Source organism: Triticum aestivum, chromosome 7D (assembly GCF_018294505.1).
Source record: "Triticum aestivum cultivar Chinese Spring chromosome 7D, IWGSC CS RefSeq v2.1, whole genome shotgun sequence".
Classification (NCBI taxonomy): Eukaryota; Viridiplantae; Streptophyta; class Magnoliopsida; order Poales; family Poaceae; genus Triticum; species Triticum aestivum.
This window is the reverse complement of record NC_057814.1, coordinates 430,980,094-431,052,182: the sequence shown is the minus strand read 5'-3', so window position 1 is coordinate 431,052,182 and position 72,089 is coordinate 430,980,094. Positions and strand designations below refer to the sequence as shown.

The window sequence follows — 72,089 nt, the reverse complement described above, 5'->3', positions numbered from 1 at the left end:
CGTTTGGTTGAAGGTGTGGTATGAATGGGTTGGGACCGTGAAAGTGTCTGAATCACATCTAACAAATGATTTGTGACAACGAAAGAGGGGCTAACCTTCTCTGCACATGCCAGAAACTGCCTCCCACTGTCCACAGATTCAAACGCAACTAGCTTCACGCATGGACATTGATGGTGACAACGAGCAGACAGATCTTCAGCCACCTCGCTCCATTCGTTGCAACTGATGGTCCTAGGGAGATACAAGAGGAAGAAATGACTCAAATCGACCGCCGGGTTAAAATCCTTCATTCCAAGTCATAGCCCGAGAGAGAGAGAAGAGAGGCATACCCGGGTGGTGAAGGATTCGTCTTCGGAGGAGGAACCATGGGAGAGGTCATTGAAGAAGACCATGGCGACCCCGGCGGTAGGATGCGAGACGGCGAGAGCGAGGAAGCAAGCGAGGAAGCGGCTATATCTTAGGAAGGAAGGAAGGAGGAAACAGGGGAAATGTGACTTGTGGTCGGGGAGAAAAGGGGGTGATGAAGGGGGGCGGGGGTAGATATTTCGGCGGTAGGCCAAAAATTTCTAAATGTGGAGGGAAACTTTGCGCGCGGTGCCGCCGGACACCATTCACTTTGAACGATTGTGTGCATCGCAAACCATTCTTATGCTTTACGCGCATGGGATGAGTTTGATAATTCAAATTTTGGTGGATATTTCCCCGGGTACTGTCCTCATCCACGTCATTGCATAATTTAACATCGCTTGCTAATTTGGGCACACAAAAGAGCATACACTGCAGAGACCACACTTACTAAATCAAGCAATTTTCGTAATTAAACAGAGCCAGTTGAAGTAAACATTGCTCTAACAAAAGACCAGCATTAAAAATAAAGCCTAAGTACACATAATTTAAACAAATCCGCCGCCGCGCCGGCCTATGCATCGCCGGTGTGAGATGAGACGTCGATGACCAGTCCTGGCGACATGTCGCCGTTGGTGGACCCCGCGTCCCCCCTGCTGAAGTCGACCACATCCTCGTCCTCGTCCTTGGCGCCGCCCTCAACGTTGTAGTACTCGTAGTAGTTGCTGCGCCAGAGCTCATGTTGATACTCCACCGCCGGTTCCTCGATGGACAGACTCTTCTCTACCTCGACCTCGGCCACGCGCAACTCCTCCTCCCGGCGCTCCTCGATCTCCGCCGCCTCCTACATCTTCATCTCCCGCTCGGCAATATCATGAGGAAGCAGGTGCTCCATGGCCACCGCCGCCTTTTCGAACGTGGGTTGCATGCTGGATCCGAGGTGGCCTGGAATATCTTGGCGTGTGCGTCCTCGATCTTGGCATGGATGGCCTCGACCCGGGCCAGGGTGACATCGGCGGCACAGACGACAGCTCGAGCACTCTCGGCGTTTGTAGCCGCTGTCGCAGCTGCAGCTGCAGCCATCTCGGCTGCCACAGACGCCCTCTCGGCGAATGCGGCCACGCTCAATGCGGATGCGGCGGCACTCTCGGCCTAGGCGGCTGCGCTCTCGGCGTTGGCGGCGGCGCTCGGGGAGGACGCGGCCACCGTACGGGCCTTCACGAAGCGTTTCCACGGCGGCATCTTTGCAAGAAGGGGTTGCGGGATTGGGGATCGGGGTTCGTGGATTTGGGGTTTGCTGGCACTGGAGCAGACGAGCCGGCAAAGCTTAAGGAGGAAGATTTAAATAGACCCAGGAATTTTCATCGCAAACAATTCCTACAAAACACTGTGTGTGATCTTGTTGATACTTTTTTATTAGCTGTGAAAGACGAATTTCGAGTAAAGTGGCAACGGATGATGTTTTAAATGTACAAGAAAATTTGTAGTACTAATACAACTGTCATGTCAAATTTTGGAAAATTTCAGGGGTCATTTGACCTTTTAAGACAATTAAGTGATTTTCTAGCCATTTAATGACCGTAATTTAAATTTGAACTACATGTATATGCAACATCTAACCATAATGGTTGAAAAGTCATATTTTGTGTACTTGTGTGCGAGTTAATTCCATGTGCAGTAAATTGGAAGGAATTTTCATACATATTGGTCTCACGGCTATGACACAATTAAGCATGGAGTGCCATGGCATTTAAATTCCAAAAAATAAAAAATAGATCAGAAACACATGAAACCTTGCTTGATGTAATGTCATGCCACCAAGATGATGTGGTAAAAAATTTGGCATGTTTGACGAAAGTTTGGATACACACCCCTCACAAACCGAAGAAACTCACTAGAAGGCTCGTCGTTCCGAGTGGGAACAATGCATGTTTGATGACGAATGGGCGATAGCTTCCTCTTATGGGCTTCAAAAAAATCTACAGTTAACGTGCACTAATACAATTGTCGTGTCAAAATTTGGAAAATTTCAGGGGTCATTTGACCTTTTTAAGACATTTAAGTGATTTTCTAGCCATTTAATGACCATAATCCAAATTTGGACTACATCTACATGGAACGGCTCACCATAATGGTTTGAAAAATCATATTTGTGTGCGAGTTAATTCCATGTGCAGTAAATTGGAAGGAAAATTCAAACATATTGGTCTCACGCCCTAGACACATGCATGGAGTGCCATGGCACCTAAATTCCAAAAAATAAAAAAAAGATCAGAAACACATGAAACCTTGCTTCATCTAATGTCATGCCACCAAGATGATATGGTAAAAAAATTGGCTTATTTGACGAAAGTTTGGACACACACCCCTCACAAACCGGAGCAACTCACTAGAAGGCTCGTGGTTCCGAGAGCGAACAATGCATGTTTGATGACGAACGGGAGATAGATTCCTCTTATGGCCTTCAAAAATAATCTACATTTAAAGTGCACTAATACAACTGTCATGTGAAAAATTGGAAAATTCTAGGGGTCATTTGACCTTTTAAAGATATTTAAGTGATTTTCTAGCCATTTAATGACTGTAATTCAAATTTGAACTAAATCTGCATGCAACGGCTAACCATAACGGTTTGAAAACTTATATTTGTGTACTTGTGTGCGAGTTAATTCCATGTGCAGTAAATTAGAAGGAATTTTCAAACATATTGGTGTCACGGCATGGACACATGCATGGAGTGCCATGGCATTTTAATACCAAAAAAATAAAAAATGATCAGAAAAACATGAAACCTTGCTTGATGTAATGTCATGCCACCAAGATGATGTGGTAAAAAAATTGGGCAGTTTGACGGAAGTTTGGAAACCGTAGCAACTCACTAGAAGGCTCATGTTTTTGAGAGGGAACAATGTATGTTTGATGACGAACATAAGATAGCTTCCTCTTATGGCCTTCAAATTTTTTCTACATTTAACATGCACTAATACAACTGTCATGTGAAAATTTGGAAAATTCTAGGGGTCATTTGACCTTTTAAAGACATTTTAGTGATTTTCTAGCCATTTAGTGACCGTAATTCAAATTTGAACTACATCTACATGCAACGGCTATTAAGAGTTTGAAAAATCATATTTTTTTGTACTTGTGTGCGAGTTAAAAAATCATCAGACGATGTAAATGTCTGGTGTTTAAAAAACAAAATGTAAAGATCTGGCTAGACAACCGGCCCCCAACGATTGGCACTCTATTTCGCACCTCGAGGTTTGAAAGGTGAGTGGCGCGGTGATACGTCTCCAACGTATCTATAATTTTTGATTGTTCCATGCTATTATATTATCCATCTAGGATGTTTTATATGCATTTATATGCTATTTTATATGATTTTTGGGACTAACCTATTAACCTAGAGCCCAGTGCCAGTTTCTCTTTTTTCCTTGTTTCTGAGTTCTACAGAAAAGGAATACCAAACGGAGTCCAATTGACGTGCCAATTTTTTATGATTTTTTATGGACCAAAAGAAGCCCCGGAGTAAAAGAGTTGGGCCAGAAGAGTCCCGGGCTGTCCACGAGGGTGGGGGCGCGCCCACCCACCCCCCCCCCCCCGAGCGCGCCGCCCTATCTCGTGGACGACTTGGGCACCTCCCTGACATGAGGCCTACGCCAAAAATTCCTATAAATACATAAACCTCCAGAAAATAACCTAGATCGGGAGTTCCGCCGCCACAAGCCTCTGTAGCCACCGAAAAACAATCGGGGCCCTATTCCGGCACCCTGTTAGAGGGTGGGAACCCTCATCGGTGGCCATCTTCATCATCCCAGTGCTCTCCATGACGAGGAGGGAGTAGTTCACCCTCGGGGCTGAGGGTTTGTACCAGTAGCTATGTGTTTGATCTCTCTCTCTCTCTCTCGTGTTCTTGATTCAGGACGATCTTGATGTATCGCGAGCTTTGCTATTATAGTTGGATCTTATGATGTTTCTCCCCCTCTACTCTCTTGTAATGGATTGAGTTTTCCCTTTGAAGTTATCTTATCAGATTGAGTCTTTAAGGATTTGAGAACACTTGATGTATGTCTTGCATGTGCTTATCTGTGGTGACAATGGGATATTCACGTGATCTACTTGATGTATGTTTTGGTGATCAACTTGTGGGTTTCGTAACATTGTGAACTTATGCATAGGGGTTGGCACACGTTTTCGTCTTGACTCTCCGGTAGAAACTTTGGGGCACTCTTTGAAGTTCTTTGTGTTGGTTTGAATAGATAAATCTGAGATTGTGTGATGCATATCGTATAATCACACCCACGGATACTTGAGGTGACATTGGAGTATCTAGGTGACATTAGGGTTTTGGTTGATTTGTGTCTTAAGGTGTTAGTCTAGTACGAACTCTATAATAGATCGAACGGAAAGAATAGCTTCATGTTATTTTACTACGGACTCTTGAATAGATCGATCAGAAAGGATAACTTTGAGGTGGTTTCGTACCCTACAATAATCTCTTCGTTTGTTCTCCGCTATTAGTGACTTTGGAGTGACTCTTTGTTGCATGTTGAGGGATAGTTATATCATCCAATTATGTTATTATTGTTGAGAGAACTTGCACTAGTGAAAGTATGAACCCTAGGCCTTGTTTCCTAGCATTGCAATACCGTTTACACTCACTTTTATCGCTTGCTACCTTGCTGTTTTTATATTTTCAGATTACAAAAACCTATACCTACCATCCATATTACACTTGTATCACCATCTCTTCGCCGAACTAGTGCACCTATACAATTTACCATTGTATTGGGTGTGTTGGGGACACAAGAGACTCTTTGTTATTTGGTTGCAGGGTTGCTTGAGAGAGACCATCTTCATCCTACGCCTCCCATAGATTGATAAACCTTAGGTCATCCACTTGAGGGAAATTTGCTACTGTCCTACAAACCTCTGCACTTGGAGGCCCAACAACGTTTACAAGAAGAAGGTTGCATAGTAGACATCACGCGGGTTATTAATCAGACACGGTTCTGTATTGGAAACCGTCAGCTATTAAGTTCACACATGGATTTTGCTGCGGGAATCGTGTGTAATTCAAACTACGGTACTCGTAAATTCCGGCGACCGGGGTGTGTACTGTTCCCATCGATCTAGATTCCAGCCGCCAATAAATACTACCTTGCTCACATCGTCCCGCCTGCATTCTCATCTCCATCCTCTCCTCGCTCGCCCCCCCCCCCCATCTCTCTCTCTCTCAAATCTCTGCCATGGCGTCGTCGATCTGTCCATGTGCCGATGAGGAGTCGCCGCCCCCCGTGGACGCTCAGTCGAAGAGCAGCGACGAGGAGGACCCCTACGCGCTGCCGGATGAGGTTGCGCCGGATGCCCCAACTTTGGATTGGTTTTGGGGCCAGTACTATCTTCGTGTGTGGAATTCGCTGCCGCCGGCTGAGAAAGCCAGGCAAGTGGTGTTCAAGAAGGAGATGGCGGAGGAGCAAGCCAGGTACCAGGCGTCCTGTGAAGCCTGTGATGCCGCTTGGAAAAAGGAGGCGGTGGAGCTTTGGGGCCGTGCGCGTCGTCGTGCGGGGGAGGTGTACGAAGACGGGTACTTCGCGAGGAAGGTCAAAGGCGCTAGGCACCTCATCGCTGCGTGGAGGTGGGCTAATGAACAATTAATATATGTATATTATGGATTCCATTTTCTATCTGTTTTTGTATACTAATTTGTATCTAGCTGTTATCATCCACATATACAGAATGGAAAGCATATATACACACATTGAAACAGAACATGTAAGAACGAAAAACAGAGTACACACATTGAAACAGAGCAATAAACCGAGCGATATTATGGTTGCTATGAAAGCAGAGCGATCCACGTCGAAACGACTCAACAAAATAAAACGCGTCCACGGGACCATGACCAGCAGCCCTTGCCTACGGTAGATCTTGGCTTTGCATGAACTCGTGCAGGCGTTCGTCCAAGCGGTCGACACGCTCGCGGTACATCTGGAACGCGATCTCGAGCTCCAAGTTGGCTATTTCATCGAAGATCACCAGCTCGAGGATGCGACGGCCATGTTCCTCTACTGCTCCCCGGTGGACACCTGGGCCAAGGAGGCGGTCAAGCCTAGCGACCAGTGCATAGGCATCGAGCGGGCCGCGGACAAGGCGAACAACGCGACCCATGCAAATGGCGCGGCAGGCGTCCGGGCAAGTACGGCGTGGCCGGCCTCTAGTGCTAGTACGGCGTAGAGGGCCTCTGCCCACTCCTGGCGAGGAAATGGGGGTATTGACGGGACATGTACCCAGCTGCGACGCCCTGTCAACAGCAGGCAAGCGCCGATGGATCCGCTCTTGCTGTGCAGCGCGCCACGCCTCTTGCTCTGCGGTGCTCCAACGGTCTCGCCATGCGGCAAGCCGCAGAATATCGGCGCGGACGTGCCTAGCTTGCTCTACGGCGTGCCATCGATCATGTTGTGTGGTGAGCTGCAGCCTCTCGGTGCTGACATGCCTATCTTGATCCGCGGCGCTGAAGCGTCATGCGCTCAACCCTGGCAATGACGCGCATCACGAATTCATCCATCGCGTTGCCGGGGAGCGCCTCGGCCTCGATGGGCTGTGGCGCCTTCTCGTTTTCCTCGTCGACGAGGTTGATGGCAGAGGCAGCGCTCTGGTGGGTTGGCATGCTTGGAAAAGGTGGATGTGCTACAGGCTGTGCTTGTTGCCTCCGTGCATCACGCGCCGCCTAGGTTTATGCGCAATATCGCTGGGTGACGAGAACCCGGTGAGGAAATGGCGGGAAACGGTGGCGTGTTCATAAAACGCCATCAATGAATGGAAACTTAGCATAGAAGGAATATCGAGCTAGCACAAGAAGTAGATGATGATCAGATGGTCGTTTATCCTAGTTAATTATGCATGTAATAGATTGCTTTGGTGTGTTGAAATGTCATGTGTGTACTAGCCACCTATGTAATTGGATGTTTGCCGTGTATTACACACGTCTTATTTATGTGAAACATTTCTGTTCTCTTGGCTCAACACAAGCAGTTTATTGCAATGAACCGTATGCCGTATATCGCAAACACCTGATCTAGCTGGCCGTTTCTTTTGTGTTGCCTCATCACAAACAGTTCATCTGAGTGAACTGTATGCCGTATATCACACACACCTTCATCTGGCTGCCCGTTTCCGTTATTCCGCCTCATCACAAACAGTTCATCCGAGTGAACTATATGACGTATATCGTACATGCCTTCATCTGGCTGCCCGTTTCTTTTGTTCTGCCTCATCTCAAACTGTTAATTGAACTGAACCATATGCCCCGCATCGCACACGCAACTAAAAGTTGAACCGTGTTCGATGTATCCTTCATTGCAAACGTTTTGCATCTTTTTTACGGGGTTTTTACATCACCGTTTGCGATTAATGCATCGCACACAGTTTCGTCAAAGGGTCTCTGATCGTAGTGTCGCGTTAGCAGCATCCTGTAGTAGTGGCAGTTCCTTACCTCCCCTCACCCTAGAGGGAACGATCTTGGTTCTATCATCCTTAAGATTCTTCATAGTGATCAATAGATATAAATCCCAAGTGACTCAACGAACAGAGCTATGCTCCTCGGCAACGGCGCCAGAAATAGGTCTTGACAACCCACAAGTATAGGGGGTCGCAACAGATTTCGAGGGTAGAGTATTTAACCCAAATTTATTGATTTGACACAAGGGGAGCCAAAGAATATTTGCAAGTATTAGCAGTTGAGTTGTCAATTCAACCACACCTGGAGAACTAAATATATGTAGCATAGTGATCAATAGCACAATAATATGATAGTTTTATCGTGGCAGTAATAGTAGCAATAGTAACGGTAATAGTAGCAATGATAGTTTTGTAGCAATTGTAACAGTAGTAACTTAGCAAAGATCAATATGTGAAAAGCTCGTAGCCATTGGATCGGTGATGGATAATTATGTTGGATAACATTCATCATGTAATAGTTATAACCTAGGGCGACAGAGAACTGGCTCCAATTCATCAATGTAATGTAGGCATGTATTCCGTAAATAATCATACGTGCTTGCGATAACAACTTGCATGAAATCTTTTGTCCTACCCTCCCGTGGCAGCTGGGTCAATTAAGAAACTAAGAAATATTAAGGCCTCCTTTTAATAGAGAACCAGAACAAAGCATTTGCACATAGTGAATACATTAACTCCTCAAACTATGGTAATCACCGGAAAGAATCCCAATTATTGTCACCTTGGGGTATGCGGATCATAACACGTAATAGGAGTGTATAACTTGCAAGATAGGATCAAGAACACAAATATATTCGTGAAAACATAAAGGGTTCATATCTAAAATCATGGCACTCGGGCCCTAGTGACAAGCATTAAGCATAGCAAAGTCATAGCAACATCAATCTCAGAACATAGTGGATACTAGAGATCAAGCCCTAATAAACTAACTCGATTACATGATAAATCTCATCCAACCCATCACCGTCCAGCAAGCCTACGAAGGTATTACTCACTTCTGGCGGTGAGCATCATGAAATTGGTGTTGGAGGACGGTTGATGATGACGACGACGTCGAATCCCCCTCTCCTAAGCCTAGGACAGACTACAGATCAGCCCTCCCAATGAAAAATAGGAGGTGGCGGTGGCTCCGTATGTAAAACGCGATGATTCCTTCTCTCTGATTTTTCTCTTGGTGAATAGGTACTTATGGAATTGGAGTTAGGGTTGCGAGAGCTGCCAGGGGCCCACAAGCCTGTCAGGCGCACCCTGGGGTGGCGCGCCTCTTGGTCATGTTGCGCCCTGGTGGCCCCCCTCCGCCAACATTATTTATATATTCTGAAATAATTCTCTGTAACTTTTTAGTTCATTCCGAGAACTTTTATTTCCGCACAAAAACAACACCATGGCAATTCTGCTGAAAACAGCGTCAGACCGGGTTAGTTCCATTCAAATCATGCAAATTAGAGTACAAAACAAGAGCAAAAGTGTTTGCAAAAGTAGATATGTTTGAGACCTATCGATCATCTAGTTACTTTCATCGTGTTTATTTGATTCACGTTCGCTACTTTGATAATTTAATATATGGGTGGACCGGTGCTTGGGTGCTGTTCTTACTTCAACAAGCCTCCCACTTATGATTACCCCCTCTCGCAAACATCTGCAACTACGAAAGAAGAATTAAGATAAATCTAACCACAGCATGAAACATATGGATCCAAATCAGCCCCTTATGGAATAACGCATAAACTAGGATTTAAGCTTCTGTCACTCTAGCAATCCATCATCTACCTATTGCACCACAATGCCTTCCCTTATGCCCAAGTATGGTGAAGTCTCATGTAGTCGACGTTCACATGACACCACTAAAGGAAGCAACAACATACATATCATCAAAATATTGAACGAATACCAAGCTCAGATGATTACTTACAAAAAGACTTCTCCCATGTCCTTAAAAACAAAAGTAACTACTCACAAATCATATTCATGTTAGGTTTATTGAATATCATCAAGGATCTGAACATATAATCTTCCACCAAATAAACCAACTAGCATCAGTTGCTACATGTAATCAACACTACTAGCAACCCACAGGTACCATATGAGGTTTTCAGACAAAGATTGAATACGAGAGACGAATTAGGGTTTGAGATGAGATGGTGCTGGTGAATATATTGATGAAGATTGGTCCTCCCATGATGAGAGGATTGTTGGTGATGTCGATGGCTTCGATTTCCCCCTCCCGGAGGGAACTATCCCGGGCGAAATCGTGCCGCCGAAGAGCAAAAGTGCTCCTGCCCAGGTTTTGCCTCGACACGGCGGCGCTTCGTCCCGAAAGTCCCCCCCCCCTTATTTTCTTCTTGGTCAAAATCCTTCATATAGCAGAAGATGGGGGCCGAAGGCCAGCTATGGGTCCCACAAGGCATTAGGGCGCGCCTAGGGGGTGGTCGCGCCCTGTTGCCTTGTGGATAACTGGTGGGCCCCCTCTGGTACTTCTTTGATCTAGAATTTTTTTTTATTCCATAAAAATTCTCCGTGAAATTTTAGTTCATTTGGAGCTCTGCGGAATTGGTATTTCTGATGTAGCTTTGCCAGGTCCAGAATTCCAACTGCTGGCAATCTCCCTCTTCATGTGAATCTTACAATTTAAGAGAGAAAAGGCATTAGAATTGCATCACAAAGTGTTATAATTATAAAAAACATTATAAATATTAGTAGGAAACATGATGCAAAATGGACGTATCAGATTGCTTAAACCCAAATATCTCTTTGTGTCTTGTTGTAAATTTTGCGTGGGGAATGGGAAAAAACTGGGTTTTTGGAGGATAGATGGTTGGGGAAGGAAAGCTTGTACTTGGCCTACCCCAGATTATATAGCATATCTCAAAATCATCACATTACAGTGCATGATGATTATCCTTTCAATTTTTCTTCTTTGAGTTTTAGAAGAACTTTGGTTGGAGAAAAAGCTGACCTATGTCGATCGTTGGTTGATCTGTATAACAATGTTTCATTAAATGGTAATGAGGATAAATTGCCTTGGCCGCTAGATTCATCGGGAGTGTCGCAGAATTGTCATGCCAGATGTCCTAGTGTGAGGACTTAGTCATGGAGCCATCACAACGAAGTTAACTTAAAGGGGTTAAATAGGACAAAGGACACGAGGAGTTTATACTGGTTCGGCCCCTTAAGGTGAAGGTAAAGGCCTACTCCAATTTGAGGTGGTATTGTTAGGGTTTCGATGACCAGGGAGCGAATACGCTAAGCCTGGCTCTCGATCTGTTGTTTCTTGTCCCTAAACCGCCGCCGGGTCATCCCTTTATATACACAGGTTAACGCCCGGCTGGTTTACAGAATCTGAGCCGGCTCATAAACGTGACCGGCTCGGTATCTATTCTTTCCTATCTTACAATACAAGTCATACGCTTATGGCGGTTTATGTCTATGGGCCCTAATCTGCCCTTGGGCTTTGGGCCTTCTTATTAAGTCTCCTCCATAAAGCACCATCTTCCATGTCTTCATGGGCTTCAATACGGGTAGATTACTATGAGTATAACCCGGCCCCTCCTGGGCGGTTTATACTCAATAGTTATATCCCCAACATTAGGCCCCAGGTTGATTTGAACTTGTTCACATCAATCTTCAATACTTAGAAAAATCTCTCCTTCATTACCTTCGTGAAACTTATAACTCGTTGTGACATCATCTTCTGGAGTCATGATAATCCGCCGTGACATCACCTACCATTAACTTTACACAGAGCCAAAATCTTTTAATGTGCCTCCTTTTCTTTAATGAATCTCCGAAAATCGAGGCATCTGCTTATACGTCTCCAATGTATCTATAATTTATGAAGCATTCATGCTATTATATTATCTATTTTGGATGATTATGGGCTTTATTATACACATTTATATTATTTTTGGGACTAACCTATTAACCGGAGGCCCAGCCCATATTGTTGTTTTCTTGCCTATTTAAGTGTTTCGAAGAAGAGGAATATCAAATGGAGTCCAAACGGAATGAAACCTTTGGGAGCGTGATTTTTGGAACGAACGTGATCCAGGAGACTTGGAGTTGAAGTCAAGGAAGCTTCGAGGTGGCCACGATGGTGGAGGGCGTGCCCCCTGTCTCGTGGGCCCCTCGAGTGTCCCCTGACCGACTTCTTTCGCCTATATATCTCCATATACCCTAAAACCTTCGGAGACAAGATTAGATCGGGGGTTCCGCCGCCGCAAGCCTCTGTAGCCACCAAAAACCTCTCGGGAACCCGTTCCGGCACCCTGCCGGAGGGGGGATCCCTCACCGGTGGCCATCTTCATCATCCCGGCTCTCTCCATGACGAGGAGGGAGTAGTTCACCCTTGGGGCTGAGGGTATGTACCAGTAGCTATGTGTTTGATCTCTCTCTCTCTCTCATGTTCTTGAGGTGATACGATCTTGATGTATCGCGAGCTTTGCTATTATAGTTGGATCTTATGATGTTTCTCCCCCTCTACTCTCTTGTAATGGATTGAGTTTTCCCTTTGAAGTTATCTTATCGGATTGAGTCTTTAAGGATTTGAGAACACTTGATGTATGTCTTGCCGTGCTTATCTGTGGTGACAATGGGATATTCACGTGATCCACTTGATGTATGTTTTGGTGATCAACTTGCGAGTTCAATGAATCTATGCATAGGGGTTGGCACACGTTTTCGTCTTGACTTTCCGGTAGAAACTTTGGGGCACTCTTTGAAGTACTTTGTGTTGGTTGAATAGATGAATTTGAGATTGTGTGATGCATATCGTATAACCATACCCACGGATACTTGAGGTGACATTGGAGTATCTAGGTGACATTAGGGTTTTGGTTGATTTGTGTCTTAAGGTGTTATTCTAGTATGAACTCTATGATAGATTGAACGGAAAGAATAGCTTCGTGTTATTTTACTACGGACTCTTGAATAGATCGAGCAGAAAGGATAATTTTGAGGTGGTTTCATACCCTACCATAATCTCTTCGTTTGTTCTCCGCTATTAGTGGCTTTGGAGTGACTGTTTGTTGCATGTTGAGGGATAGTTATATGATCCAATTATGTTATTATTGTTGAGAGAACTTGCACTAGTGAAAGTATGAACCCTATGCCTTGTTTCCTACCATTGCAATACCATTTACGCTCACTTTTATCATTAGTTACCTTGCTGTTTTTATATTTTCATATTACAAATACCTATATCTACCATCCATGACCAAACCAATTCTTATCTCTTTGTGAAAGAATAAATAAAAAGAATAAGAAAAAACACTGAAATTCTTAATTTTTCCAAAATTTATCTCATTGAAATAATTAAAAATTAAGAATGGGTTTAGTTGGTTAAATTAAAAAAGTTAATAAAATAACTTCGTTAAGTATTCCAATTTTGAAAATATGAGTAAAGGATCTATGGATGAAGATACAAAAAAGTTGATTTCCAATCGTAACTAAATCTTCTTAAAATAAGGAATAAGGAAGCCAAATAGCTAAAAAAAGGCTTGAATACAAGCCTCTAACATGTCTAGACAAATAGAATACTCCTTTTATACAGAATGGAGCGGGTAACGGGAATCGAACCCGCATCGTTAGCTTGGAAGGCTAGGGGTTATAGTCGACGTTGGTTGATTATTTTTAACGGTGTTCTTTCCGATCTCAATGCATTTCACCGCTCCACCGGAAATTCCCTCTGCCCCTACCGTACTCCAGCTTGGTAGTTTCCACCGCCTGTCCAGGGTTGAGCCCTGGGATTTGACGGCTATCTATATATAGAACCCTCGTGTCATTTCTTCTTTTTGGTCTCATATAATTAAGGAATTATATACATATAAAATCCAATATAATTCCGCCTATAAAAGATGGATTCTTCGTAATCTTCAACCAGTTTTGTGCTTCAATATAATTTCCCGGAGTAAGCGCTATAGCTTAACAATTTAATTTGGAAAAGGGATGTAGCGTAGCTTGGTAGCGCGTTTGGATCAATGGAAAAAAGAAAAAAATCCTTTAGCTGGAGTGAGCCACCGGTTCAGGTACAAGATACTATCATTACCGCCTGGACAATTAGACAGCCAACCCATAATCGCAATGACCCAATTGCAAGAGCGGAGCTCTACCAACTGAGCCACTACTTTATCTCCTGACCTATAAACAATAGGTCTCAATTCGGGAGGAAGAACCGGTAATAAGCACAAAACCATCCATTCTGGTTCTACATTTGTTTGAATAAAATGTTTCGTCCACTTTACATTTTAAAGAAAGGGTACAAAAGCATATTTATTCTGAATCAGACGGCGAAATGCACTGGAGTACTGATGTTTACCATGCTTCGTTAGAAATTGAACAGGTAAATAAATTTCTGGATGAGTTACGTAAACATCTAAAAGATACTAAACCTCAATTCCAAGAAATTATATCTTCTAGCAAGACATTCACCGAGAATACTTAATAATACGGCGAAACATTTATACAAAACACTTATCCCGAGCACACGCAAGGGAACCGTAGACAGGCAAGTGAAATCCAATCCACGAAATAATTTGATCCGCCATCGTGATTAGGGTCGCACTTTTTTTAAGTTTACTTTATAGGAATTTAACCGGACCTGTTCGTTTTGGCATTTGCACTTATATCACCAACTCCTCGCCGAACTAGTGCACCTATACAATTTACCATTGTATTGGGTGTGTTGGGGACACAAGAGACTCTTTGATATTTGGTTGCAGGGTTGCTTGAGAGAGACCATCTTCATCCTACGCCTCCCACGGATTGATAAACCTTAGGTCATCCACTTGAGGGAAATTTTCTACTGTCCTACAAACCTCTGCACTTGGAGGCCCAACAACGTCTACAACAAAAAGGTTGCGTAGTAGACATCATCTTCACATCTACAGATCCGTTTTTTGACCTCCTCGATTCCCGCGCTTACCACTTATCCATTCACCTTATAAATAGGAACGGGGGTCCCTTTTACTTCCCCCCCCCCCCCCGTGCCTCATCATCTCGTGACCTTCCTCGCGACGCCCTGGTACTCGAGCTCAGCCGCCGCCGTCGAGCTTCACCTCTGCCTCGACCTTGGCCGCTGCATCAACCTGTTCAGACCAGACCACTCGCGCGCTCCGCCATTCGACGACCTCAGTAAGTTCCTCCTCTTCTCCTCCGTAGATCTGATTAGGGTTCTCACAATCTCAAGAATGTTCGGCCATGTTCTTCGCCCGTTCTTCACCGTAACATAAACAGCAGATTTAAACTTGATATTTCCCTGTTTGGTAGTAACTATAGTTATATGATCCAATTATGTTATTATTGTAGAGAGAACTTGCACTAGTGAAAGTATGAACCCTATGCCTTGTTTCCTACCATTGCAATACCGTTTACGCTCACTTTTATCATTAGTTACCTTGCTGTTTTATATTTTCATATTACAAATACCTATATCTACCATCCATATTGCACTTGTATCACCAACTCTTCGCCGAACTAGTGCACCTATACAATTTACCATTGTATTGGGTGTGTTGGGGACACAAGAGACTCTTTGTTATTTGGTTGCAGGGTTGCTTGAGAGAGACCATCTTCATCCTACGCCTCCCATAGATTGATAAACCTTAGGTCATCCACTTGAGGGAAATTTGCTACTGTCCTACAAACCTCTGCACTTGGAGGCCCAACAACGTCTACAAGAAGAAGGTTGCGTAGTAGACATCAAGCTCTTTTCTGGCGCTGTTGCCGGGGAGGTGAGTGCTTGAAGGTATATCTTTAGATCTTGCAATCGAATCTTTGTGTTTCTTGTTTTATCACTAGTTTAGTCTATAAAAGAAAACTACAAAAAAATGGAATTGAGTTTGCCTCATACGCTTCATCTTTTTAATATCTTTCGTGAGTATGATGAAAAGGAAAATTGTGCTCGAGTGCTAGAAGAAGAAGTCTATAAAATGTTTGGCACTAAATCTTTGAATGATGAGCATGATTGCAATGTTGTTAGCATGAACTCCTTGAATATCCATAGTACTAATGATGATTGCACTAGTTATGATGAAAATGTCTCCTATAAGCATGTCGATTTTTGTGGAGTGCATTGGGTTTGCAAGTACACACCAAATAGAGAAGATAGATATTGCAAGAGGCATAAGCATTTAGAAACTAAATTGTTGCAAGAAAGGCTAAATGTGAGTGCTGAAAAATTATTTTTCCTTAGCCGTACTTGTGAACTTTGCAATGAACGTGGTCATTTAACTATCCGATGCAAATTGTTTCATGATCTAATCGTGTCCAAAAATTGTGATGACTTGATTTCCCTTGCACATTATAATGAACTTAGTTTGCTTATGGGTTACGAAGAAATGAAACGTATAATTAAGCATTTTCCAGAACTTGCCCGTTATAAACTTCTTGAGTTTGATCTAGAAGAAATTTATATGTATTGTGCGGTGAATTGCATTGAAAATCCTTATATTGCCAAATACATAAAGAAAAGAAAGCAAATAGAAGATGAAGAGAATACTAATGAAAGGGAAGAGACTTCCCAATATCCTCCTATTATTTCTTATGGTGAATCAGGTAACGAGGATTAGCTTTCTATTCAACCAATCTCATCAATACGGAGCTCAAAGAAGAGGGTTGAACCCACACATGATGAGAAGAAGAAAAAGAAAAAACGGAGAAGCAAAGGTAAAAAGGTATCCCTCCCAAATGATGTTGCTCCTACTACTCATTGTGATGATGATAATTGCTATACTGTTGGTGCTATCCATACTATTAATGATGAGAGTGATTATGCTTATGATATGAAAAGGCCCAAGCTTGGGGAAGCTATGTTTGATGAGGATGACATATCTGAGAATATATTTGCTGAAATTAATGTTTGTCCCAAGCTTGGGGATGCTACGTTTAATGAAGATGATATTTTTAGCCTCCCAAGTTTTGATATGCAAAGTTGTTATGATGATAGCATGCCTCTTACCTATGATGATTATATTGATGAAAGTGGGTTTGGAAGAGAGTCAACTTTAGGAAGTAATGATCCCACTATTTTGGAGGATGTTGAATCTTGTTGTGATGAATAGGAAAGTGGATTTGGAGAGGTCATGACTTTATTTAGTGATGATTCCACTATCTTGGAAGAGGTTTCAATCGATTATGATGAGAACAAAGTTGCTACTTATGATGATTATTGTGATGAAACTTATGCTATAAAAAGTAGTGATGATTATATTTATAAAACTTGTCATGATTACCCTTTTTCTGAACATTACTCTTTTAATGTGGAAACAATTTTTAGTATTCGAGTCTCTTATGATACTCCCACTATTCCGAATAAGAAGAATTTTGCTTATGTGGAGAGTAGTAAATTTTCTATGCTTGTGGATCATGAAAAGAATGCTTTAGGTGCTGGTTATATTGTTGAATTCATTCATGATGCTACTTGAAATTATTATGAGGGAGGAATATATGCTTGTAGGAATTGTAATAATATCAAGTTTCCTCTCTATGTGCTTAAAGTTTTGAAGTTATGCTTGTTTTGCCTTCCTGTACTAGTTGATTATTGTCCCCATAAGTTGTTTGCTCACAAAATCCCTATGCATAGGAAGTGGGTTAGACTTAAATGTGCTAGCCATATTCTTCATGATGCTCTCTTTATGTTTCAATTCTTATCTTTTATGTGAGCATCATTGAAATCATCATGCCTAGCTAGGGGCGCTAAACGTTAGCGCTTGTTGGGAGGAAACCCAATTTTATTTTTGTTCTTTGCCTTTTTGCTCCTGTTTAGTAATAAATAAATAATCTAGCCTCTGGTTAGATGTGGTTTTATGTTTTAATTAGTGTTTGTGCCAAGTAAGACCTATGGGATCTTCTTGGATGATAATTATTTGATCTTGCTGAAAAAGACAGAAACTTTCTGCTCACGAAAGCAATTGTTAAAAATCACCAGAAAGTGATAAAATACTGATTCCAATTGCAGTAGATCAATAATCAAATTATCTAGGTCGTCCTATTTTAGCAGATTTTTATGAGTTCCAGAAGTTTGCGTTTGATGCAGATTACTACAGACTGTTCTATTTTTGACAGATTCTGTTTTCTATGTGTTGTTTACTTATTTTGATGAATCTGTGAGTAGTATCGAAGGGTATGAACCATAGAGAAGTTGGAATTTAGAATGAGTTCACAATAGTACCTAAGTGGTGATTTATTTTCTTATACTAGCGGAGCTAACGAGTTTTCTGTTGAGTTTTGTGTTGTGAAGTTTTCAAGTTTTGGGTAAAGATTCGATGGACTATGGAATAAGGAGTGGCAAGAGCCTAAGCTTGGGGATGCCCCGGAAGGCATCCCCTCCTTCGTCTTCGTTCATCGGTAACTTTACTTGGAGCTATATTTTTATTCACCACATGATATGTGTTTTGCTTGGGGCATCATTTTATTTTGTTAGTTTTTGCTTGCTGTTATTTAGAACAATGTTTTGCATCCTTTAGTTCAATAAAAGTGGCATTGATAGCCTTTACTATGCCTATTTTACAAGTCTTCATGTTGCTGTTTGAAAACAGAAAGTTTACCGCTGTTGCAAAAATTCCCTAGAAAAGTCAGAATGTGATAAAATGTTGAAACCTTTTGCATAATAAGCTCTGACAAATTTACTACAGTGGGAATTTTCTTTCATAATTTTTGGAGTTAGGGAAGTATAATGAATCTTGCATTCTTTACAGACTGTACTGTTTTGGCAGATTGCTGTTATGTTTGCATATGTTTGCTTGTTTAATGATTCTATTTGAAGATAGGAGTATTAAATATGCAGAGACATTTAGTATGCAATGTTGAATAATAATTTTTGTGATTTGTTACAGTAGAGAATGATAAGGTTATTGCATTGTTTTATACTAACTTATCTCACGAGTTCTTGTTGAGTTTGGTGTGGATGAAGCTTTCGAGATTTAGGAAACCGTGATATGAGAGGAATTAAGGAGACACAAAAGCTCAAGCTTGGGGATGCCCAAGGAATCCCAAGATAATATTTCAAGAAGTCTCAAGCGTCTAAGCTTGGGGATGCCCCGGTTGGCATCCCACCTTTCTTCTTCAACAAGTATCGGTTAGTATCGGTTGATCCTAAGTTTTTGCTTCTTCATGTGATGTTTGCTATTCTTAGAATGTCATTTTATTTTTTTGCTTGCTGTTTGAATAAAATATCAAGATCTGAAATTCTTAAATGAGAGAGAGTCTTCACATAGCTACATAATTATTCAACTACTCATTGATCTTCACTTATATCTTTTTGGAGTAGTTTGTCATTTACTCGTGTGCTTCACTTATATCCTATGAGTAAATGGTTGAATGAGTTGAATGTCATAAATCTGAAATTATATATGTTTCATATGCTTACCCCATTGGGAGTAATGACTTCACATCTAAGAAGTAGAGGTAGTAAATTTATTCAAGGTTAGCAAGCATTGTATTGGTCACTTGAAAAATACATGAAAGAATATTGAAGGAAGAGAAATTTCACATATAAATATACTATCTTAGACATCTTCTATGATTGTGAGCCCCATTAATTATTTTCAAACCTGAGAAAATTAGTTGAAGTTGGACAAGGAAGACAACATAATGAGTTATGCTTGGGTGTATTTGTATAGAAGTTATATTGTTATAGATCCTCCAACATGTGGTGCTTGCTATTTAGAATCCTTTGCTAGCCAAAATATCTGTACTAAGCGGGAATACTGCTTGTGCATCCAAATTCCTTGAACCAAGTTTCTTCCATGAGTGTCCACCATACCTACCTATATGCAGTATTTACCAGCCGTTCCAAGTAAATTTGCATGTGCCAAACTCTAAACCTTCAAATAATAATCTGTTTTGTATGCCCGAATCGCTCATGTAGCGACTAGGGGCTGTCAGTATCTTCCATGCTAGGTGGGTTATTCTCACGATGAGTGGACTCCGCTCATCATTCACGAGAAAAATGGCTGGTAACTGGGATGCCCAGTCCCATGATCAAAAGATCAAAATCAAATCAAAAATAATTGGAAACAAAACTCCCCCAGGATTGATGTTAGTTGGAGGCACCCGTTGTTTCGGGCAAGCCATGGATTGATGATTGTTGGTGGAGGGGGGTTAAAAACTTTACCATTTTGTTTGGGAACCGCCTATAATGTATGTAGTATGGAAGATATTGGGAACTCTTGGTTGTTATGTTGACAATGAAAGCATATGTCTCAAAATTATTTTCATCTCTATTTCAAAATCGATCTCTGGCACCTCTGCAAATCCCTGCTTCCCTCTGCGAAGGGCCTATCTTTTACTTTTATGCAAGAGTCAGTAGTATTCCTTCTCATTCCTACCTACTCTTTAGTTGGCAAGCATCGTGTGTTGGGGAAAGATCTAAGCATATATGGCCATGCAAATATATTTGATCATGAATTATCATTGTTGACAATTATCTATATGATAAATAAGTTGGGAGGCGAAATACTAAGCCCCTATCTTTCTCTGTGTTTGATGGATGCTATTTGTTCTAAGAATATGCTTTGAGTGGTAGCAATCATGGAAGACTATATGATAGTTGAGTATGTGGAGTTTGCTAAATCAAAGCTCTGACGTAGACCCTTCCTGAAAATAAGATGAATTGTAATTGTTTGATGACTGAGAAAGAAGTTTGCTAGCTTTCAAGAAAGTTTATGGCCTATGCTTTAACATGTGAATAGCTTGTTACTTGATCATGAAAAGTTCTATGAGTTGAGCTACTGTTATGACATATAATCATGCTAGAAAAGGTGATTGAAATTAGCATTGATCAAACTTGTGCACCTGCTAGCATTCACACTTCATAAATTCTTTCTTTTATCATTTACCTACTCGAGTACGAGCAGGAATTAAGCTTGGGGATGCTGATACGTCTCCAACGTATCTATAATTTATGAAGCATTCATGCTATTATATTATCTGTTTTGGATGATTATGGGCTTTATTATACACTTTTATATTATTTTTGGGACTAACCTATTAACCAGAAGCCCAGCCCATATTGTTGTTTTCTTGCCTATTTCAGTGTTTCGAAGAAAAGGAATATCAAACGGAGTCCAAACGGAATGAAACCTTCCCGAGCGTGATTTTTGGAACGAACGTGATCCAGGAGACTTGGAGTTGAAGTCAAGGAAGCTTCGAGGTGGCCACGAGGGTGGAGGGCACCCCCCCTACTGGGCGCGCCCCATGTCTCGTGGGCCCCTTGAGCGTCCCCTGACTGACTTCTTTCGCCTATATATCTCCATATACCCTAAAACCTTCGGAGACAAGATTAGATCGGGAGTTCCGCTGCCGCGAGCCTCTGTAGACACCAAAAACCTCTCGGGAGCCCGTTCCGGCACCCTGCCGGAGGGGGGATCCCTCACCGGTGGCCATCTTCATCATCCCGGCGCTCTCCATGACGAATAGGGAGTAGTTCACCCTCGGGGCTGAGGGTATGTACCAGTACCTATGTGTTTGTTCTCTCTCTCTCTCGTGTTCTTGAGGTGATACGATCTTGATGTATCGCGAGCTTTGCTATTATAGTTGGATCTTATGATGTTTCTTCCCCTCTACTCTCTTGTAATGGATTGAGTTTTCCCTTTGAAGTTATCTTATCGGATTGAATCTTTAAGGATTTGAGAACACTTGATGTATGTCTTGCCGTGCTTATCTGTGGTGACAATGGGATATTCACGTGATCCACTTGATGTATGTTTTGGTGATCAACTTGCGGGTTCAATGAATCTATGCATAGGGGTTGGCACACGTTTTCGTGTTGACTTTCCGGTAGAAACTTTGGGGCACTCTTTGAAGTACTTTGTGTTGGTTGAATAGATGAATCTGAGAATGTGTGATGCATATCGTATAACCATACCCACGGATACTTGAGGTGACATTGGAGTATCTAGGTGACATTAGGGTTTTGGTTGATTTGTGTCTTAAGGTGTCATTCTAGTATGAACTCTATGATAGATTGAACGGAAATAATAGCTTCGTGTTATTTTACTACGGACTCTTGAATAGATCGAGCAGAAAGGATAATTTTGAGGTGGTTTCATACCCTACCATAATCTCTTCGTTTGTTCTCCGCTATTAGTGGCTTTGGACTGACTCTTTGTTGCATGTTGAGGGATAGTTATATGATCCAATTATGTTATTATTGTAGAGAGAACTTGCACTAGTGAAAGTATGAACCCTATGCCTTGTTTCCTACCATTGCAATACCGTTTACGCTCACTTTTATCATTAGTTACCTTGCTGTTTTATATTTTCATATTACAAATACCTATATCTACCATCCATATTGCACTTGTATCACCAACTCTTCGCCGAACTAGTGCACCTATACAATTTACCATTGTATTGGGTGTGTTGGGGACACAAGAGACTCTTTGTTATTTGGTTGCAGGGTTGCTTGAGAGAGACCATCTTCATCCTACGCCTCCCATAGATTGATAAACCTTAGGTCATCCACTTGAGGGAAATTTTCTACTGTCCTACAAACCTCTGCACTTGGAGGCCCAACAACGTCTACAAGAAGAAGGTTGCGTAGTAGACATCATCTTCACATCTACAGATCCGTTTTTTGACCTCCTCGATTCCCGCGCTTACCACTTATCCATTCACCTTATAAATAGGAACGGGGGTCCCTTTCACTTCCCCCCCCCCCCCGTGCCTCCTCGTCTCGTGACCTTCCTCGCGACGCCCTGGTACTCGAGCTCAGCCGCCGCCGTCGAGCTTCACCTTTGCCTCGACCTTGGCCGCTGCATCAACCTGTTCAGACCAGACCACTCGCGCGCTCCGCCATTCGACAACCTCAGTAAGTTCCTCCTCTTCTCCTCCGTAGATCTGATTAGGGTTCTCACAATCTCATGAATGTTCGTCCATGTTCTTCGCTTGTTCTTCACCGTAACATAAACAGCTGATTTAAACTTGATATTTCTCTGTTTGGTAGTAACTATAGTTCTTCTTTTCCTATCAGATCATCTCTTCTTCTATAGAAAACCTAATCTGGAACTTCATAAACTGCTCAAGTACCAATATTTAGGTCTGAATATTTTTCTTCTTCTGACACGTGGTAGATCCGAAATTGCCATACCAATCTGTGAAATCTGTTTTTCAGCACTTAGCCATTTTTCAACTTCAGATCTATACTCTCAATATCTGTGTGGGCGGTTTATCTTCAAAAAATAATAACCTGCTATGTACCATTAGTCCCCTCTTAAACCACCAATTATTCATCTCTATAACTTGATAACATCATTCTTTGGTTTATCATACTCACATGCTTTAATACTTTCCGCCTTCTAACCTTTAGTGGTTTGATCATGAATCTTAAACCGGCAGAAACCTTCCTTCGGGTTATCTAATAAATGGCCAAGTCGTTTTATTCCTGCAATTAGGTTCAATCCCGGGTCACAGAAGAAAGGCTGAGCGGATATGTCGCCACTGGCGCTTTAGCAAAAAAGGAAGTGATCCACTGGAGAGTCCCTGGTTCTGAATGTCCTCGTGAGCCCAAGGAAGGAGAAGTGGTCGTTTTGCTGATCATCTGAGTCGAGGATTTAGCCCTCCCGTATCAAAAAATTTCCGTGACGTGCTTCTTCCTCCAACTACACCCTCAAGAGGACCTAACTCAGTATCCAATATTTGCAACTTTCAAGTGTTTTGCGAAGCGTATCTGCAAGAGGAGCCCACGGTTGAATTGTTCAGAGACCTCTATCACTTAAACCGCCGCACAAAATTTGTGGACAGGCCCAACACAGAACTTGGCGGGGTGTCCATCCAAAAGAGGAAAGACGTCAGCTTTCCTCATGCCAACCATCATAGCCATCCTAAAGACTGGAATCAAACTTGGTTCTATTGCCGAGATACCTTTCCAGCTGATGAAAATCCTTTGCCGGGTTATCTTGCTCACCGGCTAAGCAGTACACATCCGCTTCCCCAAAGACTCAGTGGAAAGGAACGAGCCAAATATGTGCCACAGCTCTCAAAGCTTAGAGCATTTGTGGCAAACGGTTTAACAGGCGTTGATTTCGTCCGTTGCTGGGTGTCCTGTAGTATTTTACCCTTGAGCCACCGCCCCGGTTTAATGTGTGATTATACAGGGGACTTAAAAGATCCTCAACGCCATATTGACATTCAGTTGACTGACGCTGAAATTACTGAAGCTGTCAAGAAAATGCTGGATGTATTGGTGGCTGAGTGCAGCAAAACAGGACTTAGTCCTTTCTGTGCTACAAATAAACCGCCAGCTGTAAGGACTGCTCAACTCCTGTTTGCACCATATTCTTAATACTCCCTTATGATTTTTCAAATTTTTAAACAGGGTGATGATCCATTCTGGAAAAAGAAGCCGCGGGATAAACCGGCCAAGCCAACTCGCCCCAAGACCAAGGTCACGAAGAAACCTGCCAAGAAGAAAACCGCCGAATCCACCGAACTGAACATCGATGATGACATTGATAACCAGGAGTCAGAGGTAGGATTTGATTCTCTTGGCTCCTTTTTCATACACCTCATTGACAATGATCATTATCAGGATGACGCTGAGGGTAGCCATGCTGGCGATGCAGAGGTAATTATTCTTTCCTCCGGTTCAGATCCTCTGCCAACACAAAAAACCCGTCAAGCAAACCGGAAAGTAAGATTTTCACACCCTCTAGCTTACTTGGATCCCAACTTTCTTTTGAAGAAACAGCAACATGAAGCTCGCCGCACAACCCGGCATAGTGGCAACATGATCACCTCTGCCGGTTGACCAAACCCTCCACCTCGCAAACATCGTCCAGAGGTCTTACATATTTCTGACATATTTTACCCCAAGGCGGGCTATTTTCGACAACCTCTTAACCCGTCTGATTCCAATTATCAGGGGACTTCTCATTCTTCCTCTGGCGAGTCAACAGGAATGCAACTTCCAACCCTCAAGATGGTTCCTGCGTAAGCATATTAACTGACCCTTCATATCTTATACTTGATCTGTATACTGACCTGATGTACACTTTATTACTTTTCAGGGCCAAAGCCAGAGCCAGTAAAAAGGCTAAAGTGAATAATCTGGCAAGATCAAGAAACTGAAGCTGAACATATGGAAATTGATCCGACGGGTCATGCTGATAACCCGCCAAGCTCAAATAAAGCTACTAATGACAAAACTGACGATGTTGTAATTACTAGCCCTGGTTACACATCCCCTGGCAACCCCATAGCTCTCTCCAAACACAGTGCCAAGGAAGAAATCTCTGCTGTTGACAAAGACAAGTGGAAAGTGGACTTGGAAAGCTATGCTCACCTCAGTGCCCAAGATATTCATTCTGGGTTTTTAAGCTGTTTGTACACAAGCCGTGATTATGAAGCCGGTTTAGTGCACATGATGACAGAGCGATATGAGGTAAATGTTGTTAACTCTGCATAAGTATTCTTCCCTTATGATCAGTTTAAAATGTCAACTCGAGTAGCCCCCAAGGGCCGGTTTATAATGCTAATACAAACCGGGACTTTGTAAAATAATCATACTTCAACTTTGCCCGTGTAGCCTCCAAGGGCCGGTTTATCTTTTCAAGATGAACTGGTACTTTTAAAATAATAATCCTTCAATTTCACCTGTGTGGCCCCCAAGGGCCGGTTTATCTTTTCTAGATGAACCGGGACTTTTATCCTATCAGGCTCAAAATTCTTGTTGAACATCTTTGTAAACCGATTGACCACCAAGCTGATTGATGGAGAAAAATCCATAGTTTTAACTTGAATAGATATGCATTAGCCCCCAAGTGCCAAGAATAATACTAGTATTGAGCTTGGGACTTGTAAAAAAATTGATAAGAAGCAATAAGCATTAGCCCCCAAGTGCCAAGTGTATAACTTGTTATGTGCTTGGTACTTCAAATATGTACTAGTAACTCATAAATTATATGTCTCTTGCAGGCTAAGCTGAGCAAAAAAGAATCCCAAATCGCCGACCTTCATGAGAATATCAAATATCAACAAGCAGAAACTTCCAAGGCCAAAGAGCAACTGACCGGCGCTTTAGCAGCAATGGAAAAACTGAAGGAGAGCTTCAAAAACGAGCGGGCCGGCTGGGACACAGAGAAAGCAACTCTGCTGAAGAGGGCTGAGGACGCTGAAGCGGCCCTTAATCCGGTAACAGAGGAGCTGACTGGCTTAAAACGGCAAATGAATGCCATGACTGCTGCCGGTTTGGTAAATAACTTCTTCATAATCTTTAAACGTGTATTCTCCATAAACTGTCGGTTTACCGACGTTTGTGATGATGCAGGATCTCGCATTGCTCATCTTGGCTCGGATATGTGGATGAAAATGAAGGCTGCCTATACGCTTATAGAGCAATTATACACTGGCGCACAACAGATCATCTGCACAGCTTCTCATAACAAGCCACCCCAACTTTGATCAAGGAAACATTAGAGAGGTTGTCGATGATGCCTGCCCGGTTTGAAGAGGTAAAGAGATCAGCTGCAAGGGCAGGTGCACTGACCGCACTAACCCAGTCTAAAGCGTGGATACCTGATCTTGATCCGACTGACGTTGGAAACGGCTATCCGAGCATTAAGGAGGATGGGTCAGACTTTGATAATGACGACCTCCGATCCTTGACGAAGGAAATGAGCCCATTGGCTAGCAAATTGGCTGAAGAGACCGATCTTTCACATTATCAGTCGATTTATGACGCCGACAACAAGAGAGTTAATCCGCCAACCTATGATGCTCCAACTCTTATTCCTCCAATCCGTAAGCATACCTATGCCCCTGACGTTGACTCCTCCACACTTATAAGTTATGAGGCTGTATTCAAAGCCCTAACTGGGATCGATTGGGCAACCATTGACTTCTAGCCACTGGGTGGAGAGGAGGAGGATGAACCGGCGCAGGATGATCCAGAACCTTCAAGTCAGCCCGGCGAAGATTCATAAACCGGGGTCCGGTTTAGCTTCTGCATTCTGGAAGACTTGTTGAGAACAATTATTCTTTTGGGCATCAAAACGCCTTGTCATAGGCTAGTTGAAACTCTTTATCTGCTATGCCATCGTGCATATTTACTTTTCATGACACTGCTATTCCTCCATCTTTTTTTAAATATGCCGCATATGCTTATGATATGAGCAATTTGAATCTGTCTCTGCATTCAACAGTGTAAAAAGTGCCCTGGCGGTTTACCGTTGGACGGGTTATCATACCCAATATATAAAGCTATGGAGAAATAATCATAAATTATAACCAAAGTTGGATTTAGGAGTACCTATGATATTTGATCACTGTTTGTTTATCAAGCCAGTGTAATAAGAGTGATAACCCAAACTTTGAGCATTGGTAAATATATATTGCCGGCTTATGAACAAAACCAGACCGGGTTAATAAACACTGGATATCATGTTACCTTATACTGGCGACTTATAATCAAAAAACCAGGCGGGTTAATAAACACCGGATTATCTTTATCTCATACTGGCGACTTATAGTCAAAAAACCAGGTCGGGTTAATAAACACCGGATAATGTCATATATGACTCATAAGGCATTATAAGCCTTATTGGTTTTCAACCATGTATTACTATGTCACAAGAGGAAAATCGCAAAAAGACGTTCAAATCAAATCAACAGAAAAAACCAAGGCTTTCATAGGCCGCCAAGACAAAATATCTTCTTCAATGAAACTAGCATTAGCCACTGGAAGGTACGCGCTTTCAGTGAGCTGGCACTCACATTACCCAATCGACATTTTAACCCAGATAAGTTCAGTTCTTATTTAAAGATAGACTTATCAAGAGTACGCAGGGTCAGAGTAGCATCCTGCATCACAGGCCGATTTATCCAAGTTTCAAGGAAGGCGGCTTTATCAGCCTGAGCTTCTCCTTGCTATCCATCAGTTGTGCCCTCACATGACAAACCGGCATTTTAACTTTAACAAGTTCAGGGTCTTGTTGAAAAGATTGACTGTTAAGAGTTTGTCGGGTCAATCAGGATTACCTGATGGAGAAGCATCTGGCATACAGGCAGGATAACCCGGGGTTTTAGGTGAATACACCTGGCTTTTAAGCCTATCACAAGGGTTATAGCAACATGTGGTCTTTAGAATCTGTGCTCAAGGGGCACATATGTTTGAGTTGTACTTTTGCAACAGACTCTCTTTGGTCCCTTTAACCTGGGTGGCAAGCCCCCAAGTTTTTTTTAATTGGCTGATAAGCCAATTCAAAGGGTAATCATAACTTCAAGCATAAACCGGAAGCCCCCATGTAACCAAAAACTCATTTAGGAAAAAACGACAGAGGCCCTGCTTTAACAGGGATACCGGTTTATTATATTGATCATGATATATACATTGTAAAAAATATGTACATCAGAAGAGCATGTGGCTCAGGTGTAATAAGGCCGAAGATGAGCAATATACCATGGCTGGTGGGTCTCCTCCTCTGACTTACGTGAGTCTTTGTACTCTCAAACATCAATAAGGTAGTATGACCCGTTGTTCAGATTCTTGCTGACCACAAAGGGTCCTTCCCAAGGTGGGGATAACTTGTGCATATCAGTCTGATCCTGGATAAGCCGGAGCACCAGATCGCCTTCTTGAAAAGTTCTGGTTTTAACCCGGCGGCTGTGGTAACGACGCAGATCTTGCTGGTAAATCACCGAACGCGCCGCCGCTATGTCCCGCTTCTCATCTAACAGTTCTAGTGCCTCTTAACGTGTTTGTTCATTATCCGCTTCAACATAAGCCGCCACCCGAGGTGAGTCATGACGGATGTCACTAGGGAGAACTGCTTCTACCCCATAAACCATGAAGAAAGGCGTGTAACCCGTAGACCTGTTGGGGGTGGTATTAATGCTCCATAACACGGAAGGTAACTCCTCCACCCAACAACCCAGCATCCTCTGCAAAGGAACCATAAGTCGGGGCTTGATACCTCTCAGGATCTCTTGATTGGCTCTCTCAGCCTGACCATTAAATTGGGGGTGAGCCACTGACGACACATCAAGCCAGATATGCTCACGCTGACAAAATTCTTTCATAGCACCTTTGGAGAGATTAGTGCCATTGTCTGTTATAATGCTATGTGGAAAGCCAAAACGGAAGATCACCTTCTTCATGAATCGAACCGTCATTGCTGCATCACACTTGCTGACTGGCTCTGCCTCTACCCACTTAGTGAACTTATCAACCGCCACCAACAGCTGGGTCTTCTTATCATTGGACCTTTTAAAAGGTCCAACCATATCAAGCCCCCAAGTTGCAAACGGCCAAGTGATTGGAATCATCCTCAACTCCTGAGCCGGAACATGAGCTCGACGTGAAAACTTCTGACAACTGTCACATTTTCTGACCAAGTCCTCAGCATCAGCATGAGCCGTTGCTATGTCTTGAGCTTGCGTTGGTTTTCCTTGAAGAGGAAAGGGTGATGCAGCACAGTAGCATAAGTATTTCCCTTAGCTTTTGAGAACCAAGGTATCAATCCAGTAGGAACCTCCTAGAAAGTCCCACGCACCTACACAAACAAACAAAGAACTCGCAACCAACGCAATAAAGGGGTCGTCAATCCCTTCACGGCCACTTGCGAAAGTGAGATCCGATAGAGATAATATGATAAGATAAATATATTTTTGGTATTTTATAATATAGATGCAAATAAAAGTAGATTGAAAGCAAATATAATAAAAGATAGACCCGGGGGCCATAGGTTTCACTAGAGGCTTCTCTCGAGATAGCATAAGTATTACGGTGGGTGAACAAATTACTGTCGAGCAATTGATAGAAAAGCGAATAATTATGAGATTATCTAGGCATGATCATGTATATAGGCATCATGTCCGCAACAAGTAGACCGACTCCTGCCTGCATCTACTACTATTACTCCACACATCGACCGACTCCTGCCTGCATCTAGAGTATTAAGTTCATAAGAACAGAGTAACGCCTTAAGCAAGATGACATGATGTAGAGGGATAAACTCATGCAATATGATATAAACCCCATCTTTTTATGCTCGATGGCAATAATACAATATGTGCCTTGCAACCCTTTCTGTCACTGGGTAAGGACACCGCAAGATTGAACCCAAAGCTAAGCACTTCTCCCATGGCAAGAAAGATCAATCTAGTAGGCCAAACCAAACTGATAATTCGAAGAGACTTGCAAAGATAACTCAATCATACATAAAAGAATTCATAGGAGATTCAAATATTTCTCATAGATAAACTTGATCATAAACTCACAATTCATCGGATCTCGACAAACACACCGCAAAAAGAGATTACATCGAATAGATCTCCACAAGAGAGGGGGAGAACATGGTATTGAGATCCAAAAAGAGAGAAGAAGCCATCTAGCTAATAACTATGGACCCGAAGATCTGTGGTAAACTACTCACAACTCATCGGAGGGGCTATGGTGTTGATGTAGAAGCCCTCCGTGGTCGATTCCCCCTCCGGCGGAGCATCGGCGAAGGCTCCAAGATGGGATCTCACGGATACAGAAGGTTACGGCGGTGGAAATTGTGTTTCGGCGGCTCCTTGGATGTTTTCGGGGTACGTAGGTATATATAGGAGGAAGAAGTACGTCGGTGGCCACCGGTGGGGCCTAGGAGACAGGGGCGCGCCCTCCACCCTCCTGGCCGCCTCGTTTGCTTCTTGACTTGCACTCCAAGTTCTCCGAATCACGTTCGTTCCAAAAATCACGCTCCCGAAGGTTTCATTCCGTTTGGACTCCGTTTGATATTCCTTTTCTTTGAAATACTGAAATAGGCAAAAAAACAGCAATACGGGTTGGGCCTCCGGTTACTAGGTTAGTCCCAAAAATGATATAAATATGTAAAATAAAGCCCATAAACATCCAAAAGGGGTAATATAATAGCATGGAACAATCAAAAATTATAGATACATTGGAGACGTATCAAGCATCCCCAAGCTTAATTCCTGCTCGTCCTCGAGTAGGTAAATGATAAAAACAGAATTTTTGATGTGGAATGCTACCTAGCATAATTCTCAATGTAATTTTCTTTATTGGGGCATGAATGTTCAGATCCAAATGATACAAAATAAAAGTTCATATTGACATGAAAATAGTGATACTTCAAGCATACTAATCAAAGTAATCATGTCTTCTCAAAATAACATGGCCAAAGAAAGTTATCCCTACAAAATCATATAGTCTGGCTAGGCTCTATCTTCATCACACAAAGTATTTAATCATGCACAACCCCGATGACAAGCCAAGCAATTGTTTCATACTTTAATAATCTCAAACTCTTTCAACTTTCACGCAATACATGAGCGTGAGCCATGGACATAGCACTATATGTGGAGTAGAATGGTGGTTGTGGAGAACACAAAAAGGAAGAAGATAGTCTCACATCAACTAGGCATATCAACGGGCTATGGACATGCCCATTAATAGATATCAATGTGAGTGAGTAGGGATTGCCATGCAACGGATGCACTAGAGCTATAAATATATGAAAGCTCAACAAAAGAAACTAAGTGGGTGTGCATCCAACTCGCTTGCTCACGAAGACCTAGGGCAGTTTGAGGAAGCCCATCATTGGAATATACAAGCCAAGTTCTATAATGAAAAATTCCCACTAGTATATGAAAGTGACAACATATTAGACTCTCTATAATGAAGATCATGGTGCTACTTTGAAGCACAAGTGTGGAAAAAGAGATAGTAGCATTGTCCCTTCTCTCTTTTTCTCTCATTTTTTTTCTTTCTTTTTTTTCTTTTTTTCTTTGGCCTCTCTTTTTTTGGCCTTTCTCTTTTTTTATTTTTTTTCTTTTTAAAGTCCGAAGTCTCATCCCGGCTTGTGGGGGAATCATAGTCTTCATCATCCTTTCCTCACTAGGACAATGCTCTAATAATGAAGATCATCACACTTTTATGGATTTACAACTCAAGAATTACAACTCAAAGCTAGAACAAGATATGACTCTATATAAATGCCTCCGATGGTGTACCGGGATATGCAATGAATCAAGAGCAACATGTATGAAAATTATGAAGGTGGCCTTGCCACAAATACAATGTCAACTACATGATCATGCAAAGAGCAATATGACAAAAGTAATGCGTGTCATATGAACGGTGGAAAGTTGCATGGCAATATATCTCGGAATGGCTATGGAAATTCCATAATAGGTAGGTATGGTGGCTGTTTTGAGGAAGGTATATGGTGGGTGTATGGTACTGGCGAAAGTTGCGCGGCACAAGAGAGGCTAGCAATGGTGGAAGGGTGAGAATGCGTATAATCCATGGACTCAACATTAGTCAAAAGAACTCATATACTTATTGCAAAAATCTAGAAGTCATCAAAAACAAAGTACTACGCGCATGCTCCTAGGGGGATAGATTGGTAGGAAAAGACCATCGCTCGTCCCTGACCGCCACTCATAAGGAAGACAATCAATAAATAAATTATGCTCCGACTTCATCACAAAGTGGTTCACCATACGTGCATGCTACGGGAATCACAAACCTCAACACAAGTATTTTTCATAATCACCTCAACTAGCATGAATTTCATACCACTACCTCCATATCTCAAAACAATTATCAAGCATCAAATTGATCATAGCATCCAACTCACTTTCTATGATAGTTTTTATTACACCCAACTTGGATGCTCATCATTCTAGGACCAAATTTGTAACCAAAGCAAATACCATGCTGTTCTAAAAGACTCTCAAAATAATATAAGTGAAGCATGAGAGGCTAGCAATTTCTTTAAAATTAATCCACCGCCGTGCTCTAAAAGATATAAGTGAAGCACTAGAGCAAAGACTATTAAGCTCAAAAGATATAAGTGAAGCACATAGAGTATTCTAGCAAATTCTAATCAAGTAGGCTTCTCCCAAAAGGTGTGTACAGCAAGGATGATTGTGGTAAACTAAAAAGCAAAGAATATAATACACGACACTCCAAGCAAAACACATATCATGTGGTGAATAAAAATATAGCTCCAAGTAAAGTTACCAATGAACGAAGACGAAAGAGGGGATGCCTTCCCGGGGCATCCCCAAGCTTAGGCTTTTGGCTATTCTTGAATATCTTAGGGTGCCTTGGGCATCCCCAAGCTTAGGCTCTTGCCACTCCTTATTCCATAGTCCATCAAAGCTTTACCCAAAACTTGAAAACTTCACAACACAAAACTCAACAGAAATCTCGTAAGCTCTGTTAGTGAAAGAAAGCAAAACCACCACATAAGGTACTGTAATGAACTCATTATTTATTTATTTTGGTGTTAAACCTACTGTATTCCAACTTCTCTATGGTTTATAAACTATTTTACTAGCCATAGATGCATCAAAATAAGCAAACAATACACGAAAAACAAAATCTGTCAAAAACAGAACAGTCTGTAGTAATCTGTAACTAACGCAATTTTCTGGAACTCCAAAAATTCTACAAAAATAGGAAGTCCTAGACAATTTGTCTATTGATCAGCAGCAAAAATAATCAATGCAAAATCACGTTTCTGTGATTTACTAAAAAAAATCTCGTGCGTGCAAAGTTTCTGTTTTTCAGCAGAATCAAATCAACTATCATCATAGGTTATCCTATAGGTTCTACTTGGCACAAACACTAATTAAAAGATAAAAACACATCTAAACACAGAGTAGATGCAAGATTTATTACTAAACAGAAACAAAAACAAAAAACACAAATAAAATTGGGTTGCCTCCCAACTAGCGCTATCGTTTAACGCCCCTAGCTAGGCATAAAAGCGAAGATAGATCTAAGTGGTGCCATCTTTGGCACTAAATTCATAAGTAGCTCGCATGATAGATTCATAAGGTAATTTGACTTTATTTCTTGGAAAGTGCTCCATGCCTTTCCTTAATGGAAATTGGAATCTAATATTCCCTTCCTTCATATCAATAATCGCACCAATCGTTCTAAGGAAAGGTCTACCAAGAATAATAGGACAAGAAAGATTGCAATCTATATCAAGAACGATAAAATCCATGGGCACCAAATTTCTATTTGCAACAATGAGAACATCATTGATCCTTCCCATTGGCTTTTTAATGGTGGAATCCGCAAGGTGCAAATTTAAAGAGCAATCATCAAGATCATGGAAACCTAGAATATCACATAAAGTTTTCGGAATCGTGGAAACACTAGTACCCAAATCACACAAAGCAAAACACTCATGATCTTTAATTCTAATCTTTATAGTAGGTTCCCACTCATCATTAAGTTTTCTAGGTATAGAAACTTCCAAATTAAGTTTTTCATCATAATATTGCATCTAGGCATCAACAATATGTTTGGTAAAAGCTTTATTTTGACTATAAGCATGAGGAGAATTAACAACGGATTGCAACAAGGAAATACAACCTTCTAAAGAACAATTATCATAATAAAATTCCTTGAAATCCGAGATAGTGGGTTCAATACTATTTAAAGTCATGACCTCTCCAATCCCACTTTTACCAATTTTAGCATCAAGATCTAAAAACTCTGAATTCTTGGGACGCCTTCTAGGTAAACTTGACTCATCTCCAGTCCCATTATTATCAAGACTCATATTGCAAAACAAAGATCTAATAGGAGACGCATCAATAACTTTAAGTTCTTCATCATTATTTTCATGGAAACTAGAAGAACACGCTTTTACAAAGCAATCTTTCTTAGCACGCAATCTCGCGGTTCTTTTCTTGCACTCGTCAATGGAAATTCTCATGGCTTTGAAAGACTCATTGATATCATGCTTAGGAGGAGAAGATCTAAGTTTAAGAGAATCAACATCAAGCGAAAGTCTATCAATGTTCCTAGCCAAATCATCAACTTTGAGCAATTTTTCTTCAAGCAAAGCATTAAAATTCTTTTGAGAAATCATAAATTCTTTCACACTATTCTCAAAATCAGAGGGCATCTTATTAAAATTACCATAAGAATTATTGTAGGAATTTCCATAATTATTAGAGGAATTACTAGGGAACGGTCTAGAATTAAAGTTTCCTCTATAAGCATTGTTACCGAAACTATTCCTGCCAACAAAATTCACATCCATAGATTCATTATTATTCTCAATCAAAGTAGACAAAGGCATATCATTGGGATCAAGAGGAGTATTTTTAGTAGCAAACAATTTCATAAGTTCATCCATCTTTCCAATCAAAATATTGATTTCTTCTATAGCATGTTTTTACTAGAAGATCTTTCGGTGTCCCATTGAGAATAATTAGCCATAATATTATCAAGAAGTTTTGTAGCATATCCTAACGTGATTTCCATAAACGTGCCTCCCGCGGCCGAGTCTAAGAGATTTCTAGAAGCAAAGTTCATACCGGCATAAAATTTTTGTATAATCATCCATAAATTCAAACCATAAGTAGGGCAATTGCGAATCATCAATTTCATTCTTTCCCAAGATTGGGCAACATGCTCATGATCAAGTTGTTTAAAATTCATAATATCGTTCCTAAGAGTGATAATCTTAGCGGGAGGAAAATACTTAGAGATAAAAGCATCTTTCCACTTGTTCCAAGAATCAATACTATTTTTAGGCAAAGACGAAAACCAAACTTTAGCACGATCTCTAAGTGAAAACGGAAATAACTTCAATTTAACAATATCATTATCCGTATCTTTCTTCTTTTGCATACCACACAAATCAACAAAGTTGTTTAGATGAGTAGCAGCATCTTCACTAGGAAGGCCGGCGAATTGATCTTTCATAACAAGATTCAGCAAAGCAGCATTGATTTCACAAGATTCAGTATCATTAAGAGGAGCAATCGGAGTACTAAGGAAATCATTATTATTGGTATTGGAAAAATCACACAACTTGGTATTGTCTTGCGCCATGGCGACAAGTAATCCAACACACAAGCAAACAGAAAAAGGCAAGCGAAAAGAGAGGAGGAGATTGGGAAAGAGAGGGCAAATAAAACGGAAAGGGTGAAGTGGGGGAGAGGAAAACAAGAGGCTAATGGCAAATAATGTAAAGGCGAGGGAGATGGGTTTGTGATGGGTACTTGGTGTGTCTTGACTTGGTGGAGGCTTCCCCGGCAACGGCGCCAGAAATCCTTCTTGCTACGTCTTGAGCTTGCGTTGGTTTTCCTTGAAGAGGAAAGGGTGATGCAGCACAGTAGCATAAGTATTTCCCTCAGTTTTTGAGAACCTAGGTATCAATCCAGTAGGAAGCTCCTAGAAAGTCCCACGCACCTACACAAACAAACAAAGAACTCGCAACCAACGCAATAAAGGGGTTGCCAATCCCTTCACGGCCACTTGCGAAAGTGAGATCTGATAGAGATAATATGATAAGATAAATATATTTTTGGTATTTTATAATATAGATGCAAAAAGTACAGATGCAAATAAAAGTAGATTGAAAGCAAATATAATAAAAGATAGACCCGGGGGCCATAGGTTTCACTAGAGGCTTCTCTCGAGATAGCATAAGTAGTACGGGGGGTGAACAAATTATTGGCGAGCAATTGATAGAAAAGCGAATAATTATGAGATTATCTAGGCATGATCATGTATATAGGCATCACGTCCGCAACAAGTAGACCGACTCCTGCCTGCATCTACTACTATTACTCCACACATCGACCGACTCCTGCCTGCATCTAGAGTATTAAGTTCATAAGAACAGAGTAACGCCTTAAGCAAGATGACATGATGTAGAGGGATAAACTCATGCAATATGATATAAACCCCATCTTTTTATCCTCGATGGCAACAATACAATACGTGCCTTGCAACCCTTTCTGCCACTCGGTAAGGACACCGCAAGATTGAACCCAAAGCTAAGCACTTCTCCCATGGCAAGAAAGATCAATCTAGTAGGCCAAACCAAACTGATAATTCGAAGAGACTTGCAAAGATAACTCAATCATACATAAAACAATTCAGAGGAGATTCAAATATTTCTCATAGATAAACTTGATCATAAACTCACAATTCATCGGATCTCGACAAACACACCGCAAAAAGAGATTACATCGAATAGATCTCCACAAGAGAGGGGGAGAACATGGTATTGAGATCCAAAAAGAGAGAAGAAGCCATCTAGCTAATAACTGTGGACCCGAAGGTCTGTGGTAAACTACTCACAACTCATCGGAGGGGCTATGGTGTTGATGTAGAAGCCCTCCGTGGTCGATTCCCCCTCCGGCGGAGCACCGACGAAGGCTCCAAGATGGGATCTCGCGGATACAGAAGGTTACGGCGGTGGAAATTGTGTTTCGGTGGCTCCCTGGATGTTTTCGGGGTACGTAGGTATATATAGGAGGAAGAAGTACGTCGGTGGCCACCCGTGGGGCCCAGGAGACAAGGGGCGCGCCCTCCACCCTCCTGTCCGCCTCGTTTGCTTCTTGACTTGCACTCCAAGTTCTCCGGATCATGTTCGTTCCAAAAATCACGCTCCCGAAGGTTTCATTCCGTTTGGACTCCGTTTGATATGACTTTTCTTCGAAATACTGAAATAGGCAAAAAAACAGCAATACGGGTTGGGCCTCCGGTTAGTAGGTTAGTCCCAAAAATGATATAAATATGTAAAATAAAGCCCATAAACATCCAAAAGGGGTAATATAATAGCATGGAACAATCAAAAATTATAGATACGTTGGAGACGTATCAGCCGTCAGCCAATAGAAACCGTGACGAAAAGCCTTGGCTACTAGAGATTTTGAACTGGCATGATGACCACAATCTCCTTCGTGGATCTCACGTAGAATCTCACAGCCTTCTTCAGGAGAAACGCAACGCTGAAATGCCCCTGTGACACTGCAATGATGTAACTCCCCATTGACAATGGTCATTGACTTGGACCGTCGGGTTATCTGTCTGGCCATAGTTTCATCCTCAGGTAACTCGCCCCGGGTCATATAAGCCAGATACGGAACTGTCCAATCGGGAATTACATGAAGAGCTGCCACCAACTGAGCCTCCGGGTCAGGAATAGCCAAATCCTCCTCTGTAGGTAGCTTGACCGACGGGTTATGCAAGACGTCAAGAAAAATATTGGGCGGCACCGGTTTACGTTGAGAACCCAACCGGCTTAAAGCGTCCGCCGCTTCATTTTTGCGCCGATCGACATGCTCGACCTGATAACCCTTGAAGTATCCACCAATAACATCCACCTCTCGTCGATAAGCCACCATGAGTGGATCCTTGGAATCCCAAGTACCAGAGACTTGTTGAGCCACTCTATCTGAGTCCCCGAAGCACCTTACCTGCTGGCTTAAGTTCATCTCCTTAGCCATCCGAAGACCGTGGAGCAAGGCCTCATATTCAGCTTCATTGTTAGTGCAAGGGAACATTAAACGGAGAACATGACAAAATTTATCACCTCGAGGGGAAGTAAGCACAACTCCAGCCCCCGAGCCCTCCAATTGCCTGGACCCATCAAAATGAATAGTCCAATATGTGTTATCCGGCTTTTCCTCCGGTGCCTGCAACTCTGTCCAGTCATTGATGAAATCCACAAGCGCTTGGGACTTGGTAGCCGTACGAGGCATATACTTTAACCCGTGAGGTCCAAGCTCAATGGCCCACTTAGCAACCCGGCCAGTTGCTTCCTTGTTTTGGATTATATCTCCCAAAGGAGCAGAACTGACCACAGTGATGGGATGACCCTGAAAATATTGCTTAAACTTCCGGCTTGCCATGAAAACACCATACACCAGCTTCTGCCAATGTGGGTATCTCTATTTGGACTCAATAAGCACCTCGCTGATATAATAAACCGGCCGTTGAACCGGATACTCCTTGCCTGCCTCCTGTCGCTCCACCACAATAGCCACACTGACAGCCCGAGCATTTGCAGCCACATATAACAGCAATGGCTCGTTATCAATAAGGGCAGCAAGAATAGGTGGCTCGGCTAACTGCTTCTTCAAGTCCTCAAACGCTGCATTAGCAGGATCACTCCAGACAAAATTATCTGTCTTTTTCATCATCTGGTACAGAGGGATAGCCTTCTCTCCCAACCTGCTTATGAACCGGCTTAGCGTCGCAATACGACCCGCCAAAGGTTGAACATCATTGATACACGCCGGTTTAGCCAGAGAAGTAATGGCCTTGATCTTCTCCGGGTTAGCTTCATTGCCTCTATTAGATACCACAAAGCCCAAGAGCTTGCTTGCCAGTACACCAAAGACACACTTGGCCGGGTTAAGCATCATCTTATAAACCCGGAGATTGTCAAAGGTTTCTTTCAAATCGTCTATCAGCGTCTCCTTCTTCCTGGACTTCACCACAATATCATCCACATAAGCATGCACATTGCGCCCAATCTGATTATGAAGACAATTCTGCACACATCGCTGGTAAGTCGCCTGGGCACTCTTGAGCCCAAAAGGCATAGACACATAGCAGAAGGCTCCAAAGGGAGTTATAAAAGTTGTCTTCTCCTGGTTCTTAACTGCCATCTTGATCTGATGATAACCCGAATAAGCATCCAAAAAACTCAATCGCTCACAACCCGCCGTAGCATCAATAATCTGATCAATACAAGGGAGAGCAAAAGAATCAGCCGGACAAGCCTTCTTTAAATCCCTGTAGTCCACACACATCCGCCAAGTACCATTCTTCTTAAGTACCAGAACCGGGTTAGCCAACCATTAAGGATGAAACACTTCAACAATAAACCCAGCCGCCAAGAGCCGGGCTACCTCCTCACCAATGGCTTTACGCCTTTCTTCATTCAAGCGACGAAGAAACTGCTTGAATGGTTTAAACTTAGGATCAATATTGAGAGTGTGCTCAGCGAGTTCCCTCGGTACACCTGGCATGTGAGAAAGCTTCCATGCAAAGATGTCTCGGTTCTCACGGATGAACTCGATGAGCGCGCTTTCCTATTTCGGATCCAGATTAGTGCTGATGCTGAACTGCTTGGACGAATTGCCAGGAACGAAATCAACTAGCTTAGTCTCATCAGCCAATTTAAACTTCAAGGCCAGATCATGCTCCGTAGTTGGCTTTTTCAAAGAAGTCATATCCGCCAGATCAACATTGTCCTTATAAAATTTTAACTCCTTTGTTGCACAAACCGACTCAGCATAAGCTGAATAGCCCTCTTCACACTCCAAAGCTATCTTCCGGCTCCCATGTACTATAATGGTCCCCTTATGACCCCGCGTCTTGAGCTGCAGATAAACATAACAGGGCCTGGCCATGAATTTAGCATAAGCCGGCCGTCCAAACAGAGCATGATAAGGGCTCTTGATTTTCACCACTTCAAAGGTTAAGGTCTCTGATCCAGAGTCATGCTCATCTCCAAAAGCAACTTCCAGAGCTATCTTACCAACTGGGTATGCCAACTTACCAGGCACCACGCCATGGAAAACAGTGTTCGACGGTTTAAGATTTTTATCTGTCAACCCCATGCGACGGAAAGTCTCATAATAGAGAATATTGATGTTGCTCCCTCCGTCCATGAGTACCTTGGTGAACTTATACCCTCCAACCTAAGGTGCCACCGCCAATGCCAGGTGACCTGGATTATCAACCCGGGGCGGGTGAACCTCCCGACTCCATACGATGGGCAGCCCAGACCAGCGCAAATAACGGGGAACTGCCGGTTCAACGGAGTTCACTGCCCTCTTATGAAGCTTCTGGTCACGCTTGCATAAGCTAGTGGTGAAGACATGATACTGTCCACTGTTCAACTGCTTCGGGTTGCTCTGATAACCCGACTGTTGTTGCTGTTGACTCCCCTGATTATTCTGCTGATTGTAACCGCTCTGGTTGCCATGACCGCCTTGACTTCCTTGAAACCCTGAGCTTGAACCGCCTCCATCGTAACCCCGCCCATGGAAACCGAATCCTGAACCACCACCCGGTCCATGACCGTCTTGGTAAAAATTCAAAATTTTGAGCTCCTTCATAATGAAGCAATCCTTCCAGAGTTGCGAAGACGGCCTTTCTCGCGTCCCGTGCCTTGGGCAGGGCTGATTTAACATCTGCTCAAGGTTGATGCCTGATCCTCCATTCTGCGGGGGCGGTTTACCCTTACGACGCAGACCATTATTGTGCGCATTGGTGTTAGCCACAAAGTCTAGACTATTATCAGCCTTGCGCTTACCGTTGCCTCCTTGGTTCGCCGGGTTATGCTGCTACCCCTTGGCGTTGCTGCTCTTCTTTCCCTTTCCCGGCTTCTCATCATCAGACTCGGGGTCCTTGGTACCATCAGAGTCAGCATACTTAACTAGAGCCGCCATGAGGGTCCCCATGTCATTGCAGTGACGTTTGAGCCGTCCCAACTTCTACTTTAAGGGTATGAACCGGCAATTGTTCTGCAGCATCAACACTGCTGAGTCGGCATTAATGCGATCTGACGAATGCAGAATTGTTGAGACCTGGCGCACCCAATGGGTTGTTGACTCACCTTCCTCCTAGACATAGGAGGCTAAATCCACAATTGACATAGGCTGCTTGCATGTATCCTTGAAATTCTGGATAAAGCGGGCTTTTAACTCGGCCCATGACCCAATGGAGTTGGCAGGGAGCCCCTTTAACCAGGTACGGGCCGTCCCTTCCAACATCAGGTGGAAATATTTAGCCCATGCTGCATATCTGACATCTAGCAACTCCATGGCCATCTCATAACTCTCGATCCATGCTTCGGGAGGTAAATCGGCTGTATAGTTAGGCACCTTACGGGGACCCTTGAAATCTTTGGGCAGACGCTCATTACATAGAGCCGGCACTAAACACTGTATGCCCAAATTCCTGAAGGTTATACCTGGCTCCACCGAAGTTGTCAGACGAACCGGAGAAGGTTGACGAGCCGCATACTCTGCCTCTAACTCGGCCTCTCGACGGGCTCTACCTTGATCCACCATGTTCTGAGCATTGGCACCACCGCCCGCCGGGTTATGCCCATGCGGCGGGTTACGGTTCCGCGCACTGCTTGACACAGCCGGCTCATCCATGTGCATGTTGTAACTCCGGCTCGGGCGAGGGGTGGAATGAATCCTGTCACGACTGTAAGAATAAGCAGCCTGCTGAACCAAAGCTGTCTGAAGGAGCTCTCTAGCCCTTCGTGTTTCAACTGCTGTCAAAGACTCGCCCTCAACCGGAAGAGCTGCCAACCGTGACGCCACGGCGATCATGTTATCCAAAGGGTTAGAGTAATGTCCCGACGGCGTTGGCACGTGCTGCGGTGGGTTATTGTTCAGGCGGGTCCGTTGTGCGCGGCTGAACCGGCGTACCCGTCCCAGGCGCTTCAACCCGATTCACCACTGGTTGGTTACTGGTTGGTTACTGGTTCCTGCTCCTGGCGTGTTAAAGAGATTCCTTGCCTCGTAAACCGGGGGCAGACGAGTCTGATGCCTCTTCTCATGACATCGTTTGAAGCGTTCTCATCTAGCATGAGACGATAAGACTCCGACTGAATCCGCTGTGCCTGAGCATCCAAAGCGGCCCGCTCCTCGGCCATCCTAGTGCTTTCGGTGTTCAGCTCCTCCTTGGCCTGTGCTATCTCATCGCGCAATTTCGCCACCGCCGCATTATGTTGATCCTGCTCCGCCGGGTTAACCACCGTTGTTAACAACGCTGTCAGCTTATCCAGCAAGTTAGTTAAGGCCTGAGCCAGCGGACGCACAGGGCCTCCTGCCCCGGCTGACGTTGCTGCTACTGATCCGGAAATCAATGCCGCTACAGTTGAAGAATGGTGAACCGGCTATGTACCGGCCATGAAGATCGCAACCCGGTTCGGTGGCTTGCAGGGATCCGGAATACTGTCGCCATCGAAACAGCCCCCAAGCCGGCCATCTTGCAGTTGGTACAATGACTCGGTCTCACCGGTGGATGACTCACCATTGGAGTAGACAACTGTCTCACCGTTAGATACTGATTCAGATTCTGCACCGTTAATGAATCCCACGAAGGCACGCTTCATGATAGGCTGAACTCGGGCAGGTCTCGCATGCTGAGCCGTCTCGATGATGTCGGTGCAAATGTCCGGCTCAGGGCCCGGTTCGCCGATCTTGCCAATGAAGACGTGAATTCCACCAAAGGGGACCCGATACCCGTACTCAATTGAGCCGGCCTCGGGGCTCCAGCCTGCGTCATCGATGTAAAGCTTGCCGCGACGACTCTTGGTCATCCGGCCAACGGCGTATCCCTTGAGCCCTTCGAAGTTGCCCTCTAAGAACTTGAAACCATCGTGCGATAGCCCCACGGTGGGCGCCAACTGTCGCGGAATTGTCATGGCAGATGTCCTAGTGTGAGGACTTGGTCGTGGAGCCATCGCAACGAAGTTAACTTAAAGGGGTTAAACGGGACAAAGGACACGAGGAGTTTATACTGGTTCGGCCCCTTGCGGTGAAGGTAAAGGCCTAATCCAATTTGAGGTGGTATTTCTAGGGTTTCGATGACTAGGGAGCGAGTACGCTAAGCCTGGCTCTCGATCTGTTGTTTCTTGTCCCTAAACCGCCGCCGGGTCGTCCCTTTATATACACAGGTTAACGCCCGGCCTGTTTGTAGAATCCGAGCCGGCTCATAAACGTGTCCGGCTCGGTATCTGTTCTTTCCTATCTTACAATACAAGTCATACGCTTATGGAGGTTTATGTCTATGGGCCCTAATCTGCCCTTGGGCTTTGGGCCTTCTTATGAAGTCTCCTCCATAAAGCGTCATCTTCCATGTCTTCATGGGCTTCAATACGGGTAAATTACTATGAGTATAACCCGGACCCTCCTGGGCGGTTTATACTCAATAGTTATATCCCCAACAGGGAGAGTACAGTGTTAAGTCATTTTATTCTAGAATGAAAATAGAAGGGAAAGGTCCTGGTAGATTCCTTTGGAAGGTTCAAATCCTTCCCAGGATCAAAACCTTTCTTTAACTTGTATTGAGGGAGAGCATTTTAACCAGAGACATGTTACTGCCTCGTGGAGGAAATTGTGAGGCTGAATGTCCTTTTTGTGGAAATAAGGAATCTATCAATCATTTTTTTTCGGTGTCCTTTAGCTAGGTACATTTGGAATATAGTGATCTGCAACCTAGGAATTCCTTGTGATTTCTATGGTGTAAACAATTGTTTTTATGTCTGGTTGAAAAGGATGTGATCTGGGAACTGGAAAATCTTCTCCGTGGGGGCTGCTGCAATTATTTGGAGTATTTGGAAAGCTTGGAATTTAGCTTGCTTCTAGAAGAAACATTGAGCCTATTAATGTTCGATTTGGAGTTCCTCATTGGATTAATGATTGGAGTGCTTTGCAGGTGAGGGAGGACACAAGATCGGAGCTGCAGCGGTGCGCAAGACTTCTGGATCGAGTTGCCACTTAGATATTTCATGCAAGACGAAGCTGGGCATCTTAGATTCCAAGACTGGAGGGTGAAAGATCTGAGGTGGAATCGGTGTGCTCTTCCCTGTTCGCAGCTTTGTTGCTTCTCCTTGTGTATGGTCCAAAACTTGGTGCTTTGGGTGTATTTTTAGCTCCTATGTTTGCTAGTAGGCCAGCCCCCGGCAATGAGTTGTTCTGTTGTTTGGTCCTTCATGTGTACCTGGCCTAGGACTATTTGAGGCGTTTCCCTTTTGCTTTACCTTGTTGGGGTGAAGGAGGGGGGTGGGTGCCAGCGAGTTGGCAAGATTTAAGGTGATACCTCACGCAGTCGCTTCCTCCCCTAACAAAAGCTTAGGGTTCCTCTGCCTCCCACCGCCGCTACCGTCGGTCCGCCTCGTCTCCGGTGGTCTTAGGGCCATGGCGGCATGGTGGATCCCGGCCTTTGCCGGTGGGAGGGCTATATTTTTAGATGTTTCTTCAAGTTTTGTTAGGGTTTGTGTCCTGCTTAGGAATACGAGGCGGCGGTGGCTCCCTGAAGATGGAATAAAGTTCTCTCCGCGTAGCCCATGTCCCGGTGGTGTATCTAGCATCATTGGTGGGCGTGTGGACGTGTGTCTCCGGCAGATCTGTCCTTGGTGGATTTGCTTGGATCTGATCGTAGTTTGCCTAAGTTCGTGTATATTCAGATTAGATCCTTTCGATCTACACTATTCTTCATCGGCGACAGTTTTTGTTCTACTGCGCTGGTTCTATGGGGCCTTAGCACGACGACTTCCTGACTGTCTACTACAACAAGTTTTGCCCTACTCCAGAGAGGGAGGGGCGATGACGCCGGCGCGCCTTCGGCTCACTTCAGTTCTTGTATTCGTCGTTAGGTGGTCTACGAATCTGGATGATTGAAGATGAATAAATCGAAAGTTTTCTCGAAAAAAGGGGTGGGTGTGGCTATACTGGTGCTTGATGTGTTTGGGTTGTAGACAACTATGCTAATTTAGTTAATGAAATTGTTTTGAGGACGGGGCGTCGACTCGTTGGCTGGGCAGCTGGGGTTGCTGCCAGCCCATCCGAGTTCGAGTCCCGGCTCGGACGTACGGTGCTCGCGGAGTTTCTCCTATAAAAAAATGCCAACGAGGTTTAGCCATTGGATTGGTCTCTTTTTTTTTATTGTGGAAGGAAATCACTTTCATTCTAGTAAAGAAAATGGCCACTGGCCCACTATGCTAGAGTTGCTGTTATTCCTGGAGAATTTGGTTCCAGGGTTCCAAAGTGAGTAAATTGCACAGAAGTACCACAATTGGGGCATTGGAAGCAGATTGATACCAAGATTGGTAATTTTTACGTGTCAGTACCAAGATTGGGGCTAGCCGTTGCAAAAAAGACTAAAAGCTCATTTTTTACGTATTGACACTAAAGCTGACCGATTGGGCCCGCCCGTCAGGCGCCACGCTGGCCAGTGCGTGCGTTGCCTGCGCTGGCTGCGCGCTGACTCGGACGAGGCCGGCTCGGCCCGTTTATGTGCGACCGAGCCAGACCCCGACCCCGACCGCGCTCGCTTCTTCTTTCTTTCTTCCTGCCTCACCGTCGCCTGCGCCCGCCACCGCCGGCCGCCACAGCACGCCGCCGCAGCCATGGTTCTGGAGGACGAGAGCAGCGACGACAACTCAAGCCTCCCGTACATGCACTCCGAAACCTCCACCGATGGGCTGAACCAGGTAAGTTACTCCATTGGAGCTAGGGTTAGGGTTAGGTTTAGGAAATTTGGGGATTTTTGTGTGTAGGTGGTCTTTGTTGTTAGGATTTCGTTTGATTTGATTTGTCCTCGTCCTCTGCACATGATAGTAACTTGGATTTTGCTTGGGCAGGTGCCTTTCTCTCTTGAGGACCCGGATTACAAGGGTCTTGAGCTAGATCTGATAGTGTTGTGCGAGAAGCATGGGAAGCCATCAGAGAGGCTTGTTGCGTTTGAAGGAACAATGACTGGGAGAAGGTTCTTAGCATGTGCAGAGCCGGTAATTTTCTTGCCTTGGTGATTAAGCACTGGATGTGTTCATTGAAAGTGGCAGAGTCTTGTTTGCCACCTGTGATTCAGTTATGTGCATGCTAAATTTGTTAGGAATGATCATTATTAAGTTCAGTGGAATGCATTTCTGCTAAAATATATGCTCCTGTTGTGTGCACATGCTATTTATTTACACTTCTTTCCAAATGCAGTGTTGCTCAATATTAAGTTCAGTGGAGCCAGTTAGTAACAATTGCTTACTGCTGACAGTAGGTAGTCTCATTAGCTAGTTTGTTGCTGCAGGCTAGTGTAGTGTATTTAGGTGGGCAAAGTAGTTCACATTGTGTTGCTTATTACTGTTAGGATTTCATTATATTAATGGTCAATTCTTAGCAACTGCTGTTGCTTAGCACATGGCTGCTTAGCAACTTCTAAGTTGAATGGAGTGTTACTCTGGTGCCTGGTAAATATATGAGTTGATCATGCATTGTAGGATTACATTAATCTATTTTACAATGTGGTCCTGTTGCTTAGCAAATGGCTGTGCAAATCCAGTTAATGTCAGTGCCAACATTAGGTACTGCCATGAACTAACTGTTGCTTAGTACTCTTAGTAGTTGTATTGTACTAAATTTTGCCCTTCTAATTTTTCCAGGAAGGTCAGAATTGTGGGTTTGTTCAGTGGGTTGATGAGCAGTGGCCCCCAACAATGGAGAATGCATTGCTGAAGCTTTGGTCAATGGTTGAAGAGAGCAAGTCTGCTAGGGTGAATGATAATCTTCAAAGTGCTCTAACTATTCATCAGTTGACAGAAGAAAAGAACAAGCTGGATGCAGACTATGACAAGTTAGTGAAAGATGTGCATCAACTTGTGGACTTTCAGCAGGATAGGGTTGTGGATTTCAGTTATCTGCAGTCTGCTGTCACATATCAGCACCAATGCAGAGCTGAATTGGTGGCTGGTATGAATGCAGAAATGGCAAAGAAAGATGCAGCTGCACAGAAGCTTCAACAAAAGTATGAACTCCTGTGCAACCTGACAAGTGCTCAAGCAACTGTCATCCAAAACTTGAAGTTGAAGAATATGAAAGAGAAGGAATTGTTGAGTGAGGGTAGGATGAATTTGGAGTTGAAGAATGCAGAGTTCACAAAGTTTGAGGAGAAGCTCACCCAAGAGAAGCTAGAGTTGAAGCTCCAGGTTGCTGATCTGCTGAAGCTCAAGGAAAACCATAATGAAGAGAAGCAGATGCAAGAGTTTAAGATTACTGAGCTCATCAAGGCAGAGGAGAAGCTGAAGGAGAAGATCAAGGGGATCCAGGCCATCTTGCAGAACTGAACAAGATGACTTGAGATTAGTGGGCATTGCAGACCTTTTGGGAATGATGGTTGTGCAATGACCTAGTAACTTAGAATTATGGTTGTGTAATGTATGGTTCTAGTACTAATTGTGAACTCTGGTTGTAACTCTAGTAGTTATGCTATTCATCCTTTTGTGAGAAAAGGATGGATTGTGCATTTGAACTCCACTATGTAATGTGATCAATGTGAACAATGGATGTGTATTCTATAATGTGTTGAACTCCAGTGTTACTTATGTTATAGTGATGCTTAAATGCTTAAATGCATTTGCAAAAGTAATGCTTATGTTAGAGTTGATGCTTATGTTATATTGATGGTTTAAATGCATTTGCAAAAGGAATAGTTACATATGTTATGTTACAGTGATGCTTTAGGTGGTTCCGTTGACCCCGAGCCACCCTAGACCCTAGTTGAATGCTTTAGGTGGTTCCGTCGGACCCCGAGCCACCAAAACCCTAGTGATGCCTTTAGGTGGTTCCGTCGACCCCGAGCCACCCTAGACCCTAGTTGATGCCTTTAGGTGTTTCCGTCGTCCCCGAGCCCACCCTAGACCCTAGTTGATGCCTTTAGGTGTTTTCGTCGACCCCGAGTCACCAAAACCCTAATTGATAGGTTTTAGGTGTTTTCGTTGACCCCGAGCCACCCTAGAGCCTAGATGATAGGTTTAGGTGTTTTTCGTTGACCCCGAGCCACCCTTAGAGCCTAGATGATAGGTTTAGGTGTTTTTCGTCGACCCCGAGCCACCAAAACCCTAGTTGATGCCTTTAGGTGGTTCCGTCGACCCCGAGCCACCAAAACTCTAGTTGATGCCTTTAGGTGGTTCCGTCGACCCCGAGCCACCAAAACCCTAGTTGATGCCTTTAGGTGGTTCCGTCGACCCCGAGCCACCAAAACCCTAGTTGATGGCCTTTAGGTGGTTTCCGTCGACCCCGAGCCACCATAGACCCTAAATGATGCCTTTAGGTGGTTCCGTCGACCCCGAGCCACCCTAAGACCCTAAATGATGCCTTTAGGTGGTTCCGTCGACCCCGAGCCACCAAAAACCCTAATTGATAGCGTTTAGGTGGTTCCGTCGACCCCGAGCCACCAAAACCCTAATTGAATGCTTTAGGTGGTTTCCGTCGACCCCGAGCCACCAAAACCCTAGTTGATGCCTTTAGGTGGTTCCGTCGACCCCGAGCCACCCTAGACCCTAGTTGATGCCTTTAGGTGTTTCGTCGTCCCGAGCCACCCCTAGACCCTAGTTGATGCCTTTAGGTGTTTTCGTCGACCCCGAGCCACCAAAACCCTAATTGATAGGTTTAGGTGTTTTTCGTTGACCCCCGAGCCACCCTAGAGCCTAGATGATAGGTTTAGGTGTTTTCGTTGACCCGAGCCACCCTAGAGCCTAGATGATAGGTTTAGGTGTTTTCCGTCGACCCCGAGCCACCAAAACCCTAGTTGATGCCTTAGGTGTTCCGTCGACCCGAGCCACCAAAACTCTAGTGATGCCTTTAGGTGGTTCCGTCGACCCCGAGCCACCAAAACCCTAGTTGATGCCTTTAGGTGGTTCCATCGACCCCGAGCCACCCTAGACCCTAAATGATGCCTTTAGGTGGTTCCGTCGACCCCGAGCCACCAAAACCCTAATTGATAGGTTTAGGTGGTTCCGTCGACCCCGAGCCACCAAAACCCTAGTTGATGCCTTTAGGTGGTTCCGTCGACCCCGAGCCACCCTAGACCCTAAATGATGCCTTTAGGTGGTTCCGTCGACCCCGAGCCACCCTAGACCCTAAATGATGCCTTTAGGTGGTTCCGTCGACCCCGAGCCACCCTAGACCCTAGTTGATGCCTTTAGGTGTTTTCGTCGACCCCGAGCCACCAAAACCCTAATTGATAGGTTTAGGTGTTTTCGTTGACCCCGAGCCACCAAAACCCAAAGTGCTTCTTTTTTAGCCTAGACCTTAACAACATATCCAACAATGTATACAACAATATATCCAGTAATATATCCAGCAACAGAGTTACTCTATCCAATAGTATGCACCATTGTCATGAACATATCAATCATAAAAAGATATAAAAAGAACCATCCACATGAACATAGTCCATTCCAGGCATTGATTAACTAATAAATAGCAAGATCACATCCATCCACATGAACAAAAGCCAGCTCCAGAAATGGCATTAACTAATAAATAAATCCATCCATCCACATGAACAAAAGCCATATATGGCATTGATTCTTAAAGTACACCAGCAAAGTACAATAAGAGCACCAGCAAAGTAGACTGAGAGCACCAGCAAGATCACATTGTACCATAGGATGCAAGAACACACATGAAGTATCTAGTTTTGAACATTACATGGCACATGTGCCATTTAGTGGTTACCACTTGCATAGAAGTAGGCTCTCCATCCTCTGTTTCTACCACCAGAAGGTGGAGTAGCAGTAGATGTAGAGGGAGCAGTAGATGTGGAGGGACCAGATTGCCTTGGGGCAGAGAATGTACCTCTCCCTCTCCCAGCACCTCTCCCAGCACCTGGTGCAGCACCTCTACCAGCACCCTCTAGCAGCACCAGTCCCAGCAGCCCCTCCCAGCTCCTCTCCAGCTCCTCTCCCAGCTCCTGTTCCAGCTGTTGGTGTTGTTGTAGGAGTTGGATGAGAAGTTGTTGATGCTTGTGTAGTAGCAGCAGCACCAGCATTGGAATTCCTTGCAAGAGGCTTGCATAAACAAAGAAGGAAAATGAGTTAGTACTTAAAAAAATAGAATGTACAAGAAGGAAAACCTGTTACTACTTATTAGAGGATTACCACATGTTTGTTCTTCCTCAAAGCCAGCTCAGGCTTCAACTGCTTGTTGCAGCTTGTGTACCTATGTCCTTGCAGTCCACAATTGCCACATGTTATAGTCCCCATTCTTGATGTCTCCTTAGGCTTTGGGACTTCAAATTTCCCCTTGATCCTCTTCTCTTTCTTTCTTCCTCTCTTCACTTTAAATGCAGGTGGTTCAATGTCTGGACCAGGTGTCCTTGTCCAGTCATGCTCACCAGGAACTGGATAGATCATTGGTTCATAAGCTGCCAGATAAATTTCTTTCTTGAAGAACTTGCTGACATAATCCTCTGGTTTTCTTTTGGCCTTGTTTATTGCTGAGATGGCAGGTTACATGGGATGCCACTTAGGTCCCATTTTCTGCACCCACATGTGTGCATTTGCAAGTTAACAGCATGGGTTTGCTGCCCACTTGTAACTTGCCACAAGTCCACACCAGCTTGAATTGGTTTGCAATATTTGGCCCTCTCCTTCTCAACCTCTAGCTTCTCACTATAATGGGGTGTTATGTCCCATCTAGCTTTCTTTCCACTCTCCCTATTCCTATGCCACCTCACCATCTGCTTATCCTTTATTCCATCACACATTGTCCTAATTGGTTTCTTCCTAACATCTAGGACATACTTGTTGAACACCTCAGATAAATTGTTAACTACAAGGTCAGTCTTGCAGTTTGTGTCAAATGCATGCCTTGCCCATGTTTTCTTGGGTATTTGACAAAGCCACTCCCAAGCTTGCTCACACTCAGCTCTAAGGTCATTCATTGCAATGTTAAATTTGTGTTCACTATATGCATAGGCAGCATTATCCATACACTTTTTCAGATCTTCCCCCCTAAACCCAGCATTTTGGAAGTTTGCATAGATATGCCTAAGGCAGAACCTTTGGTTGCACTTAGGAAAGACAGCATTCACTGCATTTAGTAGGCCCTGGGACACACAATTAAACTAGCTAAGCTACTATCTAGCACAAAACAACCATATAGGAACAATGACATAAGATGCAAGCACATACCTTTTGTCTATCTGACATTATTGTATATGGACCAAACCTTCCCACTTCTCCTCCTAGGCAGATTTTAAGTTGGTGTAGAAACCAACACCAGTTAGGTGTGTCCTCTTGCCCAACAATACCAAATGCTAGTGGGTATATATTGTTGTTGCCATCTCTACCAGTGGCAGCAAGTAGTTGAGCACCAGTAGTTAACTTAATGAAGCACCCATCAACACCTGAGCAAGCAAATTCAGTATTAAAAACATTCAAATGCATTTCTAGATGAAACAATATGTAACTAATGCACAAGGTGAACAAACTAACCAATGAATGGTCTGCACCCCTTGAGAAACCCCTCCCTTGCTCCATTGATGCAATAGAACATAGCATGGAATCTTGGACCTGGATGGGGGATTTTTTCAGTGGGTGTTGGAGTTACAGTAGTGACTACTACTCTACTCCCAGGGTTTGTATCCATCACTGTCTGAGCATAGTCTTTCAACCTAGGGTATTGCTTCTTGTGGTCTCCTAGCACAGCATCAATAGCTAGGTTCTTTGCCCTATATGTCATTGACTTGGGCACATCCACACCATACTTCTCCATGCAGGCATCAATCAAAGTCTGAATGCCAGTTGTTAGATCAGATCTGAACAGTGACTCATACTTCTGTGCAAGCCACTTGGCACTTACCCTTGTTGTCTCTGTACTAATAGGGCAAGTGTGCTTAATTCTCATCTTCTTAATTACAAAAGTAGTTTCACCTTTTATAACTGCTGCCACCATAAAGAAGTTGCAATGTTTTTGGTTGCATTCTACAATTATTCTTTGATCTGAGTTCCTATGATATTTGAAGTTTCTGCCTTGAGTGATGTGTAAGTTCAACAAAGCCTCTCTGAATTGATGTTGATCCTTGAAACACATCTGTAGACATAATTGCTCATGTGGTGCCTCCATTTTCTCATTGTACCATTTTCTAGGAGGCCTCCGCTTTGCCCTGCTCTTCCTTTTCTTTGGCAGCACAAATGCCAATGGCTCATAACCATCATCATCAGCCTCCTTCAACAATCCTTTCTGTTCTTCATCAGATGAAGGTTGGAAATCAGGTTCCTCCTCTTGAACTACACTTGAATGTGTCCTTGTTGTAGGACCTTTCCTAACTGGAAGCTTCTGTTTCTTCTTCTTCTTCTCTTCATGTACAATTACAGTTTCTTCATCCTGTGAAACAACCTTGTCATCTTCATCCATTTCAAAAGGTTCCTCAACATCTGTGTCACCAGAGTAATGCACCATTTCTTCCTCCTCAGATTCTTCATCATCTGTTTCTTCCTCTTCTACTTCATCATACTCTCTCTGTTTCTTTCCCTCATCCATCTCTATGTCATCAGCATCACCCATATAAAAAGGGTTTACATCACTGTCATCTTCACCTTCACAATCAGAACCACCACTGCCATCATATCCCTCTTCTTCTTCTATTTCCAAAACAGCTTTCAGTTTCCCTTTTACATTCTTGCTCTCTTGTGTGCAAACACCAGTACCATGAGCTACTAAACTGCAGCTGCTACTCTGACTTTCAAAGGCAACTCCTTCTTCATCAACAGCATAGATGGGTGGCTCACTGAGATCATATAACACAACAGTGGATAATTCTTGCCTCTGAAACTTGCTGCAAGGAGGTGGACATGCCCTCACTAGCAAATTTAAAACCTTACACTCCTCAACCGGCCTCTTTACTAGTTGCAACTCAGCATTACTTGTTGGGAATCGTAGCATAATTTAAAATTTTCCTACGCTCACCAAGATGCATCTATGGAGTCTACTAGCAACGAGGGGAAAGGAGTGGATCTACATACCCTTGTAGATCGCGAGCGGAAGCGTTCCAATGAACGTGGATGACGGAGTCGTACTCGCCGTGATCCAAATCACCGATGACCGAGTGCCGAACGGACGGCACCTCCGCGTTCAACACACGTACGGTGCAGCGACGTCTCCTCCTTCTTGATCCAGCAAGGGGGAAGGAGAGGTTGATGGAGATCCAACAGCACGACGGCGTGGTGGTGGATGTAGCGGGTCTCCGGCAGGGCTTCGCCGAGCTTCTACGAGAGAGAGAGAGGTGTTGCAGGGGAGGAGGGAGGCGCCCAAGGCTTAGATGTTGCTGCCCTCCCTTCCCCCCACTATATATAGGGCCAAGGGAGAGGGGGGGCGCAGCCTTGCCCCTTCCTTCAAGGAAGGGTGCGGCCAGGGGGGAGTCCTTCCCCCCCAAGGCACCTCGGAGGTGCCTTCCCCCTTTAGGACTCTCCCTTCTTTCTTATCTCTTGCGCATGGGCCTCTTGGGGCTGGTGCCCTTCGCCCATATAGGCCAAGGCGCACCCCTTACAGCCCATGTGGCCCCCCGGGGCTGGTGGACCCCCTTGGTGGACCCCCGGACCCCTTTCGGCACTCCCGGTACAATACCGATAAAGCGCGAAACTTTTCCGGCGACCAAAATAAGACTTCCCATATATAAATCTTTACCTCCGGAACCTCTCGTGACGTCCGGGATCTCATCCGGGACTCCGAACAACTTTCGGGTTTCCGCATACATATATCTCTACAACCCTAGCGTCACCGGACCTTAAGTGTGTAGACCCTACGGGTTCGGGAGACATGCAGACATGACCGAGACGCCTCTCCGGTCAATAACCAACAGCGGGATCTGGATACCCATGTTGGCTCCCACATGTTCCACGATGATATCATCGGATGAACCACGGTGTCGAGGATTCAATCAATCCGTATGCAATTCCCTTTGTCAATCGGTATGTTACTTGCCCGAGATTCGATCGTCGGTATCCCAATACCTTGTTCAATCTCGTTACCGGCAAGTCTCTTTACTCGTACCGCAATGCATGATCCCGTGACTAACGCCTTAGTCATATTGAGCTCATTATGATGATGCATTACCGAGTGGGCCCAGAGATACCTCTCCGTCACACGGAGTGACAAATCCCAGTCTCGATCCGTGCCAACCCAACAGACACTTTCGGAGATACCCGTAATGCACCTTTATAGTCACCCAGTTACGTTGTGACGTTTGGCACACCCAAAGCACTCCTACGGTATCCGGGAGTTGCACGATCTCATGGTCCAAGGAAAAGATACTTGACATTGGAAAAGCTCTAGCAAACGAAACTACACGATCTTTTATGCTATGCTTAGGATTGGGTCTTGTCCATCACATCATTCTCCTAATGATGTGATCCCGTTATCAATGACATCCAATGTCCATAGTCAGGAAACCATGACTATCTGTTGATCAACGAGCTAGTCAACTAGAGGCTTACTAGGGACAGGTTGTGGTCTATGTATTCACACATGTATCACGATTTCCGGACAATACAATTATAGCATGAATAATAGACAATTACCATGAACAAAGAAATATAATAATAACCATTTATTATTGCCTCTAGGGCATATTTCCAACAGTCTCCCACTTGCACTAGAGTCAATAATCTAGTTACATTGTGATGAATCGAACACCCATTGCGTCCTGGTGTTGATCATGTTTTGCCCTAGGGAGAGGTTTAGTCAACGGATCTGCTACATTCAGGTCCGTGTGCACTTTACAAATATCTATGTCTCCATTTTGAACACTTTCACGAATGGAGTTGAAGCGACGCTTGATATGTCTGGTCTTCCTGTGAAACCTGGGCTCCTTCGCAAGGGCAATAGCTCCAGTGTTGTCACAAAAGAGAGTCATTGGGCCCGACGCATTGGGAATCACCCCTAGGTCGGTAATGAACTCCTTCATCCAGACTGCTTCCTGTGCTGCCTCTGAGGCTGCCATGTACTCCGCTTCACATGTAGATCCCGCCACGACGCTTTGCTTGCAACTGCACCAGCTTACTGCTCCTCTATTCAATATATACACGTATCCGGTCTGTGACTTCGAGTCATCCAGATCTGTGTCGAAGCTAGCGTCGACGTAACCCTTTACGACGAGCTCTTCGTCACCTCCATAAACGAGAAACATATCCTTAGTCCTCTTCAGGTACTTCAGGATATTCTTGACCGCTGTCCAGTGTTCCTTGCCGGGATTACTTTGGTACCTTCCTACCAAACTTACGGCAAGGTTTACATCAGGTCTGGTACACAGCATGGCATACATAATAGACCCTATGGCCGAGGCATAGGGGATGACACTCATCTGTTCTATATCTTCTGCCGTGGTCGGGCATTGAGCCGTGCTCAATTGCACACCTTGCAATACAGGCAAGAACCCCTTCTTGGACTGATCCATACTGAACTTCTTCAATATCTTGTCAAGGTATGTACTCTGTGAAAGACCAATGAGGCGTCTTGATCTATCTCTATAGATTTTGATGCCTAATATATAAGCAGCTTCTCCAAGGTCCTTCATTGAAAAACACTTATTCAAATAGGCCTTTATACTTTCCAATAATTCTACATCATTTCCCATCAATAATATGTCATCCACATATAATATGAGAAATGCTACAGAGCTCCCACTCACTTTCTTGTAAACACAGGCTTCTCCATAAGTCTGTGTAAACCCAAACGCTTTGATCATCTCATCAAAGCGAATGTTCCAACTCCGAGATGCTTGCACCAGCCCATAGATTGAGCGTTGGAGCTTGCATACTTTGTTAGCATTCTTAGGATCGACAAAACCTTCCGGCTGCATCATATACAACTCTTCCTTAAGGAAGCCGTTAAGGAATGCCGTTTTGACGTCCATCTGCCATATCTCATAATCATAGTATGCGGCAATTGCTAACATGATTCGGACGGACTTCAGCTTCGCTACGGGTGAGAAAGTCTCATCGTAGTCAACCCCTTGAACTTGTCGATAACCCTTAGCGACAAGTCGAGCTTTGTAGATGGTCACATTACCATCTGCGTCCGTCTTCTTCTTAAAGATCCATTTATTTCTATGGCTCGCCGCTCATCGGGCAAGTCAGTCAAAGTCCATACTTTGTTTTCATACATGGATTCTATCTCGGATTTCATGGCTTCTAGCCATTTGTCGGAATCCGGGCCCGCCATCGCTTCTTCATAGTTCGAAGGTTCACCGTTGTCTAACAACATGATTTCAAGGACAGGGTTGCCGTACCACTCTGGTGCGGAACGTGTCCTTGTGGACCTACGAAGTTCAGTGGCAACTTGATCCGAAGCTTCATGATCATCATCATTAACTTCCTCCCCCGTCGGTGTAGGCACCACAGGAACATTTTCCCGTGCTGCGCTATTTTCCGACTCGGAAGGGGTGACTATCACCTCATCAAGTTCCACTTTCCTCCCACTCAATTCTTTCGAGAGAAACTCCTTCTCTAGAAAGGACCCGTTCTTGGCAACGAAGATCTTGCCTTCGGATCTGAGGTAGAAGGTGTACCCAATAGTTTCCTTAGGGTATCCTATGAAGACGCATTTTTCCGATTTGGGTTCGAGCTTTTCAGGTTGAAGCATCGCATCCCCAAACTTTTAGAAACGACAGCTTAGGTTTCTTCCCAAACCATAATTCATACGGTGTCGTCTCAACGGATTTAGACGGTGCCCTATTTAAAGTGAATGCGGCAGTCTCTAAAGCATAACCCCAAAATGAGAGCGGTAAATCGGTAAGAGACATCATAGATCGCACCATATCCAATAGAGTGCGATTACGACGTTCGGACACACCATTTCTCTGAGGTGTTCCAGGCGGCGTGAGTTGTGAAACTATTCCACATTTCCTTAAGTGTGTACCAAATTCATGACTTAAATATTCTCCACCACGATCTGATCGTAAGAATTTTATTTTCCTGTCACGTTGATTCTCAACCTCACTCTGAAATTCCTTGAACTTTTCAAAGGTTTCAGACTTGTGTTTTATTAGGTAGACATACCCATATCTACTTAAATCATCAGTGAGAGTGAGAACATAACGATATCCTCCGCGAGCCTCAACACTCATTGGACCACACACATCGGTATGTATGATTTCCAATAAGTTGGTTGCTCGCTCCATTGTTCCGGAGAACGGAGTCTTGGTCATCTTACCCATGAGGCATGGTTCGCACGTGTCAGATGATTCGTAATCAAGAGACTCCAAAAGTCCATCTGCATGGAGCTTCTTCATGCGCTTGACACCAATGTGACCAAGGCGGCAGTGCCACAAGTATGTGGGACTATCGTTATCAACTTTACATCTTTTGGTATTCACACTATGAACATGTGTAACATCACGTTCGAGATTTATCAAAAATAAACCATTGACCAGCGGGGCATGACCATAAAACATATCTCTCAAATAAATAGAACAACCATTATTCTCAGATTTAAATGAGTAGCCATCTCGAATTAAACGAGATCCAGATACAATGTTCATGCTCAAAGCTGGCACTAAATAACAATTATTGAGGTTTAAAACTAATCCCGTGGGTAGATGCAGAGGTAGCGTGCCGACGGTGATCACATCGACCTTGGAACCATTCCCGACGCGCATCGTCACCTCGTCCTTTGCCAGTCTCCGTTTATTCCGTAGTTCCTGTTTTGAGTTACAAATATGAGCAACCGCACCGGTATCAAATACCCAGGAGCTACTACGAGTACTGGTAAGGTACACATCAATTACTTGTATATCACATATACCTTGGGTGTTGCCGGCCTTCTTCTTGTCCGCTAAATATTTGGGGCAGTTCCGCTTCCAGTGACCACTTCCCTTGCAGTAAAAGCACTCAGTCTCGGGCTTGGGTCCATTCTTTGACTTCTTCCCGGTAACTGGCTTACCGGGCGCGGCAACTCCCTTGCCGTCCTTCTTGAAGTTCTTCTTACCCTTGCCCTTCTTGAACTTAGTGGTTTTATTCACCATCAACACTTGATGTTCTTTTCTGATCTCTACCTCAGCCGATTTCAGCATTGAATATACCTCGGGAATGGTCTTTTCCATCCCCTGCATATTGTAGTTCATCACAAAGCTCTTGTAGCTTGGTGGAAGCGACTGGAGGATTCTGTCAATGACCGCGTCATCCGGGAGATTAACTCCCAGCTGAGACAAGCGGTTGTGCAACCCAGACATTCTGAGTATGTGCTCACTAACAGAACTGTTCTCCTCCATTTTACAGCTGAAGAACTTGTCGGAGACATCATATCTCTCGACCCGGGCATGAGCTTGAAAAACCAGTTTCATCTCCTCGAACATCTCATATGCTCCATGTTTCTCAAAACGCTTTTGGAGACCCGGTTCTAAGCTGTAAAGCATGCCGCACTGAACGAGGGAGTAATCATCAGCACGCTGCTGCCAAGCGTTCATAATGTCTTGGTTCTCAGGGATTGGTGCTTCACCTAGCGGTGCTTCTAAGACATAATCTTTCTTGGCTGCTATGAGGATGATCCTCAGGTTCCGGACCCAGTCCGTATAGTTGCTGCCATCATCTTTCAGCTTGGTTTTCTCTAGGAACGCGTTGAAATTGAGGACAACGTGGGCCATTTGATCTACAATACATAGTGTAAAGATTTTAGACTAAGTTCATGATAATTAAGTTCATATAATCAAATTATTTAATGAACTCCCACTCAGATAGACATCCCTCTCGTCATCTAAGTGAAACATGATCCGAGTTCAACTAGGCCGTGTCCGATCATCACGTGAGACGGACTAGTCAAGATCGGTGAACATCTCCATGTTGATCGTATCTTCTATACGACTCATGCTCGACCTTTCGGTCCTCCGTGTTCCGAGGCCATGTCTGTACATGCTAGGCTCGTCAAGTCAACCTAAGTGTATTGCGTGTGTTCCGAGGCCATGTCTGTACATGCTAGGCTCGTCAACACCCGTTGTATTCGAACGTTAGGATCTATCACACCCGATCATCACGTGGTGCTTCGAAACAACGAACCTTCGCAACGGTGCACAGTTAGGGTGAACACTTTCTTGAAATTATTATAAGGGATCATCTTACTTACTACCGTCGTTCTAAGCAAATAAGATGCAAAAACATGATAAACATCACATGCAATCATATAGTGACATGATATGGCCAATATCATCATGCTCCTTTGATCTCCATCTTCGGGGCACCATGATCATCTTCTTCACCGGCATGACACCATGATCTCCATCATCATGATCTCCATCATTGTGTCTTCATGAAGTCGTCACGCCAATGATTACTTCTACTTGTATGGCTAACGCGTTTAGCAACAAAGTAAAGTAAATTACATGGCGTTATTCAATGACACGCAGGTCATGCAAAATAATAAAGACAACTCCTATGGCTCCTGCCGGTTGTCATACTCATCGACATGCAAGTCGTGATTCCTATTACAAGAATATGATCAATCTCATACATCACATATATCATTCATCACATCTTCTGGCCATATCATATCACATATATCACTTGCTGCAAAAACAAGTTAGACGTCCTCTAATTGTTGTTGCAAGTTTTACGTGGTTTGTAGGTTTCTAACAAGAACGTTTTCTTACCTACGTATGACCACAACGTGATTTGCCAATTTCTATTTACCCTTCATAAGGACCCTTTTCATCGAATCCGTTCCGACTAAAGTAGGAGAGACAGACACCCGCTAGCCACCTTATGCAACTAGTGCATGTCAATCGGTGGAACCTGTCTCACGTAAGCGTACGTGTAAGGTCGGTCCGGGCCGCTTCATCCTACAATGCCGCCGAAACAAGAAACGACTAGTAGCGGCAAGAAGAATTGGCAACATCAACGCCCACAACTTCTTTGTGTTCTACTCGTGCATAGTAACTACGCATAGGCCTGGCTCATGATGCCACTGTTGGGAATCGTAGCATAATTTAAAATTTTCCTACGCTCACCAAGATGCATCTATGGAGTCTACTAGCAACGAGGGGAAAGGAGTGGATCTACATACCCTTGTAGATCGCGAGCGGAAGCGTTCCAATGAACGTGGATGACGGAGTCGTACTCGCCGTGATCCAAATCACCGATGACCGAGTGCCGAACGGACGGCACCTCCGCGTTCAACACACGTACGGTGCAGCGACGTCTCCTCCTTCTTGATCCAGCAAGGGGGAAGGAGAGGTTGATGGAGATCCAACAGCACGACGGCGTGGTGGTGGATGTAGCGGGTCTCCGGCAGGGCTTCGCCGAGCTTCTGCGAGAGAGAGAGAGGTGTTGCAGGGGAGGAGGGAGGCACCCAAGGCTTAGATGTTGCTGCCCTCCCTTCCCCCCACTATATATAGGGCCAAGGGAGAGGGGGGCGCAGCCTTGCCCCTTCCTTCAAGGAAGGGTGCGGCCAGGGGGGAGTCCTTCCCCCCCAAGGCACCTCGGAGGTGCCTTCCCCCTTTAGGACTCTCCCTTCTTTCTTATCTCTTGCGCATGGGCCTCTTGGGGCTGGTGCCCTTCGCCCATATAGGCCAAGGCGCACCCCTTACAGCCCATGTGGCCCCCCGGGGCTGGTGGACCCCCTTGGTGGACCCCCGGACCCCTTTCGGCACTCCCGGTACAATACCGATAAAGCGCGAAACTTTTCCGGCGACCAAAATAAGACTTCCCATATATAAATCTTTACCTCCGGAACCTCTCGTGACGTCCGGGATCTCATCCGGGACTCCGAACAACTTTCGGGTTTCCGCATACATATATCTCTACAACCCTAGCGTCATCGGACCTTAAGTGTGTAGACCCTACGGGTTCGGGAGACATGCAGACATGACCGAGACGCCTCTCCGGTCAATAACCAACAGCGGGATCTGGATACCCATGTTGGCTCCCACATGTTCCACGATGATATCATCGGATGAACCACGGTGTCGAGGATTCAATCAATCCGTATGCAATTCCCTTTGTCAATCGGTATGTTACTTGCCCGAGATTCGATCGTCGGTATCCCAATACCTTGTTCAATCTCGTTACCGGCAAGTCTCTTTACTCGTACCGCAATGCATGATCCCGTGACTAACGCCTTAGTCATATTGAGCTCATTATGATGATGCATTACCGAGTGGGCCCAGAGATACCTCTCCGTCACACGGAGTGACAAATCCCAGTCTCGATCCGTGCCAACCCAACAGACACTTTCGGAGATACCCGTAATGCACCTTTATAGTCACCCAGTTACGTTGTGACGTTTGGCACACCCAAAGCACTCCTACGGTATCCGGGAGTTGCACGATCTCATGGTCCAAGGAAAAGATACTTGACATTGGAAAAGCTCTAGCAAACGAAACTACACGATCTTTTATGCTATGCTTAGGATTGGGTCTTGTCCATCACATCATTCTCCTAATGATGTGATCCCGTTATCAATGACATCCAATGTCCATAGTCAGGAAACCATGACTATCTGTTGATCAACGAGCTAGTCAACTAGAGGCTTACTAGGGACAGGTTGTGGTCTATGTATTCACACATGTATCACGATTTCCGGACAATACAATTATAGCATGAATAATAGACAATTACCATGAACAAAGAAATATAATAATAACCATTTATTATTGCCTCTAGGGCATATTTCCAACATTACTCTCTACCATCTCCAATCCTTTCTCCCCTAAATCTGGATTCTCAATGTGAAACAGCAGATCATATTCACTAAATCCTTGGGTTTCCATCACTGCAATCATATTCAGGTATGTTACATCTGAACTGCAGAGCTTCAGCTCTAACATTTCTGAAGCATCAAAAAAGAACCTAACATCCAAAATGTCATCATACAAACTGCAAAATGAAATAACAGACAAAATTGGTTAATAAACAATTTTACTTAACATATTGTCTAACATATAAACAAAGATTTGTTTCAGTTAACATATAAACAAGTTAACATATAAACAGAGTTTTGTTTAGGTTAACATATACACAAGTTAACATATAAACAGAGCTTTGTTTAAGTTAACATATAAGCAAAGCTTTTATTTACCCTAGCTAGGTAACACCTAATGCTGCTCTAGTTAGGACTCATGTAATCCACTATACTACTCTGCTCTAGTTAGGCCTAGCAATTAGAGTGCTAAACATGCAGGCAGTACACTCTAACCCTAATCCCCAATTTCAGTGAGCAAGAATGGAGCAAGAATGGAACAGTGGAGCACTTACAGAACACCACCGAAGCCATGAGTCCAGTGATGGGCGGTGCTAGGGTTGTCCACCCAAATTCGCGCCATCCGCAGCCTCTGCTCCATCGACAACGCCGGCTCCGCAAAATCTTCCTCCGCGCTACTGTACTCCGAGCTGGAGTAGCCGCCACTGCCATCGAAGCGGGGGAGGTCGCCGCCGCTCGCATCGCCCAGGCCATCGCCGCCTGCCGGAGTCGCCGAGGCCATCGTCGCCTAGGGCACAGCAGCCGCGGGGGAGAGGAGGGCACAGCGGCCGCGGGGGAGAGGAGGGCACAGCGGTCGCGGGGGAGAGGAAGGCACAGCGGCCGCGGGGGAGAGGAGGGCACAGCGGCCGCGGGGGAGAGGAAGGCATAGCGGCCGCGGGGGAGAGGAGGGCACGGCAACCGCGGGGGAGAGGAGGGAGGTGACAGCGCCTGAGCTGTTCGATCGATGACTACGGCGGCGTGGTGCGGCGGCGGCGGGGCGGGCGGGGAGGCAGCCGCCGGCGAGGTGCGAGGAAAAGGACAGGGCAGAGCGGGGTCGGGGTCTGGCTCGGTCGCACCAACGGGCCGAGCCGGCCTCGTCCGAGTCAGCGCGCAGCCAGCGCAGGCGACGCGCGCACTGGCCAGCGTGGCGCCTGACGGGCGGGCCCAATCGGTCAGCTTTAGTGTCAATACGTACAAAACGAGCTTTTAGTCTTTTTTGCAACGGCTAGCCCCAATCTTGGTACTGACACGTAAAAATTACCAATTTTGATATCAATCTGCTTCCAATGCCTCAGTTGTGGTACTTCTGTGCAATTTACTCTGGCGACACGACGGATGTGATCATAGCCGCTAGGAAAGCTTTAGCAGGAGAGCGATCGTGAATCACGTAGCAGCCGCCGACCGCCGGCTGCCGATCGAATGCGCGCACCGACAAGTCGATCTCTATATATATCTCGGTTCCGTCCCGGTGGATCGATGGACACCGTCGATCTCGAGCCGCCGGAAGAATCCAAAGGCCGCCCGTCTACACGACCGTCGTCAGCCACCGACGCCGGCGAAATTAAGCGACGGTTTGCATCGCACGCGTACCAACAACTGCCACCGACGCCGGCGAAATTATCGGCGAGTATTTGCCCGTTTTGCAGACGCCCGTCGCGTCGGTCGGGAACTACCGGCCGGTTGGCGTGACAGGGTATGCATAGCAGGGCACCGCGGATCGGGGTGTGGCCAAAACTGGGACAGACGCGTACGCCCGGTGGTGACGGCCACGGGGCGACATCGATCCATCGGAGGTTCTGGCAGCACGGCACAAGACGAGAAGAACCACCGACGATCGTGTGTCGTGCACGAACTCCAGTCGGTCGGTCCCAGGGTTGAGTACGTTTTTTCTTCCCGTGACGGAGGCAGTAACGCACGTCGAACGGACCCGAACACAGGGCTGCTCTGCTGCTTGAATCGTGGCTTTTATTACTGTGGGAGTACTTTGCTCGAGGCCTCGAGCTCCGCGGCCTCGGCGCTTCCCACGGGCAGCGCGCGCGGTCGCGGCGGTGGCCCCCCCTAGTTCGAGGAGTAAAAGAAGGTCGCATTAAGTAAGCTCGTAGTTAATGACGCCAATGCCTCCCCTAATTAACTGCCGGCCTTAACTCACGGCACGGTTACAAATCACTTTTTTTTCTGACACATGCTCCGTACAACTACAAGGAGTATACCATGAAAGGGCGTCTCCACATCCGGCCAGAAGAAAAAAGAAAATCTCTGCTGTGAGGGATAGTTCATCATACATTTCTGTTTTAAGTTTGGAAACTTAAATACTTAGGTGCATATTTTCATACTTTTTAAAAACAAAAGACAACCAAAAGTTCATTTTTTGATACTCCTTGAATGCAGTATACTTACGGTGTATACTTATTTGTATATTTCGACCAGTTAATAGGCCGGGATTTCCGGTGAAGGCCCTTGGTTTTTTTTTTAGACAAATAAAGGCCAAAGTGGCTCGTTGGGGCCGCGGCCTTCGCGCTGGCGCATCGGCGGGGGAGAGGGTCACGGAGACAAAAATACAAAACCGTTTTCAGCCCGGCCGGTCCGCACTCTTCACTGCAACACGTTGACCAGGAAGAAGGTATATTTTGCAGATGTACGTACTCCTAACGTCCACGCGACGAACATGCGAGATGCCGCTCGAAAGTGCATTTTAGAGCGTAAACAACTTTTGAGTTAGACTACTGTACTGATTGGACTTGATTAGTATAAATCCAACCATGTGTTAAAAAAAAGGTGTAAATTCAACCATGACTCGTTGGGTGATCTCATTGCTGAGCTCACTTTGATTTCAGATTACCAACCTTTTTTTTAATAACAACCTAGATATTAATAATTTGACGCTACTTCTAGACTAAGTTTTGGAAAACCAACCTCAAATACAGACTAGACAATTCTGTGAGCTCTTATATGGGATCCACCTATCTAAATTGTCGTATTCTCATATGTCAAACATACTAAAAAAATCTTCTAAAAGACAATAACTAACAATGAAATAAAAATAAAGAAAGAAAAGGAAATGAAAAGGTGCAATTGTATATGCAAAGCCAAACACACGAAAAATGGTAATTATATATGCAAATTTCACATGACTAATGAAATAGTTCCGGATAGAATAAACTTAGAATTTTCTTAGACAAATATGCAAAAAAAAATCACAAAAACAATTGCAATTTAACACACCCGACAGTCTTATAAATAGTCGCGCCCTTCCTTACCCCGCGCCATTCCCACTTGGACGACTCTGGCGATAATCACAACCCTAGCCGCCTCACATCCCCCCTTCTCGCCACCGTGTGAGATCATCGGTGGGAAAGCCCACATGACCACTAAGGACGGCGGTGGCGAGGTATCTTCACTTGGTTGCTTCTTCTGGTCGCTTTTGGCGAGTATGATCTTGTTGGACGTCGGTCGCCTGTTCATGCCCTAGGAGCTTCCTAGGGCCGTGTCGACGAGCGGTGGCTACTTCATCATGTTGTTTTAAGGTACGCCTTTGTTCCTTTCCATCCTCACCGCCTACTCTCTCTCCCACTCTCGCTCGTTTCCTTGCCGAATCTGGCAGTGGTTTCGCCGGATCTGGCACATGTTCCTCCATGTGGCTCCTCTCCCGCCAGCAGGGGGCTTTGGTGTTTGGTGGTTGGTCGCTTCTGCTCGAAGGCCTTTTCGTTTGTGATGGTGTGGGTGTCGGCGTCGGTTATCGGTTCCTCATATCATGTGTTCCGTATGCATCATTCTGATGCAGAGGCCGGGGATCTCCCCCTTTTCAAAAAAAATATGGCAGTGGTTCCGCCGGATCTGGCACATGTTCCTCCATGTGGCTCCTCTTCGACCAGCAGCGAGGGGGAGGGGGCTTTGACGTTTGGTGGTTGGTCGCTTCTGCTCGAAGGCCTTTTCGTTTGTGATGGTGTGGGCGTCGCCGTCGGTTATCGGTTCCTCATATCATGTGGGGCCTCCACCCCAACGTGTGTGAATCTACCGATAATCACAACCCTAGCCGCCTCACATCCCCCCTTCTCGCCACCGTGTGAGATTGTCGGTGCGAAAGCCCACATGACCACTAAGGACGGCGGTGGCGAGGTATCTTCCCTTTGTTGCTTCTTCTGGTCGATTTTGGTGAGTATGATCTTGTCGGACGTCGGTCACCTGTTCATGCTCTAGGAGCTTCCTAGGGTCATGTTGACGAGCGGTGGCTACTTCACCATGTCGTTTGAAGGTGCACCTTTGTTCCTTGCCATCCTCGCCGCCCACTCTCTCTCCCCCTCTCGGTCGTTTCCTTGCCAAATCTGGCCGTGGTTTCACCGAATCTGGCACATGTTCCTCCATGTGGCTCCTCTTCGACCAGCGGGGGGGGGGGGGGGGCTTTGATGTTTGGTAGTTGGTCGCTTCTGCTTGAAGGCCTTTTGGTTTGTGATGGTGTGGGCGTCGCCGTCGGTTATCTGTTCCTCATATCATGTGGGGCCTCCACCCCAACTTGTGCGAATCTAGCGATAATCACAACCCTAGCCGCAACACCCCCCCATTCTCGCCATCGTGTGAAATCGTCGGTGGGAAATCCCACACGACCACTAAGGGTGGCGGTGGCGAGGTATCTTCCCTTGGTTGCTTCTTCTGGTCGCTTTTGGCGTGTATGATCTTATCGGACGTCGGTCGCCTATTCATGCTCTAGGAGCTTCCTAGGGCCGTGTCGACGAGCGGTGGCTACTTCATCATGTTGTTTTAAGGTGCGCCTGTGTTCCTTGCCATCCTCGCCGCCCACTCTCTCCCCCCTTCTCGGCGGTTTTCTTGCCAAATCTGGTAGTGGTTCCGCCGGATCTGGCACATGTTCCTCCATGTGGTTCCTCTCTGGCCAGCGGGGGGGGGGTGACGTTTGGTGGTTGGTCGCTTCTGCTCGAAGGCCTTTTGGTTTCTGATGGTGTGGGCGTCGCCGTCAGTTATCTGTTCCTCATATCATTTGGGGCCTCCACCCCCACTTGTGCAAATCTAGCGATAATCACAACCCTAGCCGCCTCACTTCCACACCCCCTTCTCGCCATCGTGTGAGATCACCGGTGGGAAAGACCACGTGATAACGAAGGACGACGATGGGGAGGTATCTTCCCTAGGTTGCTTCTTCTGGTCGCTTTTGGCGAGTATGATCTTGTCGGATGCCGGTCGCTTGGCCATGCTCAAGTCTCCTCCTGGGGTTGTGTTGAGGTGCGGTGGCTACTTCATCATGTCGTTACAGGTGTGCCTCTGTTCCTTTCCATCCTTGCCGCCCACTCTCTCCCCCTCTTAGTCATTTTCCTGCCAAATTTGGCAGTGGTTCCGTCGGATTTGGCACATCTTCCTCCGTGTGGCTCCTCTCCGGCCGGTAGTGGGTGGGTTTTTACGTTTGGTGGTTGGTCGCTTCTGCTCGAAGGCCTTTTGATTTGTGATGGTGTGGGCGTTGCCATCGGTTATCTTTTCCTCATATTGTGCGGGACCTCCACCCCCAGCTTGGGCGACTATAGTGATAATCACAACCCTAGTTGCCTCAAATCCACACACACACACACACACACACACACTCTTGCCACCGTGGGAGATCGCGAGTGGGAAAGCCCAAGCAACCACCAAGGACGGCGGCGACGAGGCATGTTCCCTGGGTTGCTTCTTCTTGTCTCTTTTGGCGAGTGTGATCGTGTCGGATGCCAGTCGCTCTATGCTGCCGTGTCGAGGTGCGGTGGCTACTTCATCATGTCGTTTCAAGTGTGCCTATGTTCCTTGCCATCCTTGCCACGCACTCTCTCCCCCTCTCGGTCATTTTGTTGCCAAATCTGGCAGTGGTTCCGTCGAATTTGGCACATCTTCCTCCTTGTGGCTCCTCTCCAGCCGGTAGTGGGTGGGTTTTGACACTTTGTGGTTGGTCGCTTCTGCTCAAAGGCCTTTTGGTTTGTGATGGTGTGGGTGCCACCGTCAGTTACTTTTTCCTCATATCGTGCGGGGGCCTCCATCCCCAGATTGGGCGACTCTAGCGATAATCACAACCCTAGACACCTCACATCCACCCCCCCCCCATTTCTCACCATCGTGTGAGATCGCCAGTGGGAAAGCCTACGCGACCACCAAGGACGGCGGCGACGAGGTATGTTCCCTGAGTTGCTTCTTCTGGTCCCTTTTTGGCAAGTATGATCTTGTCGGATGCCGGACGCTTGGCCATGCTCCGATCGCTTCTTGAGGCCGTGTCGAGGTGCGGTGGCTACTTCATCATGTCGTTACAGGTGTGCCTCTGTTCCTTGCCATCCTTGCCACCCACTCTCTCCCCCTCTTAGTCATTTTCCTGCCAAATCTGCCAGTGGTTCCGTCGGATCTGGCACATCTTCCTCCTGTGGCTCCTCTCAGGCCGATAGTGGGGGTGTTTGACGTTTGGTGGTTGGTCTCTTTTGTTCGATGGCCTTTTGGTTTGTGAAGGTGTGGGCGTCGTCGCCGGTTATCTCTTCCCCATATCGTGCTGGGCCTCCACCCCGAGCTTGCCAGTTGCGGTGGACTTCATCATAGGTGCTTGCTTGTGCCCCCTCTTCCTCTAGTTTGTGCTCGCCCACCTTCATGGCGCCTCATCTACGGCTTAGGTGACGGTTGGTCTGGTAGTGATGGAACGGTGGCGTTGTTGTTGGGCGATGTTGCGCCTAGGGTCATTCAAGTAGTGTTGTCTTTATGTTTGGTTGTGATTTTGTCACTGGGTGCTTGTGTGTTAGTCGTTGTCATCGTCATGGCTGTCGAGTTTGGGTTGTGTTACAGTTGACTGGTGTCTAGGCTCTTGCAGTAGATGTTTCTCACCTTTTCATTTCGTATGATGCAACCTAAGCTAGGATTGCTCGTCTCCAACTCGTGGATCCGATTCTCTTGGGTATTGATCTTAGGTCATTTAGGTTCTTTCTTTTCGGGTCATGCCTCTTTGGCGTTGTAGGACCTCGCCTTTTGGCGATGTATCTTTTTCTCTCGTAATGAATTGACACCTAACTCTTATACATGGTTCGGGGGAAAATGTGCTATGGCTCTTATACATCCACATTCAACCGAAAAAGGCCATATTTTCATAAGGATTTACACGCCATGTACTTCATCAGTATCCAAAGAAACCAACATCTAAACACTGAATTCACTGAGAAGAGCAACATGAAAATTGGGTAAACGAGGATTGGTTGCAGCAGCAGTACGTTCCAATACACATAGGACCGAGATCCGAGAATCAAAAGGTACCATCCATTGGGCCGGAGCAACATGGTCCTGATCTGCAAAAGCATAACTGCACTGCAGCCAGAAAGCCACTACACACACAAATTGGGCACACAGTGAAAGGGAAGAGACAAGGGGAGCCACCCACACCATGCACCAACTCCCCTTCCTTTCTTCCATTTCTGTCCTCCCTTTATCTCACCCTTCTTGCTCCATCACCTGGGTGCAACTGGGACTGTATCATGATGATCAGTCTAGCTAGTGCACGCACAAATGTAGCACCAAAAACCTCTAGATAAAGCTAGGCAGCCATTGAATGGCCCAAACATGTCAAGAAAGAAGAAGAAGAAGAAAACATTGTCTTTGGGTTTGGTTTAATTATACATGCAGTATACTCTAATCAAGCCATCAAAGAACACTCGCTACTGTATTACTCCAGAGCTAATTAGCACTTAATTACACTAGGCGAATAACTACTGGCCGGCTGGCACTGGGGTTGTAGCATGGATCAGATGCTCTCTTCCACCTCTATCTTTTTTCTTTTCTTTTCTTATGTTTCTACTGCTACCGCTGCTGCTGCAACGAGCCAGGATTATAATGAACAGCATGCTGCTATATATGGCAATGTACGGACGGTAACGGCGGAGTCAACTCCACCCGGCCGCGCCGCCGGGGGCCGTGACCCACGGCGTGACCACGAACGTCTCCTCGACGACGATGCTGGAGTCGCCGCCGTGCACGCACCCCTCCAATATCTTCAGCAGCTCATCCTCGCGGTCCTTCTCGACGTCCATGGGCGGCTGACTTGCGCCGCCGGCGGCCTCGTCGAATTCTGAGTCTTGGTTGTACTCCTCCATGGAGGGCGTGCGCAGGGGCGTCGTCGGGGACATCCCGCCCGACGTCGACTGCGCTGGGCTCGGCTCCGCCGCCGCCGACGACGACTCTTCCTTGGCTTTGGCGGCGGGAGCGCTCTGTCCGGCAGCAGGTTCCGGCGCCTGCTGCCTGTTGCGAGTGGTGCCGGCCAGGGAGTTGCGGTGGGCGGGGGCGGGGTGGCTGTGCTCGCCGCCGGTGTAGGTGAGGATGAAGGAGTTGGGGTCGTCGCGGCAGCGCTCCACCATCTTCCGCGCCTCGCACGCCTTGTCGGTGCTGCACCGGTAGTACCCGCGCGGGTACGGCGACCCCTTGATGGGCTTCTGCCCGTACTTGCGCCACGCCCACGGGTCCGCCGACGTGCCGTCCGCCGCCACCCGCTTCACCACCTTCTTCACCACCTTCTTCCTGCACAGACGCCAACCATCCACGCGCACGCGTGAGCACAAGCATACACGATAAGCCAGCAACATTTTATTTCGAAAAAATTCAGAGTGTTCGGGACGTACTTTCTCTTGGATCTCGACCCTTCGCCGACAGGGCCTTGCCCGCCCGCGGTCAGCAGCATCGGAGGCGGCACCGCCTCGTCTTGCTGCATCGGGACCATTTCTTGGTTCGTTGGCGCCGCTGGCTGCTGCTGCTGCTGCGGCGGCGGCGGCGGCTGAGGCGAGGACGGCAGCGCCGCGGACGGCGCGAAGAAGGCAATGGAGAGCTCGTCGACGGCAGCAGAGCCCCCGTCGACGGGAGGATCAGGGAGCAACGCCGCCGCGTCAGGCATCCCGTGGTCCTCCACGACGGGCGCGGGCGGGGGGAAGAAGGAGGAGAAGGGGTCCTCCGAGGGCGGCGGCGGGAGGACGCGGCCGCGGCAGGCGAAGCGCACGACGGCGTTGAGGTCCCAGTCGTTGCCGCCTCCGCCGCCGAGGTAGTAGCACCCGGCGTCCCTGTCCATGGTCGGCTCGCGCGGGGAGAGTTGGTTCTTGCTGGCTATGGAGGAAGGAAAGGAGGGGGGCGCTGACTTTTGGTTCTAGTTTATTGTTGGCGCTGTTGGTGGGAGGAGAGAGATGGTGGTGGTGGGGATGGGCATTGGATCCGGCCTCGCTCGTGGTGTCTGAAAAGGAGGAGAGAGGGGGGCGAGGGGGCTGCGTTTTATCGGGAGCCGGCCTCGTGGTCTCTGGAGGGGTGGGGCAAGGTCCCCACTTGACTTTTGCGACAAAGTCAAAGGGGTGAGAGAGTGAGAGGGCAGGGGGGGACAGAGCACGGTCGATTCTAGGAATATGTTTTCACCGTTGCTTTCTTTCTCTCTTTTTTTTGGTGGGGACCTTTTTCACCGTTGCTGGAGGAGCAAGAGCGCAACACATGTGAACGTACAGTTTTTTTTTCTTTTTTATTTTCTTTCAGTACTCATATGGCAATGAGTATATTTTTTGCGATTATTCTTTTTTCTTGCGAATATTCTACCGTGTAAATTATTTGCTTACCGATGTTTAATTTCTATAGGATGCGCATTGGTCATTCGTAACACTATGTAATATATAATATATCAACACGATACATTCGTATAAAGCGCCAGATATGATGGCGTCAGGTAGAATTTCTCTAAGCCAGTCATTGGCCATTGATAACATCGTGTAATGTACATTACATCAACGCAATGCATCCATATAACGCTTGGCGTCTGGTAGAATTTCTAAGCCGCTCAGTGACCATTGATAACAATGTGTAAGAGAAATATATCAACTCAATGCATTTCTATAACGCGGCAAATATGATGGTGTCAAGTATAATTTCTACGCTGCTCATTGGCCATTGATAACATTATGTAATATAAAATATATCAACTTAATGCATTCATATAACGCGACCGATATGATGGCGTCAGGTCCAGTTTCTAGGCCGCTTTGTCGTCCATTGATAACACTGTGTAATATAAAATATATCAACTCAATGCATTCGTATAACGCGACAAATATGATGGCGTCAGGTAGAATTTGTAGGCCGATCATTGGCCATTGATAGCATTGTGTAATCTAAAATATAGCAACTTAATGCATTCGTATAACGCGGCCGATATGATGGCGTCCAGTCGAATTTCTAGGCCCCTCATTGGCCATTGATAACAGTGTGTAATATAAAATGTATAACTTACTGTATTCATA

The 72,089-nt window shown here is 45.2% G+C and overlaps 2 protein-coding genes across 2 annotated transcripts; both read right to left on the bottom strand.

The window, feature by feature from the left end:
* Positions 1 to 50,003: 50,003 nt before the first annotated feature.
* On the bottom strand, positions 50,004 to 53,049 carry LOC123171149 (uncharacterized). The gene is made up of 5 exons (XM_044588775.1): positions 51,600 to 53,049; positions 51,297 to 51,511; positions 50,617 to 51,211; positions 50,262 to 50,503; positions 50,004 to 50,171 (listed from the first exon to the last, which is right to left on the bottom strand). Exons 1-5 carry the CDS (start codon positions 53,047 to 53,049, stop codon positions 50,004 to 50,006), a joined length of 2,670 nt encoding a protein of 889 aa, XP_044444710.1.
* Positions 53,050 to 69,471: 16,422 nt separating this feature from the next.
* Positions 69,472 to 71,034, bottom strand: LOC100192144 (WRKY transcription factor 22). The gene is made up of 2 exons (XM_044583742.1): positions 70,443 to 71,034; positions 69,472 to 70,341 (listed from the first exon to the last, which is right to left on the bottom strand). Exons 1-2 carry the CDS (start codon positions 70,880 to 70,882, stop codon positions 69,711 to 69,713), a joined length of 1,071 nt encoding a protein of 356 aa, XP_044439677.1. The 5' UTR covers positions 70,883 to 71,034; the 3' UTR covers positions 69,472 to 69,710.
* Positions 71,035 to 72,089: the final 1,055 nt, after the last annotated feature.

Excerpts from the sequence above, each read along its gene's own strand:
- LOC123171149 (XM_044588775.1), bottom strand. The coding sequence starts at position 53,049 with ATGCTACGATTCCCAACAAGTAATGCTGAGTTGCAACTAGTAAAGAGG. Across the intron at positions 51,212-51,296 it reads TAATGTCAGATAGACAAAAG|GGCCTACTAAATGCAGTGAA; the intron begins GTATGTGCTTGC and ends TGTGTGTCCCAG. Across the intron at positions 50,172-50,261 it reads TGAGGAAGAACAAACATGTG|CCTCTTGCAAGGAATTCCAA; the intron begins GTAATCCTCTAA and ends TGTTTATGCAAG.
- LOC100192144 (XM_044583742.1), bottom strand. The coding sequence starts at position 70,882 with ATGGACAGGGACGCCGGGTGCTACTACCTCGGCGGCGGAGGCGGCAAC. Across the intron at positions 70,342-70,442 it reads GGGTCGAGATCCAAGAGAAA|GAAGAAGGTGGTGAAGAAGG; the intron begins GTACGTCCCGAA and ends GCGTCTGTGCAG.